This window comes from Schistocerca piceifrons, chromosome 9, assembly GCF_021461385.2.
Source record: "Schistocerca piceifrons isolate TAMUIC-IGC-003096 chromosome 9, iqSchPice1.1, whole genome shotgun sequence".
Lineage (NCBI taxonomy): Eukaryota > Metazoa > Arthropoda > Insecta > Orthoptera > Acrididae > Schistocerca > Schistocerca piceifrons.
In genome coordinates this window covers 206941593-207013681 of record NC_060146.1, presented here as the reverse complement: position 1 = coordinate 207013681, position 72089 = coordinate 206941593, and the positions used below count along the sequence as shown (strand labels likewise).

Here is a 72089-nt window from a genome sequence, read left to right as displayed (position 1 = left end):
TCAGCGATGAGAGTCGCTTCTGCCTTGGTGCCAATGATGGTCGTATGCGTGTTTGGCGCCGTGCAGGTGAGCGCCACAATCAGGACTGCATACGACCGAGGCACACAGGGCCAACACCCGGCATCATGGTGTGGGGAGCGATCTCCTACACTGGCCGTACACCACTGGTGATCGTCGAGGGGACACTGAATAGTGCACGGTACATCCAAACCGTCATCGAACCCATCGTTCTAACATTCCTAGACCGGCAAGGGAACTTGCTGTTCCAACAGGACAATGCACATCCGTATGTATCCCGTGCCACCCAACGTGCTCTAGAAGGTGTAAGTCAACTACCCTGGCCAGCAAGATCTTCGGATCTGTCCCCCATTGAGCATGTTTGGGACTCGATGAAGCGTCGTCTCACGCGGTCTGCACGTCCAGCACGAACGCTGGTCCAACTGAGGCGCCAGGTGGAAATGGCATGGCAAACCGTTCCACAGGACTACATCCAGCATCTCTACGATCGTCTCCATGGGAGAATAGCAGCCTGCATTGCTGCGAAAGGTGGATATACACTGTACTAGTGCCGACATTGCGCATGCTCTGTTGCCTGTGTCTATGTGCCTGTGGTTTTGTCAGTGTGATCATGTGATGTATCTGACCCCAGGAATGTGTCAATAAAGTTTCCCCTTCCTGGGACAATGAATTCACGGTGTTCTTATTTCAATTTCCAGGAGTGTAGATGAAATTCGGCCGCTATGTTCCGTCCTTGACTATCTGCAAATAGGTTTATTTTACACATTTTTGCTGGTTGATGATAACTATTTTTAGGCCTACTGGTACTTGGATGTGCGTGGTGGCACTGTCTGTTTTACTTGATTTTGATTCTCTGTCGACGACTACACTCACGGTTGAATTGTTTTTTTCCTGTGGTTGAAAGCAACTCTGTCGTTTTTTATGATATCCTTTTTCTTTACATTGGGTTCGACGCAGCTCATTGATCTATCACAGTCTACAGTTGAAAGCACTTCAAACGGGTTTTCGTGCACAAAGACTGTGCCACCGGTAGTTTTACCGTTTACACGATTTTGCAGGTCATGCGTGCTGTTTCTGTAAGTGACTTTAAACCACTTTTCGCTGGCAGGCGCGATGGTTTGCAGAACTTGTTGAGTATTCGGCTCACTTTTTCCAAGATGAAAATTCGAGATATCCACTTTCAGACCACTGATTATAAATTGTAAGCTGGATACACGTTCTTTTAACTTCGTGATTTCGTCATTACAATTTGCACACGTCTTCTTTTTAATGGCAAAATTAACTCTTTTTCCGCAGAGAATCTTCTCGAACTTTAACGTTGGCCGAAATTTTATTAGGGTATTTATTTTATTCATCATCCAAAAGATTATACAAGTGATTCAGGATATGTCATTAGAATTTTAGCATGTAACACATGACAACAATGCATTACATAATAAACAAGCAACGCAAATTACATATTCACAGTACATAAAAACAAACAGAACATTCAAAACGCATACTCATGATAAACGTATGTAGGGTATTAACTGCACTTTATACACAAAATGTATAGAAGGCATTTAACAGAATCTTCACAAATATTTCATAATTTAAAAAAATTAAATTCGTTTGAATTATTGGAAGCAAGTAAAGGTTCCAATTTATTGTCTGAGACAGATATTCATTGGCACTGTAGAAGCATTTATCCATCAGGTATTTTTTTAGTTCATGCTTGAATTTACTTTCGTCTTCCATCTCTTTAATTTGGGATGGACTTGCATTTGAGCTTTTTTCGTAAGTGGCTTACATGAGTCTGACTTCTGATTTGCTACATTCTACATTGGGAATGTGGACGTCTTTACAATGCCTTGTATTGTTGTTATAGTAACTATAGTTGGTTTGAAGATTACAGAGACTTTTACTAACCATTTCCAGGCATATTAAAATACATATAGGTGGCATTTTTAATATCTTTAGCTGTTTAAATAAGAATCTACAGTGTGTTTGTGGTGCACTGTGAGTCATGATGCGATTAGCTCTTTTTTGTATAACAAAAATTTCTTTTAATCTAGACTTGGTTTTGCCCCAAAAACTTAAGACATTGCAACTTATTGGAAATAATCAAAGTACACAGTTCTAGCACATTCTGGGTTACATAACTTGAATATTATTCTTAAGGCAAAATACGCTGAATTGTGTTTCTGAGGAAGGTACATAACCTGCTTTTTTTAATTTATTTCATATGGCTTTAAAAACAGCATCAGATTACATCAGTAATACAGCATCAAAATTACATCTGGTACATTTTGACATAAAAGATATATGTACAATACATACTGATTATAAGATAAAACACTGATATTGACAAATGTACATAATATCAAGTCACATAGAATAAAATAATAAATCATGTACAATTTCATAAGGTGAGCATATACACTCCTGGAAATTGAAATAAGAACACCGTGAATTCATTGTCCCAGGAAGGGGAAACTTTATTGACACATTCCTGGGGTCAGATACATCACATGATCACACTGACAAAACCACAGGCACATAGACACAGGCAACAGAGCATGCACAATGTCGGCACTAGTACAGTGTATATCCACCTTTCGCAGCAATGCAGGCTGCTATTCTCCCATGGAGACGATCGTAGAGATGCTGGATGTAGTCCTGTGGAACGGCTTGCCATGCCATTTCCACCTGGCGCCTCAGTTGGACCAGCGTTCGTGCTGGACGTGCAGACCGCGTGAGACGACGCTTCATCCAGTCCCAAACATGCTCAATGGGGGACAGATCCGGAGATCTTGCTGGCCAGGGTAGTTGACTTACACCTTCTAGAGCACGTTGGGTGGCACGGGATACATGCGGACGTGCATTGTCCTGTTGGAACAGCAAGTTCCCTTGCCGATCTAGGAATGTTAGAACGATGGGTTCGATGACGGTTTGGATGTACCGTGCACTATTCAGTGTCCCCTCAACGATCACCAGTGGTGGTCGGCCAGTGTAGGAGATCGCTCCCCACACCATGATGCCGGGTGTTGGCCCTGTGTGCCTCGGTCGTATGCAGTCCTGATTGTGGCGCTCACCTGCACGGCGCCAAACACGCATACGACCATCATTGGCACCAAGGCAGAAGCGACTCTCATCGCTGAAGACGACACGTCTCCATTCGTCCCTCCATTCACGCCTGTCGCGACACCACTGGAGGCGGGCTGCACGATGTTGGGGCGTGAGCGGAAGACGGCCTAACGGTGTGCGGGACTGTAGCCCAGCTTCATGGAGACGGTTGCGAATGGTCCTCGCCGATACCCCAGGAGCAACAGTGTCCCTAATTTGCTGGGACGTGGCGGTGCGGTCCCCTACGGCACTGCATAAGATCCTACGGTCTTGTCGTGCATCCGTGCGTCGCTGCGGTCCGGTCCCAGGTCGACGGGCACGTGCACCTTCCGCCGACCACTGGCGACAACATCGATGTACTGTGGAGACCTCACGCCCCACGTGTTGAGCAATTCGGCGGTACGTCCACCCGGCCTCCCGCATGCCCACTATACGCCCTCGCTCAAAGTCCGTCAACTGCACATACGGTTCACGTCCATGCTGTCGCGGCATGCTACCAGTGTTAAAGACTGCGATGGAGCTCCGTATGCCACGGCAAACTGGCTGACACTGACGGCGGCGGTGCACAAATGCTGCGCAGCTAGCGCCATTCGACGGCCAACACCGTGGTTCCTGGTGTGTCCGCTGTGCCGTGCGTGTGATCATTGCTTGTACAGCCCTTTCGCAGTGTCCGGAGCAAGTATGGTGGGTCTGACACACCAGTGTCAATGTGTTCTTTTTTCCATTTCCAGGAGTGTAGTTGTGATTACTGTACTGCTCAAGGATGGGTGTCCAGTCCTTTCAGCCAGACGGTAACTTCTCCCTTAAGCAAATGAAGGTCCTGGAAGGTGCCTTGGAATTTCCTTAAAGGGCATTCAGTGCTGTAGTGTCTGTTTCATGTGTCCACAGTCGCAGTCAAGTTCTATCAACCATGCCTAATTTATGCCTTCAGTAGTGACAATTTTGATGCTCTGTTCAGGACTGGTTGAGTGATGTCCAGGATCTCCTTGGTAGCTCAAATCTGACAGGGCATTGGCTCGGATCTTTGATTAGATTATTTGAGTCTGGATCGGAGGAAGATTACTCTCAGCGCCAAGCATCATCAGTGTTAAAACATTCTCTTACTAAACCCACTCCCACCTTCCATGATGGTTTACGAGACCTTAGTCGAGATTGGGAGATGAGGTCTAGATGTACAGGGAGTCGACAGTTGTCTAGGCATATTTGCCACTCTTTTTTCAGTGCTAGCTGTCTTCGTAAGTGGGGAGGATGGATGTTGGACAGAACAGGGAGCCACTGGGTTGGTGTTGACTTGATGGTTCCCAGTATCAGCCTTATAGTATTATTGAGTTGAATATCTACTGCTCGCGTATCTACTGCTGTTTAACCACGCAGAACTGCAGTATTCTCCTGCTGAATAGACAAGAGCAAGGGCTGATATCCTGAGGGTTATCACATTCGTTCCCCAGCCATTTCCTGTCAGTTTTTTTCTTGTGTTATTTCTAGTTTTTATTTTGCTGGCTGTCTTCTCCAGGTGGGCTCTGAAGGTGTGAGTGCGTCTAGCGTTAATCCCAGATATTCTGGTTGAGGGTTAACATATGATTTTTAAAAGCGATTCTGGGTGCATAGTGTGCCTGCTTGTTGTTTAGGTGAAAGCAAGCTGTCTCTGTCTTCATGGCGTTGGGTTTAATTCGCCATACTTGGAAATATTCATCCATCTTTTTCAGATCGTTTTCAAGAGTAATTTCTAATGTCTGGAAGTTGACAGATTGGCTAATTAAACATATGTCGTCGGCTTAAATGAACTTTTTAGAGTAAGTGTTTGGTTGGTCAGATATGTGTATATTGGAGAGCAGAGGCAAAAGAACTGATCCCTGGGGAAGGGTGTCATTGAGTTGGTAGTTGTGGCTTTCCTTGCTATTAAGGTGTTCTTCGATGTGTCTATTTGCCAGCATGTTGTTAACCAGTGTGACCAGTTTTTTACAAGGTATGATGCACAGGAATTTCAGCAGCATTCCTTGTCTCCATTCTGTGTCATACGCAGATGACAGATCAATAAATGCAGCTTTGGATTTTTTCTTTTCTTCAAAGCCCCTTTCGATATGTGCAGTTACTGCTAGTACCTGGTCGCTGCAGCTCCTTTAAGGTCTAAAGCCAGCCTGTTCAACTGGTATCTTCTTCTCAACAGTGGGTTTTATTCTGCTAAGAATGAGCCTCTCTATCAATTTATAGCAGGCAATTCAGTCTTCAGGGTGCTTTCCCAGTTTTAGGATTGCTGTTGCTCTGTTTCTCATAAAAAGGGCTGACAGCCTTCCAGTCTGCAATATGTTGTTGAAGAATTCTCTCAACCAATGTAGAGCATTGGGGCCGCAATGCTTCAAAAATTCTGGGAATATGCCCTAGATGCCTGTGGTTTTCCTTGTTTTTGGGTCCTTAATGGCCTTGGAGATCTTGTATGTCTCAAAATTCTTTGAGGCGTCAGTTTCACATGTTCATCCTTTGACGCTCTTCAGTTCTGCTCTGATTTCTCTGGTTTTCTTTTTATCTGTCTCTGGCATTCTACGTGTAAGTTTCAAAATCCTTTTGGCAACATCATTGGGACTTATATCATAACTATTGTGTACTGTTTTCATTGAAGTCACACCCAGCCTTGACAGTAAGTGCCATGCCTTTCTACCGGAATGTTCGAAACTCATTTCATTCATTAATGTGTGCCATTTTTCTCGCCGAGTGAGTCCAAACATTGCAAAAACTCGTCAGTGCCGGCATTCTCCAAGTATCCGTTATAGATTACAGTGAATTCCTGACTCCATGCAGCAATGTTTGTTTTCTGATAGCCCCTGAGGACATGCTTTCTGGCGATGAATAATAGCAGGCCCACAAATCGTACATAATTTCCTGCTTTTAGGGGAATCCATTGAATGTTAAACCCTAGCTCAGAAGTATAGTTCTCCCAGTTAGATTTACCAAAATTCCATTGGGCTTTAGGAATCGATCTGCTGACAGGAATTTGTGTCCCCATGTTGAGCAGAACAGGCCTATGTTGACTGCGAGGAAAATCGGAGAGGACTTTCTTGTTGCAACATAAAGGTATATTTTGTACACCTTTTGTGACGAAGCATAAATCTGGACAGTAGTCTCTACCCCATCTAGCAGAATGGAATGTGCTCCTGTCTTTGGGATCATATATTAGAAAAATATTGTGCATCTCTGCCCATTTGAATACTTCTTCGCAGTCTTGGTTGGTGTAGTTGTATCCCCATTGTTCTGTTGCTGCCTGTTCATTCCTGTTTAAACGTTGGTCAATCCGCACTCTGAGAAGCTTTGCAGTACACACCTTTTCTGTTTGTTTGTTTTACAGCATAATGCACTTGTTTCCCTCTTGACACTTACTCCCATAATGTACAAAGTGTACAACATTGTTTCCGCCATTTGCCAATAGGTGGCGACAACACTAAGTAGCGGTCGAAAGAAACAGATCGCAGACATCAGGCAGTTAGCTTGGATCTTGGTCAACATAACCTCACTCAAACATTAGTCGGTTTGTGTCTGCATCATAAAGTTGTTCTTGATTGAAAATGTCAGTTTACGAGCCTAATTCTCATCATTTGCGGGAGGTGTTACTGTTTTGTTTCAATATGAATAAAACAGTGGCCGAGTCTCATCAAATGCTGTCAAGTAAGTATGGTAAGGACGCTATTAGTGAAAGAACGTGTCGTGAGTGGTTTCAACGCTTGTGATTTTAACGTCATAGACCGGCAAAGTGGTGGAAGAGAGAATGTTTTCGAAGATGCATAATCGGAGACATTGCAGAGTGAAGACACACGTCAAACTCAAGAATAATTGGCACGATTGGTGCGAGTGACACAACAAGTCATTTCAAAACGTCTCAAGGCTATGGGTACGATTCAGAAAGAAGGAACTTAGGTGCAGTATGAGCTGAAACCAAGAGATGTTGAACGGCATTTGTGTGTTTGTGAACAGTTGCTTCAGAGGCAAAAATGGAATGGATTTCTGCATCGCATTGTGACCGGGTACGAAAAATGGGTTCATTACAATAACCCTAAACGCAAAAAATCATGGGGATATCCTGGTCATACTTCCATGTCGACAGCCAAACCGAATATTCACGGCTCCAAGATCTTGCTCTGCATTTGGTGGGACAACTCGGCGTCATGTACTATGAGGTGTTAAAACCAAGTGGAACAATCACAGGTGCACGTTATAGAAGGCAGTTAATGCATCTGAGCAGAGGATTAAAAGACAAATGGCCACAATACAATGAGGGGCACGATAAAGTGATTTTGGAGCACGACAACACTCGACCCCACGTTGCAAAAGAGGTCAAAACGTACTTGGAAACGTTAAAATGGGAGTCCTACCCCACCCGCCATATTCTCCAGACATTGGTCCCTCTTGACTATCACCTGTTTAGATCAATGACACATGGCCTGGCTGACCAACACATCTCGTGAAGAAATTTCAAATTGGATCAATTCGTGGTTCACTTCAAAAGATGAACAATTTTTTCTACATGGGATTAGTATACTGCCTTAAAGATGGGAGAAGGTAGTGGACAGCGATGGAAAATACTTTGAATGATACATGTGTAACCAATTTCTTTCATTAAACCCTCAAATGTTGGCGAAAAAACGGCGGAAGCAAAGTTGTACACCCTGTATAAAGTTATTTTTTTTTATTTAAAGTCAAAGTATTTAAATAAAACTATGACTGTAAGTATTAGGGCACTTTTTCTTCTATATCGCCAACTAAGACACTTTTTACGTCATCTTCAAATAGCAGAATTTTGGTTGAGCTTTGTGGGACCTGTAATATCATTGATATAAATGAGAAACAACAATGGACCCAGGATGCGGCCCTGTGAAACACCTATTACAGGTTTTTTTGGTTCTGATAGGAGTTTAAAATTATGAAAATTGAGAGATGACTCAGCTCAACAACTTGTGACTTGTTTTCCAGGTACGATACAAAACTTTTTTTGACAGTACCCCTAATGCCTATTGCTTCAAATTCCCATAATAGTGTTTAACACATTGTAGTTGGGCCACAGGGACTGCTGCAGTCCCTTAGAAGTCGTGCATTTTGGCACCTTTTTTGCAATGGCTCCTGACCAAAAGATAATGAACAAAAGTAAAACCTTTTAACTAATGTTTGTATTATCATCCTATATCTCAACATTTGGTTAAAGTTGTTTGAAAGATATCACATATTTACAGAATCATTATATTTTGAAAATTAGATGATTCAGAAGTAAAAAAAGTTTGTAATTACAATTAATCAGAATTTATTATACAATAAATGTACAAAACTATGTAACTGAATTTATACAACTCTTTTCATTGAGCAAAATTTGTCTTTGTGTGATATTGCTTGAAACACAAACAGGTAGACACAATACTACATTACATTATTCACACCACCATCTGGTCTCTCATTTGCCAGTACTGTGTGCGCCCTGTGTGTAAACGATGCAGTATCTTGATGCATACTTCTTGCTTGTTGTCGATGGGATGTGAGTGGGGAAATGTCTTGCTGTTAAACTGTTTGCTGCTGAACCCTGCTTTTCATCTTCGTTGAAAGCTTCACCTGATTTCTCGAGTATTTGTTTTCCCAGGTTCCCCATAAAACTAAATGTCATGTGAATAGGGCTTACCATCGGGTAGACCGTTCGCCGGGTGCAAGTCTTTCGAGGTGACGCCACTTTGGCGACTTGCGCGTTGATTGGGGTGAAATGATCATGATTAGGACAACGCAACACCCAGTCTCTGAGTGGATAAAATCTCCGACCCATCCGGGAATCAAACACGGGCCCCTAGGATTGACATTCTGTCATCCTGACCACTCAGCTACTGGGGGTGGACACCATAAAAGTAAACAAGCTGGTTCATTTGTGAGAGATAGGCCGAAGTTTCTTGTACAGAATGTAAGAATTGAACACACACATCATAAATACATGAAAAAATACCTTTTTCCACCATTTCATTGTTTATTGTTGAAAATAATTGTAGGTCACTAGCTGATCTCCATGATCAACACCAGTTATATTTTTATTATACTCAAGTATGAGAGCAGGCTTCAGTTTTTATACCATTCCAGCCTTGGATTTTGTCTTTGTAACACTACTTGTCATTCTGTGTTTGGTAGAAAGAGCAAACAGATCCCTAGTATCTTTCCAGTGGAGTGCTAGCATGGAATTTTTTCTCTTGAATATTATTTCACCTCTTCTTAGCTTATTCTGTTTGGCTAAATGGCTCAGAGCACTATGGGACTTAACATCTGAGGTCATCAGTCCCCTAGAACTTAGAACTAGTTAAACCTAAGGACATCACACACATCCATGCCCGAGGCAGGATTCTAACCTGCGACCGTAGCGGTCTCGCGGTTCCAGACTGCAGCGCCTAGAACGGCACGGCCACTTCGGCCGGCTATATTCTGTTTGAATTCCTTTGGTAGGTCTCTTCAGTTTCTCATTACTGTGCCAATAGCAGATGTTTCCTCATCAAACAATCTTCCAAATAATTTAAAGAAGTATAAAACCAGTCCATGTACAGTGTATGACCCTTACGTAGATAACTGTTACACAAACTTAGCACCACTGAATCTGCACTGTTGTCTTTTTCACCTGCACCAGTGTACACTTCGCAGTTCAAAACACATCCAGTTGCTGAATCACCTCAAAATTTTATACCGTACCTGCTCGGTTTGTTCTTGATGTACACTCGAAATCGAATTCTCACTCTGACTAGACATAAACCTTCATCAACTGTGAGATTTTCGCCAGGATAAAAACTGCTCTTGCTTTTCAGTACAAAGTTATCATTGTTATTCACCTGAAACATAAAGTAAATTGACCTAAATCTGTCTCTTTTCGTGATTTTTACAGGTAAAGAGGAATCTAGTATTAGCTCATTGCTCCAATAGTCCGTAACATTAGGTTTGTGCACAAGAGACATGTGAATAGTTACGTATAGCAAAAAACTGATATATCTCAGGTAGTGTCATAGCAGACCAATTGGTCCAAAGCGACCAGGAAGTTATCTTATTGTGCCTCCGCAATTTGGAAATTGTTGCTGCTTCGTAGTGGTTTGTTTCTGGCTTTATGTTTTTTATGACATTCGCGTCAATGAAGACGCTCCTACAGTCGAATTCAGTGCTTTCGGCGTTCTAAGGTGCCAAGACATCACATACGCCTTCAAAGGGCCTTAATTGATGCTGCACATCGTCATTTACCCAGTCAACAACGTTGCTTTGAGACTCCTGCTGTTGTTGTATTCTGACTTTGCCTCTTTGAATGGGAGCTTCACACCCTTCAAATACATCTGATGGCCCATTTTCATTTTCGGAACACTCGTTATTACCTTCAAAATAAATTACACGAGTCAGTGAAACTGCCGAGGATATAATTGTGATCCCTAAACACAATGACTGACCACTATAATTACCATCTATCTCAGAAGAACTATGTCAGTTTCAGACCCATTATCGTCAATTTCAGATCCAGATTCTTTGAGCACCCGCAGAATTTCCTCTTCGGCCAAACTGTCCCCCATTTTACAACAAACGTTTGCGATAAGAGAACTGCAGAAGCACACTGCAAGAACGAATGCGCGGAAATTGTTTTGGCGCCTTTTTGGAGTCACATATCGGTGAGAGGAGGCAGGAACGCCATCTATCGGTCATCCGATGTACTACAAGAACGAAAAACTCATCTCCAGACATCACCGCACAGATATACTGCTCAGCAACCTGAAATAAAAATCAAGAAGGTGGCGCGCGGAGGTTCTCCGAGCGCCGACTGTTACGGCAATAAATGCGCACTCGCAGTTTCTAATGGGCAGCGACCTGTATGTGTTAATGGTTCACATTATCGGAAGCTTCTGACAAATCTAAATAAATTCTAACGACATATTTATTCAACTCCAAATTTCTTACCATTTCTGTTGCGTAGTCCGAGATGGATGTTTCTGTACTGTACCTTGCTCGAAAACGTGTTGACTGTTATTTATTAGTTTATGTTTTTCTAAATATTTTGTGACTGATTTCCATTACCGCCTCAAGTACTTGTCATTAAACATGCAAATGTTTAATACTGGGGTGCATAATACAGTTTTACAATACTGTATTACTGCACTGAATTAAAGAAGTGAAATAGTACTTAATATTCCGATATTGTTTGATATTATTACTAACAAACACAAACCTGTCGACTCTGCTAAGAAATACATCAATGGTGGAGCGTAATTCGACAAAATACTTTTATGTTATTCAAATCGGCGCAAAATAAAGAATATTATTAAAATGATATACAGTATTCAGATAATATTTCTCTTTCTTGGAACGTATTGCCGGAATTCTACCAGAGTTCTAGCTTTTCGATACGATACTATTTCATGCTCAACAATCGATTACGACATCGTGGTGTATTGGTGTAAGCTGTCAAACAGTTTGTACAGGTTGTTGACATGTGCGAAGTTGTCAATTGAAAAGGAGGCTAATACGCGTGATGTAATGTGTAACAAAGAGCTAACAGTAAGCCATAGAAAAGCGATATGTGAGCGAGTACTGTGTAGGGGCTTAAAATGCAGTTTATTAGAAGCGATGCCAGTGAAACAGAAGATGAAAACTGTCGTCCAGCTACGAGACTGGACGATACGGACTATGTTCCAAAAACCAGTCGCATTACATATCGAGACATACTATCACCGATAATTTCAATAATAAGTCACACTGCAGACGTTGCACTCGATGCTAATCTGGCGTATTCTTACTACGCTAGCGCCGAATATGTTTACTTCAAGTTAACACTTCTATTTATACTATTCCCAGCACTCGTAAACACCGTGATTAGCACAAGAATGTAAGTAATATTATTTCAAAATTATGCGTGTTTTTTTAAACGATTAATTATCCCAGGTGTCATGCAATCCTAAACTAATGAACTATATTTGGAAGCTAAATGACAAACAAACGTTTGGGATAGTGGTCTTCACCTTTCACTTGCAATTTGGTCTTAGTTTGTCATTGCTGTTGTTACTCTTTGTCTTCTTGATCATCAGCGTTCTCTTCTGGCCAAGTGCTTCTATCTTAATACTACATCAAAATACTCTGTTAATACATTCCTAACTGTGTCACACAATACTAGGCAAATATTTGTTATCCCCCTCCACATTCTCGTTCATAAACTTAGTATAGTTTCTAATGTGTTTCTTTGTCATTTAATGAAGTGATTACTTTTAATATAAGGATACGTGGGGTCGACAGAAGCGTCCGATACCACGCGTCGGCTTTGACCCGTGACGTATGGGTGTTGTCGTGTGTGACGTCATGACGGCGCGGAGTTTGGTTTGAGTGTGGCTGTCTCCAGTTCTGTTTTATCTTATTTTATTTACTTTTCTGATCTGTTCGTTCTATCTCGTGAGTTTTTTTTTAAATTTAAAAACACTTATTACTTATTTTAATTATCTGTTTCCTCGAATTTCTGTTTTAGTTTATTATATTTATCTTTCTGATCTGTTCGTTTTATCCCGTGAGATTTTTTTTTAAAGACAAAAAACACTAATCAGCTACTGAAGCATCTTTATCTTATATGGGTTGCAGGGGTTACGACCCCAGGGGAGGTGGGTGGGTATTCATGCATGGCTGTCTTCACTTACACGTTGTAGCTACGCAAGGCGTCTAAATTTGTTTATATTTAGTTTGCCCCCGCCCAAAACACCCCATTTCCCGCGCTTGTCCCGTTAGTGTCATTAGGCTTCTTGTGGAAAGTGCGTATGTTTGTTTTTGTTTCCGCCATATTTGTGACATCATGGGTCAAAGCAGACGGGTGGGATCGGACGCTTCCGTATTTCCGATGTTTCTACACTTTACGTGAACGAAAAAGTATATTTTGATTACACAGCTATGATACTCGTGTTTACGAGTTTTTTTCCCTCATTATTCATGTCCAATGTTTTGCTTTAAAGGTATTCTACTCTGAATAATAATGACGTATTTTTAAGTCATGCTTCTATTACTATCTTAAATTTACTTAGAGTCAGGGTTTTTACTGATTGTGGCAGTTTATTATACATTGTCAGACTTATGTGTTTGTGGCTATTATGTATTAGTGTTTGCCTTTGAATGTGGAATGTGTAACCTGCAGTTGTTTCTGGTAGTGTGTACATGTACATTCATTCTTGGAGTAATTTTTTTTATTTCTTCTTTGACATATATTAAGAAGTTGTATATATATAAAGACATGGGATTGTCATTATATTGATTTGACTGAAATATTTCTTACAGGATTCTTTCTGACCAATCTTTGAATACATCTGACTGCTTTTTTCTGCCATCTGAAAATGCAGTTTGTATGTAGCAGATTTCCCTATAACCTTACCCCCATACTGCAGCTGTGACTGAAAGAATGCATAGTAGCTGAGAACCAGTAGTTTTTTGTTGATACAATACCTTACTTTATTTAGTAGAAAAATCACACTTGGCAGTTTACCATTTGGATACTTGATATAATTATCCCAAGAATCATTGGTCTAGTATGAACCCAAAAGCACAACACTTTTTGATGAATGAATGAAGAACTAATTAACGAATGAATCACATCAGTTCTTGACAGTAGTTAATGTAATAGAGAACAGTCAGCCTGTAGGAGTGCTGTTGGGTCGTAATTTGTCATTAGAGAATGCTGTTACAATCAAACAATGGAAACTCCAGGTAGGAATATCAACACTGTGGGAAAAGATAGATGAGTCATTCCCCTGTCAAATCAACACACTTTAAATAAAAATTTTACCTCACCCTCTTAGATTTTGCTGAAAGTTGGCATACTTATAGTGGGTGTTGAAACTAAGAAAAATACCAAATTTCAATTTTTTACCTCAAACCATTCCTGAAATATGGTCATGTAAACTTTTCAAAAACTGGCCAAAAATGTGTGAACAGACTTTTTTTAAAATTGCCCTAGGAGCTGCCCTAATTGAGCTAGAGAACTGGGAAAGGTGTCATTTTGCAGCATTTTTCATGCTCTTTCCAGTGATAGACAAAGAAACATAGATTCTAATTAATAACCTTTTTCAAAATGGTAATTAATATTTTGATTTAATTTTTTTACAAAAAGTCTTAATTGAAAATTTTCAAAATATTTCCATAGCTACTTCATACTGTTGTAAATCACATGGCAAAATATAAATCTGGGATGATGATGGGTTCATTGCTAAAAAAATTATTCCGGACTCTTGTTTTTCACTAACTAAACCTTATGGAATCTGTATTTGTTGTCATATGTGATTTTTCAGAAAATTTTAGTATAGTTCTGCAGGATGAAGCTCAGAGTTTCCACTGGACAAGAAAACAGATTACCATTCATCCTTTTGTTATATATTACAAACAGAAAGACAAAATTGAGCATATGAGCTTTGTCATTGTTTCTGATTGCCTGGAGCACACTACAACTGCGATTTACACCTTTCAAAAGAAGCTAATTTCATATCTAACAAATACATTTCAAAAGATTCCAAAAAAGATATACTATTATTCTGACGGTTCTGCTGCTCAGTATAAAAATAAGAAAAACTTCCTGAACTTTTGCCTTCATGAGGAAGACTTCAACATAAAAGCTGAGTGGCACTTGTCAGCCGCAGCACATGGGAAAGGGCCTTGTGATGGAGTAGGGGGTTCAGTAGAGAGACTGGCATCTCGTGCAAGTTTGCAAAGGCCATACCAAAATCAGATCCAAACCGCAAGAGATCTATTTGAGTGGGCAGTAGATAATATCACAAATGTTGATTTTGCATATTCCACTCAAGAAGACTATGCTGCTTCAGAAATATTCTTAAAAAGCCGACTTGAAGAGGCATTGTCAATCAAAGGAACACAGCAATTTCACACTTTCATTCCCAACACTACATCAAAATTAATAGTCAAATACTTCTCAGGTGATATGCAGAGTTGGGAGAGAGAAGTAACTACATCACCAGACAAACTGAAGTTACAAGGTGTATCAGGCTATGTCACCACTGTATATGGCAGAAACTGGCGGCTTGGATACATTTTAGAAAAAAACGAAGAACTTGATGAAGTGAAAAAAACTTTTCTTCATCCATGTGAACCAGCTAAGTCATCCTGCAGATGCAGATGTCCTGTGGGTGTCAGTTGTGGATGTTCTCACAAAAGTGAACCCATTTACACAGACAGGGAGAACATACATTCTTAATGAAAATGATGTAAACCAAACCCAGTCAGCTTTATTAAAATGTAATATGTGAAGTTCCAAGACAATTTATTGGGAAATTGCTTTCAACTCAAAACTTAATTTTTGTCTCAGGTTAGTATTAACATATATTTTATAGAAAGTTGTTTCAAAATTATTGTTAGTACCTATTGTGTTAAATCTAGCATGTACAGATACCTGTTACTCAAAAAGAACCATTATGTATTTAATTTCTTTAATAGTTCCATTTCAAACATCATGGACCAGAACTATTATGTAAATACTTGTACTTATTCATACTTTATTTCAGTTTGTAGTTAAAGGCTCAATTTCTTGTTTTTGTTGTATCGGTTAATATACTGTTAGTGAAGTTGTATGAAATTAAAATAAGCAATCAACTTAATTATAAAATATAATGATTAGTTTTGGTTTAATAAGGTGATGTTTTGATATTTGTAATACTTTTTTTTACTTACCTTTCAGTATATTTTAAAGAAATTCCTGTTTGTTAAAGGTCAATTTGGTCAAACTAGGGCCGTTAGTGAAAAACAAGAGTCCGGAATAATTTTTTTAACAATGAACCCAACATCATCCCAGATTTGTATTTTGCCATGTGATTTACAACAGTATGAAGTAGTTATGGAAATATTTTGAAAATTTTCAATTATGTACTTTTTGTAAAAAAAATAAAAAAATAAATCAAAATATTGATTAGTATTTTGAAAAAGGTTATTAATTAGAAGCTATGTTTTGTTGTATATCCCTGGAAAGAGCATGCAAAATGCTGCAAAATGACACCTTTCCCAGTTCTCTAGCTCAATTAGGGCAGCTCCTAGGACAATTTAAAAAAAGTCCGTTCACACATTTTTGGCTGGTTTTTGAAAAGTTTACATAGCCATATTTCAGGAATGGTTTGAGATGAAAAATTGAAATTTGGTATTTTTCTTAGTCTCAGTGCCCACTATAAGTATACCAACTTTCAGCAAAATCTAAGAGGGTGAGGTAAAATAGGTGTGTTGATTTGACATGGACTGACTCAGATTGCTACTTACCGTGAAGAAATTAGACAGTGGCTTGTTGCTTTGTGCTTTTCGTTTTGCAGGAGTCTACAGCTGTCTAATACAATCGACACACATAGCATTATCATTGCCACCGATAACACACAATTTCATTTTGGTGATGCAGAATATGCTTGGCCCAACAATTAGAGTGGGGATATGACATGTTTGCCATAAAATTTAACTGTTTTTTTACTTGAGATGCCTTTTGCATGTGATTAACATCTATTCTTTTACAGTGCGCCTGCCTCCCTCCCGACACACACACACACACACACACACACACACACACAACACTCTCTCTCTCTCTCTCTCTCTCTCTCTCTCTCTCTCTCTCTCTCTTATTAAATGTTAGGTGCTATCTTTGATGAAATTATGCCATTGTTGTAGGTTCAGGATTCATGTCTTTTTATTATAATCAGTTGTGTTTCCATATTGGATATATAAAACATGTTGTATTATGGACCAACGAGAACTTGCGTGCTACTTCAGTTTGTGTTTTGCATTCAGAGAACATTTCCAAAGTCTAAATTTTGCTTGTGCCCCATAAGAGTTGTTTGGAAACTTATGGCAAAGAAAGAAGAAAATTACCAACAGAAAGGTGTTTATTTTTTTACATTTATTTTTTTGTTTTGTAGACATCAAATTGGTGAATGTTGCAAACTTGAAATGTAAGAGTAATTAAACTTTGAAAATGTGCTTCTTGTACCAAAGGAAAATGCAAATGAGGTAACTAATAAATTAAGAGTCAAAATTGCTGACCAGCACTCAGGAGCACTACCAACAGACAGATGTAGAAGGAAAAACACTATGTATGAGCCTCCGTATTAGCCCTAATTTCCCCTATTTCCTCTTTGTGGTCCTTTGGCGAAATGTAAATTGGCAGCAGTAGAATCATTCTGTATTGAATAGGATTTGGGAGAAGAGGAGTTTGTGGCACAACTTGACAAGACAAAGGGATCGGGTGGTAGGACGTGTTCTGAGGCATCAAGGGATCACCTATTTAGTATTGGAGGGCAGCGTGGAGGGTAAAAATCGTAGAGGGAGACCGAGATGAAAACACCAAGCAGATTCAGAAGGGTGTAGGTTGCAGTAGGTACTGGGAGATGAAGAAGCTTGCGCAGGATAGAGTAGCATGGAGAGCTGCATCAAACCAGTCTCAGAACTGAAGACCACAACAACAACAACAACAACAGAATCATTCTGCAGCCAGCTTCAAATGCTGGCTCTCCAAATTTTCTCAATAACGTTCCTCAAAATGAACCTTGCCTTCCTTCCAGGGATTCCAATTTGAGTTCCCAGTGAATCTCTTCCCTGTGAATTGCTTCAGTATCTGCCTTTAATCTGATCTGGTGGGGATCCAAAACACTCGAGTATTACTCAATAATGTGTTGCATTGGTGTTCTACACATGCTCTCCTTTACATATGACCCACACATTCCTAATATTCTCCCAATAAACCAAAGTTGACCATTCTCCTTCCCTGCCAAAGTCCTCATGTGCTCTTTTCATTTCATATTGCTCTGCAGTGTTGTGGTCGTGTCAAACAGCACATTACTAGCACTGAATTTGAACAGTACAGTATAGTTTTTTATACTTATCCTCATTAGTGTACGTTTTTCTGCATTTGGAGTTAGCTGCCATTCATCACACTAACTGGAAATTTTGTCTAAGTCACTCATTGAAGACACCTTCCCAGACACCACAGCATCATCAGCAAACAGTCACAGATTGCTGCCCACCCTGTCCGCCACATTATAAGTCTGTAGGGAATAAAGCAGTCCTGTCACACTTCCTAGGGAGCACTCCTAATGATACCTTTGTGAATGAACACTCACTGTCAAGGACAACATATTGCTTTCTATTGCTTCAGAAATCTTTAAGCCCCTCACACATTTGGGAACCTACCCCATGTTCTCATACTTTATGCAAGGGGAACCATGTTAAATGCTGTTCAGAAAATAATAGTTCATTCGTCGAGGATAACCTAGGAGAAGGTTAAAAAGGAGTTGCAGTCACTCAGACCGCACAGTGATAGTGAGCCACCTGTAGTGACACTTAGATCTGTCACTTTTCATTTTCCACTTTGTTGAAAGTAGTTATTTTCTTTTTGAAAGGAAATCTTTTCACCTATAACTTTGAAGGGTATAAGCACAATGTGACTTCCTTTTGGTGTATTTATACACACTATGGACCTGTGTTACAAGAAATTTATAGTTATATTTTGTTCTGGTGTTGTAATTGTGTAAACTACTATATTTACTGGCTTGTTCCTCATGTGTTAATAAGAGACATGAGTAGTGTTATTGTACAAATACAAGCCACTATTTTGGAATTATTTATTTTATTGTTACTTTCATGAAGTTCAAAGTTGCTGCAGTGAACTCTTGTAGCTCCCACATCTTTTTGGATTATTTTTCAACATTGCTTTTGTCTCAAGCCTGAAATTTGCTTTTTGATTGTCATTTTCTAACTGTGCTACCTGTTTATACTGTTTAAAACAGTGAAAACATGTTTTGTGGTTTGCTTTGAGCATTCATAGAATCTCCTCTTATTCTGGGATTGTATTTTAATTCCTGATATTATCACTAATTTGAATTTTGTATAGAATTTTTACTGATATTTGTTTTGGAAAAACTATAAAAAATAACAGGTTTGTATGTGGCCTTAAATTTATTGGAATATTTGTGTGTCATATTTGAAATGTAAACATCAGCCCCATTTCCTCTTCTCGGGGCCGGGGAGGGGGGGTGTTCAACATTTTCATCACTGAACTTACATACACATTAGCTCTGATTTTTGTGGTTTCATGTAATAGCCATTTTAGAATCTGCAAATGGTGATCACTAAAACCAATGTTGCCTTTTGTCTTGTAGGCCTGTTGGGTCGACCCGAGCATCCGATCCCACCCGTCAGCTTTGACCCGTGATGTAAGGCTGTTGTGATGTGTGACGTCATGATGGTGCGGAGTTTGGTTTGTGAGTGTGGCGTGTTTGTAGGTCGTTGCGTTGCCATTCGTGGTGCCCTCTGATGGTGTGTTTAGGGGTTTCGTGTTGTCTGGTGTATTGGATTCATTTTGATGTTACTGCTTCTTCTGGCTGGTTCTCGTTTTGGCTGTGTGTGTAGCGGAATTGGTTTCAGTGAGTTAACGATTTATTGTTTTTGTGTGAAAGTTATTGTCATGCTGTTTACTGTTGTGTGTTAATTTGAGTAAATTAATTTGTTGTTGCTCTTGTTAGGTATGGATAGGACCGATAAAATTAATAGTGTGCGATTACATGCTATGATGGGCGCGACTCCGTTGGAGTTGATAAAATTTCTACAGCTGTTTTGGTTGATTGCGGAGGTGGTTAAGTGCGCTGTTTGTTGGCATGAAATGACATTGGCAAAAGTTCCGGTGTCTCAGACCAGGGATGGTTATATGTGGCGGTGCCATAGGAATAACCTATGGTGCTCCATACGTCGCATTTCCTGATTCGAGAAGTTTAGGTTAGGCTTGCGCGAGATTGTGTTATTGAACATATTACTTTTGTTATAGATACTCTCAAAGTTTTTGCGCACGTGAGTGAGAGGAGTGTGCTTGACTGATTTTCTTTTCGTTGTGAAGTATGTTCTGAGTTTATTAAGTACAGGGGTAAGTTGAGTGGGCCTGGGGTTGTGTTGGAAGTGGACGAGTTGCAGTTTGGGAAAAGGAAGTATGGGAGGGGTAAGTCAGTGGTTGGTCTCCGGTTGTGTGGGGCAGTGGGCTATTGTACCGGGGAGTGGGTGTTCGTGATGTGTTTTTAGGGTTGTGTAGGGGCAGTCTAAGGTGGAATTAGTGGGGGTTAATTGAGGAGTTTATAGAACTGGGTTTCCACTGGTAGTTTCTGATGCTTTTTCTTCTTATAGGGGGGTTGGGTGAGAGGGGGTACTATCATTAAGTTGTGAACCATAGTTTAGAGTTTTAAAAATTATAAGACGGGGGCTTGTACAAAATACTATAGAGGGAATGTGGGGGGCCGTTAAGTCAGTTTCTTGGGAGTGTGAAGAGGCGCTCTTCTAACCTTTAGTCTCATTTAGATGAGTACTGTTGGCGGAATAGCCTCCCTGAGGGCTATTGTTTTTTTTTTTTTTTTTCAGTGTTTTTTAAGGGCTATTGGTAAGATGTACAGGCTGAAGGTGGTTGGTTAGGGTGGTTTGGGTGGCTGCAGGAGGGGGGGGGGGGGGGAGTGTGTTGGTTTGTGATTTAGTTGTGTAGGATCTATTTTGTTGCAGTTTTTGTTGAGTTGTAGTGTGTGATTGAGTTTTTTTTTTTATTTTGCATTTGTTTTTTGTTTATGGGTATTTTATTTTGGGGTGAGGGGAGAGGTTGAGTTGGGGGTAGGGTGTGGGTGGGTTGGGTCTTTCTTTTGGTTGTGTATTTTTCCATTGGTTTGTGTGCATGTGCGCGCACCTGTGTGTGATTGTCGTAGCCGAACTAGGTTATGGCGCCGGAACTTTGTTGTGGTAGGTTTTTATTTTTCTTGTTTTTAGTGTATTTGTTGTGTGTTGGGGTCAGGGGAAGTGTTAGTCCGATGTGTGGTTGTGGCTGTGTTCTGGTATCGGGAGTTGCTGTTGAGCTGTATAGGTCAAGGGAAGTGTTCAGTTCCAGTTTGTGGAATCGGGAGCTGCTGTTGAGCTATATAGGCCAAGGGAAGTGTCCGATTCCAGAGGATATTGTTTTTAGTGGAATTTGGGGAGTTTTGTGTTGCCGGTCTTTTTGTCGTTTTGTGTGGTTTGGTATGGTGGTGTGTGTCTGAATTTGGTTATATTTACTTTGTCCCCACCCAAAAACCCCCAATTTCTGTGTGTGTGTGTGTGTGTGTGTGTGTGTGTGTGTGTGTGTGTGTGTGTGTCAATTTTTCAATGTATTTTTGTCTTTGTTGTCATGTTTACATAATGACGTCATAGATGCCATATTGGAGTCATAGTGTATGGTCGTTTCTGCCATATTTGTGACGTCGTGACTCAAAGCAGACGGGTGGAATCGGACCCTTCTGTATTTCCGGCCTGTTTGTCTGTATTTATAAAAATCTAGTCAATAGTTTTTGTAGAAGTACTGCTTATTTGAGCTGTGTCAGCTATGATTAGTTTTGTGCTAGGGGATTCCAGTATATATTTGATTTCATTTAAATTTATTGGCCTTGAGGAAATCAACATTAAAGGCTCCATGTATGAGACAGTATTTTACTTGCCGGTGTACATATTTTCTAAACGAATTATTCCATGTGACCACGTCAACATTTTTGACACCGTATGGCAAATATATGGATAATTATATCTTGATGTGGCAGCTCTGCTGTTGAGAGTTCTATGTCTCTTTCATTGAACAAGCTCTCAAATTTGGCTATGTTGCTGAATTTTATGTTTTACCAATATGCAACTGCCACCATTCCTGAGTATTTCTCTGCAAAACATGTTCTCCAATTTGAACTGAGGAGTTGTCGTTTCTGACAAGCCTTTATTCAGTCAGTGCTCATTCACTTTATTACCATAAAGTTTGTGGTAATAGAAAATAGTGGTTGAATGCAAGGAGTGTAAGGTGTAAACTGCTCACTTGTTCCTGTAATGTTTGTAATCTAACTTTTGAAGTAGGTTTTCTTATGTTCATTGTATGCTTCTTTAAAAATCTGTGAAGTAGTTCTTCAGATGTACAATGCATTCAGTTAACACTACCACTTTTAATCTACTCTTCAAGGCTATAATTAAACTATGTTGACTTACTTTGCGGATTGTCGTCTTATAGACTTATCTTTTGGGCCATTGCTTCTAAAGTAAGTATAGCATTTGTTCAGCACAAGTAAGTAGTAAGAATATTGTGTAAAGTAGGTAGCTGTAAATATTGTAGAAGTGTTTCTTGAGGATTTTAGAACCCTTACACACACTTTCAGTGCATTTACTCCTTAAAAGTTTTTGCTGTTGGTAATAAAGGATCAACCAAGCGTTGTGATTCCACTTTTTGCTTCGACCCATGATGTAACTATGTTCTTTTGTGTGACATTATAGTGGCTCAGTGTTCTTGAGTCACATCATATCTGTAGATGGTGTGTTGTAGTATTTGGTGGCACTCTCTTGCGTCAGATGTCTATGTTACAAAGTTGTGCGTTAGGTGTGTTAGTGAGTCATTTGACATTTGTGAACTGAATGTATCAGGTTGTTACAAAGAGTTTATGCTAGTTTCCTATTGACTTATCTCAACTTTATGTATTATCGCTGATGGACTGTTTATGTTCGGAATTACTAGTGCTTCGTGTTTAATATGCTTGGAGATTTAATATCATATTTCCTTATTTGTTAGCCATAGATATGATGGAAATTTACAAGTAGGTCTCTGCTCATTGCAATGGGCGAAGAATGTTAGCTAGTAAGACAAAGTCCCTATAGTTATTTGGACTGATTGCAGATGACTTTTGAGTGTGCTGCTCTTAGTACTGTGGGTTTTGTTGTAGCTGCCATGTAGGCCAGGTGAAATTTGCAGTATTGAGTTTTGGAGTAGTTTGCTGGTCCATAGTATCGAGGGCCTCGTATGAGCTGTTTAGGGTGTTCTAGGAGGAACAGTTAATATGCAGCGATATGACAGGAATGATCATTCAAAGTTAAAACGTCTAATAAACATAGGCTCTAAAAAGTACGCCTTTGAGAATTCCATGTGCTTCATTTTTGGGTTAATATATGTTTTGGGTTAGTGTCATTATTCTTATAGGCTTATATTTACTTAGTTGCTGCACAAAACTGCTACTTCCCTTAGCTGTCTTGTTAGTTTCATTTTATTGTAGGAGTTAAATAATGTTATTTATGTTTGTTTGCAGATGTAATGAATGACATCATGGTCACCATATTATACCACGTGGTTATAATAAAGTGCGCCTACTCATAGAAGCCCAGTGTGGGCTGTAAGTATTGTATGACAGTGGAACCTGGTAGTTATGCTAAGGGATTAATGCAGAACTGATCTACATTCGAAGAAAAATTAGTTCCAATTTTGGCCACCAGATGCAGATCTGGCACTGTCAATGCAAGAAAGACATTTACGAGGTGTACAAGAAAAGTAATGAGACTGAAAACAGTGCGAGCAATCTGGAAATGCTATGTTGTTCTAGTTGTGTAGATCTGTGTATTCATCCTTTCCAGATGCTCAATCTAAGTTTCAGCTCCATTTCGTCATCACGTTATGTTTGAGAGCACCATCAGTGAAATTGTTTTTTGTTTTGTTTCACGATAATGGAAAATCGGAATTTTAGAGCAATGTGATGCCATCAAGTTTTGTGTGTTAAACTTGGGTAATCTGCAAGTTTGACCCATGAAAAGTTGAGACAGACCTATGGGAAACATTCTGTGCCAAGAGCACAAGTTTTTCACTGGCACAAATGATTTTTGGAAGGCTGAGAACACGTTGAAGATGAACTTTCCTCAGGGAGACATTCAACTTCAAAAATTGGTGAAATCATCAAACATGTGTTTGTTCTTGTGAGATCAGACAGATGTTTAACGATAAGAATGGTGGGTGATGTGTTAAAACTTACACTTTCATCGTACATCAAATTTTGACTGAAGTTTTGCACATGCAAAAGGTTTGTGCCAAAATGGTCCCCCCCCTCCCCAAAAAAAAAACCTCACAAATGAACACAAAGATAATCAAAGAAATATATGCATTGATCTCCTGAGAGGATTTCCAGTGACCATGATTGGTTCAGTCATGTGATGACAGGTGATGAATCCTGGATTTTTTGAGTATGATCCTGAGACAGTGGCGATGTGAGAAGTGGCATGCTGAGATATCTCCTCAACTGGAAAAAGTTCAAGTGAGCAAATCAAAGATTTAAACAATGCCGATTTGCTTTCTTGCTGTAGGGGTATCGTGCATGAGGCATTTGTTGCTCTAGAACCATCTGTCAACCAAGTGTTTTACAAAGACGTCCTTCAATGGCTCAGGAAATGGATGAACGGAGTGAAACCTGACATTACAGGCAAGTGGGTGGTACATCTTGACAATGCTCCATGTCACACGGCCACTTGCATTACAGAAGTTTTGATCTCTGAAGGCTTTCCTGTTGTTTCACAGCCCCCCTCCCTCCCCCCCCCCCCTCCCCTATTCATCAAATCTTAGTCCTTGTGAAATATTTCTTTTCTCAAAATTTAAAAAGTCTTAAAAGCACATCATTTTGGGACTCTGGAGACTATTCAAAAGAATGTGAATGATGTGTTAAAGTCCTTACCAATAGAAACATTTCAGTGCTGCTACCAAGACTGGGAATAATATCTACCAAGTTTTGCTTGCCATAACGTGATGGCTAAATGGTGTATAGCTGCCAAAGGGAACTGCTTTAAAGGGGACAAGATTGTTGTTTACAAATAAAAACTTTGGAAAATAAAAAGTTAATCTCATTGCTTGATTTTCATTCACCTCATAGAAATGTTTTCATATGTAATGGATTAGGGACGGGACATGGGCAGAACAGGTCAAATAAGTGAGATAGTCATAATGTTGGTATTATTAACTGCTGCTTACACAGTTTGTTCAAAATAGCACCGGAGACGTTGGCGAGATGCTGTGCAGTGCCAGATTTGCACCTTGAGGCGAAAATTTAAACTAATTTTTTTTCCAGCATAAATCAGTTCCGCATTCACACATTATAATATCTACCAAGTTTTGCTTGCCATATGATACAGTCCACACTGGGCCTCTGTGAGTAACTGAACAGTAATTGTAACCACAAGGGGTGGGCTTGAAATAGGGCTACCCACAATCTTGAAGATGTCACAGGCCACAGTATACAGTTGATATTGCAACTTTAAGCTTTGATGTAGTAGAAACTGTTTCAACTGAACTGCGATGTACACAGTCCCAATGCAACACATAAAAGTGATTTTCATGTGGGCTGACTCCTTGTCTAGTTTTCATGATTGTATTACGCTCTCTGGTGGTTTGATATTCGACAAGTTCACACCTAACACACAGCAAGAAACTGGGAATCCCTACCAATTTGAAAGGACAGTGCTTTGTGTTGATGAAGGATATGTCTATGCCGGGAGTGCCAAAGGTGACGGACTGTGTGAAACCTTAATGGCAGACATTTCACAGTTCGTACAGAAATTAATAGTAGCCAGATCAATCATGATAATTCAAAAAGAAACATGTACATTACCATTATTTGCACAATGATTCTGATGGTGTAATCAGATTTTCAATATCTTTATTAGTTTAAAGTTTAGTATCTGACGGTAAATTATACGAGTAACACCCAGCAATGAATTTCCAAAATATAAACGCTTGATCCGATTTTGTCTATTGCCATGTCTTTAAAAAGCTATTAGTGTAAACCTAAATTGGTATGAATTACAGGCATGTAACTTAAATAGTACATGAGTTATTGGGAGGTCAAAGTGGCTGATTACGATCGATCGCGTCAGGCCATAAGTGAAACTTCCTGGCAGATTAAAATTGTGTGCCCAACCAAGACTCGAACTCGGGACCTTTGCCTTTCGCGGGCAAGTGCTCAGTCAGCGCACACTCCGCTGCAGAGTGAAAATCTCATTCAGGCCATAAGTACTCCACAATTACATGAAAAAATGGTGGTAGCATGCTTATATTGAAAGAAAGTGCTGGCAGGTCGATAGACACACAAACAAACACAAACATACACACAAAATTCAAGCTTTCACAACAAACTGGTGCCTAATCAGGAAAGAGGGAAGGAGAGGGAAAAACGAAAGGATGTGGGTTTTAAGGGAGAGGGTAAGAAGTCATTCCAATCCCGGGAGCGGAAAGACTTACCTTAGGGGGAAAAAAGGACAGGTATACACTCGCGCGTGCGCGCGCACACACACACACACACACACACACACACACACACACACACACACACACACACAACACACATATCCATCCGCACGTACACAGACACAAGCAGACATTTTGGCTCAGTGAACTTCTGTTCCATTTGTTGCGAGTTGTCATAGCTGATGGTGGTGGTAAGTGACAAAATCTGCATAAGCAATGTCTAATGTTTGCTTGTGTCTGTGTGTGTGCGAGTGTATACCTGTCCTTTTTTCCCCCTAAGGTAAGTCTTTCCGCTCCCGGGATTGGAATGACTCCTTACCCTCTCCCTTAAAACCCACATCCTTTCGTCTTTCCCTCTCCTTCCCTTCTTCCCTCTTTCCTGATGAGGCAACAGTTTGTTGTGAAAGCTTGAATTTCGTGTGTGTTTGTGTGTCTATCGACCTGCCAGCACTTTCGTTCGGTAAGTGACATCATCTGTGTTTTTAGATATATTTTTCCCACGTGGAATGTTTCCCTCTATTATATAAATATATTGATTCATTTATATCTTTGTTAATATCCGATATATGCTATTCATGAAGAAACTGGTCAATTATTTATTGTGTTGTAGAAAGCACAGAGACATTAGGCTCCTCGCCTAACTTTTGCTTCTTTTCTTTTTATGTATGTTTATTTAATTTGTTTGTTTAGTTAATAATGTGTGTTGGAATGTGTTTATGGTCCAGCCATAGGAATCTTTATTTGATTTCAAGTATTTAAATGTAAATCCAGTATTTCATATGTGCTTAAGTATGTGTGTCGGTGCGTTGGCTTGAAAATATGGCACGAGTGCTCTAGCCAATGACAGCGCTCGTGAATGGGGAGACTGGGTGGGAGCTAGTTCTGGAAGTGTGGCAGTTTGGGGAGGATGGCACAGGACCCAGGAGTGAGTGCTGGACATGGACAGTACAGCACGACGGATGGACAGTCGGCAGAAAGACTTGGACAGTGGAGCAGTTTGCGCGTGATCACGGAGGATAGAAATATTTCGGAGTGCCAACCTGTGCTCTTGTGTGGTTTCCACAACTTCTGCAGTGAAGATGTAGTGTCCGTTTAGAAGTGAATGTCTCGCGAGCTATGTTGTTCATAACTAATTACGTGTAGTAGGAATCTATTGTTTCCCTGTTGTTCAACTTATATTTCATTTAATTGCTGGACCATCGACACCAATAAGTGTTTTGCAGAAATATACCGCAATCTTGAAAGTACTTCTACTATCGTACTCATCATTTAAAGTCGTTAAGATAGTAAATGCAGATTTTATTTAATTACAATTTTTCATTTATAAATTTATATGTTACTTTCATAATTCACAATTGCCGAGTGATAGAAACCTTCGACCATCTGATTCACTTGTGCATTCTTATCATATAGTGTAGACTCAGCAGTATTTGGCCTGTAATGCGGCAACTACGTATCCCAGCCCCTAGACAACAAAACCAGCGAAAACTTTTAATATTGCAACTCTGAGTATGCAACGTTGAGTCTGAGGGTTTGTAGTTATTTTGAAAGCCCGCTAGCCTTTGTAGCACATCAGAATTTTTCGTGGAGGGAAATTTCTTATCTGCATGAACTGTCTTAGTGCTCTGCATGGCTAGTCAGCAAATGTTCATTGCAGACAGGGTAGTTCAGATGGTCCACCAACAACATCCACCTCCTGCACAGACAGAAGAAAGAGGCGGCCTTCTGCAGAGTCCCTGCATTCACGTTAATCGTGGGGAATGGGAAAGCTGACAGAGCGGCAAAACAGCTGGTGAGGAAAATACCCTTAACAGCCTAGTACAGGGTGTCTTGTAGTGACAAAGATAGTGTTGGCTGTGTGGGAAAGGTAGTGCCTACAGAAGTGCCAAACAGAGTGCTGCCACCAATCAGTCTGACTATTAGACCGTGGCGCAATTCCTTTCAAACTCCGAGAAAGTGGTCCTCAGTCACCCTTGTATTCTACACAACATAGTGACGCCCGCTTATCTTTTGCGGCACGGAGATCCATCGGAAGACAGTGTTTGCGGCATCATATTCGTGGTGCACTGTGTTTTATCATCACGTGTTTTGTGTACTGATACGATAGAAGCTTTTGGTATAGTGAGGGATTTAGGTGGTGTTGAAACAGTAGTGAGCAATTGTTGACTTTTTTTGTGTGGCGTCATGACTTCTGCCCAATTTTATTGAACAAAGGTTTTAATGTATGTATGTGTGGCTGGCTCATACTATTAATTCCATAAACAGGCAGCCATCTTAATGGCATCCACTATTTTATGACTACTACTAGTGAACCCGGTAATACTTCATAATTGCTAAATATATATTGTATATGGGAAATGAATTACATCCTAAAGTCTTTCCCCACCCCTTTTCTTTCTGCACATCTCCTCCTCCCCCCCCCCCTCCCCTCTCTTACCCTCCCTCTCTGTGCATCACCTGTTCCCCTGGTATATACTGTATGAGTGACACCTCGCCAGCTGCCGCAAATGTCATGATAGTAGCTTCGGTGACAGTGTTTCAAATAGTTTTTATCTGTGAAAGGGTAGGATTATGAAGGTTTAGATGATTCAGATTCAGTACTACTACTACTACTAGTAGTAGTAGTAGTAGTAGTAGTAGTAGTCTGATCAGAAGCCAGTAAGTCATAAATAAAATTTTTATGTTTTCTGTCAAACATGGTGAGGAAGAAAACAAAAAAGCACATTTTTGGGTATACAATTTGCATCTGACAAAAATGCAGTGATAACTAACATATGTAGGGGAAACAATTTGTCTTATGGTTTAGATGCTGTTGCATCAAAGTTGAAACTGACTTTGGGAAAGAAATCGAAATGCCACACATTTTCACAGCATAGTCTTTTGTTGTGTGTTTTAACAGAAGACCTGTACTTTGTCATAAAAAAATCAAAAAAATCTCTGTAGCCTATTTCTGTCTGAATGTTATTAGATTATCATCCAAAAATTTGAAGTAAATCAGTCAACAACGTTTTGAGATTTTTGGTAACACTTTCTCCCTCAAATATTTCGTATACATTTATATATTATATACATTAAAAAAAAGTATGTAGCTGATGTCCATCTGAATCATCATTAATAAGTTGGCAAAGTGACTTTTCTTTATATGGATTAATGTAGACAATGGTATGGCCTACTAATACACCAGTACCACACTCTTCGGAAAGGGCACTGATTATTACTCTGTTTACTGCCAATACCATCCATCCATTCCTCCATATCATGCAAGAAAAGTGTGAGTTGGGTTTCACATAATCCATGTTTTTGGAATCCGTGTTGGGTGGCATAGAGTTGGTAAATAACTTGTTGTATTTCATCTCCAGGGTTGAGTAGAGAAAATTTTTCCATATAAGGGACTTATATGCTACTAATTTTGATAAGCCCCATATAGAAATATTATAGTTGTGGTACACCTCTAGTGCACTTCTAAGCTCCGTGCCCCAAGCAGCGGCTTGTGTCGCCCGGGCATTAAACCAGCCCTGTTGAACTCAGCATATGTTCTAACATTCTATAACAAATGGATGCTAAGGATATTGGACAGCAGTTTTGTGGATCCCTTCCACTGCTTCAACAATGTCTCAGTTTTACATGCTTAAAAGTATTGTGATAAGGATCCTTAAAAGTGGTCCAGTTCATTATTAACTCCCTCTCCCCCCCCCCCCCCCCCCCCCCCACACACACACACACACTGTAAACACTACGAAATGTTCTGAAAACATCCCATGCCATCAACCCTGCTGTTTTCAGCAACATGTTTGGGGTTCTGTAGGTTGCTAGTAGTTTCCTTCATGACCAAAGATGTCATGACTGGGACACCAAGCATGCATTGATTTTATGTAATTGCCAAGATCTTTACGTCTGGCCCTCTCATTCCAGGCCATTTTCTGACTGTGTGTATTTGGAGCAGCGATATCTGTGCGGAAAGTGCTATGTTTAATTTATTTGGTCACTGTTCTGTTGTTGGTTAATTAAGATGTAAACCTAAGATTATTTCAGTCAGCTAAATACTTTTGATGCTCACAGGTATGTTGCGGATGAAGATAACATGACACTTACTAAGATAGCCACGAAGAGATGGCTACTTCGAATGTTTGTGCTATTTTTCCAGATTGCACCAATTTTAAGGCAAGTTTTATATTAAATAGTAGCATTTTATTTAAAATGTAGTACTTTTCATTATGTAATTCATATGATAGCTTAGCACCAGTGCAAAACTATTGTATGGCATAGTAGGTGTATGTAACACTTGTCTACTGGATATTCTCACAAATCTTGATTCTAACATCATTTTTCAGGGTGTAGCAAAAAGATCAGAGAGTTTTTGATTTATAATGACTCAAGTACTATGCATTTGAATTGTTATGTAGTTATACATTGTTGTCATTGTGGTGCCATTTCAATAGCCATGAATCTGTGTTTGTGTAAGCACAGTGCATGTGTACTGGGATTAATTTTTTTTAAAAGTAGTGATCCTTGCGTAACAACTTGCAGCTCGGTGTTAATTCCACTGGAACTTGTGATATAGGCTGGAAGAGTTCCTGTCAGTAACACAATTTGTTATTATGACTGCAAATTTCAAGAGAAATGAGTTCAGCTTTAAAATGAAACTCAGCAGGGCTTCCCCTATTTGTAGAAGACAGAAAGCCATTATGGGTTCATATTGCACCCAAGGGGCACATGCTTAACATTTTGGTGTGGAAGTATTTTCACACAGTAAAAGGAGGACAGTGCTAAATGAACAGACCGATTTCAGTAGTAATTGTTTCTTAGATGTCTTTAATGACTTGATGTGGATATCTGACTGCTCCATCAGTCCCCTTCCCCTCTCTCCTACTGTCTTTGGGCTTTTACAACTTTTAGAGAAGTTGTATTATCCATTTGTTTGCCCATAACTTTATCATTGATGCTGACTACTAAGTACAAGTTTTCCTCTTAGATCTTATCAAGATTGCTACAGAAACCAAGAAGATGGCTAGTTCTTCACAATTATTATAAAAACAAAACCAACAACAGAGTGTAATGATGAAGAAGAGGTTATTCTACTGTCTAATTTCATTTTACAGTTGTTTCATAAATTTCTCTTCAAAGGTTTAATCACCTTATACCAACATCTGGAGGGGTAAAACCTGTTCTTTCTATGTCAAGTATGCCAATAAGGATATCGGGGTCTTAAAACTGTTTTTCATATTTTTTAACTGTACCAAAAAGGAAGTTTGTAACATTATAAAGAGGCAGACTGGCTGATCAGTGACATAGCTTCAGGTGGTGAAATTCCAAGTACTACATATTGTTAGGATGAGGAAAACAGTTTTTTCTGAATTTTAAATGTTTCTATCAGTAGTACTTCAAATTTCACCTAAATATGGACTAACAATATCATTTCTCAATTTTGATTTAGACAATTAAGTGATATGTAGAATTAAAAAGTAAGTTAGTGTGAGCTTTTCTTAACTTGGGAAAGTCACCAAACTGCAGATGCAAGTACAATCAGTCTTTTACATATGCTTTAAAAAATAAATCTCAAAAGTATTAGGTCAGGTGACAATGGAGGCCACTGGAAAAGAAGCCTTGTCATCTCCCTTCTGGCCACCACAGCATTCTGAAAGGTTACCATTTGACCTTAATTGCTTTGATCAACATTTTCATTTCTCATCCAGTGGATGAATCAGTAGGCATTTAGATCAGTTACAAATAATCAAATAACACTGTCAGTATTTTAAGTGCATTGGCACTTCTTCTGCATTGCCATGTACAGCAGTCAGCTACACTAGCAACCTCTTGAACACCCGCCTTTAGAGTCTGGACATGTCTCCATATGATTACTACATGTTTGGTCCACAGAGGAAGGAATTAGGAGGGGATCATTTCAAAGATGACACTGCAATCAAACAGTAGACACACTATTGGGGCGGCCACCTACTTTCTTCTGTGAAGGAAAATTTTTCTGTCTGATGGAAAAAGGTACTTTTACTATAAGAAACTGTGTAGAAAAGTAAGGCACTCCAGTTGTGTTGATATGTTACAGTATTCCAGTTTATATGTGAATGCCCCTTGTATATGTTTATCCTTTGTAACATGAAAGACTTCTGTTTTGGAAACTTTCAAACAGTGGTGATTGTAAATTACTTTAAAGTGTGCACACAGGTGCATTGAAAAGTTTGTTTTTTCATTCTCATGTTGAATTTTGTTGTGTATCACATCTGTGATACACATTAAACAATTAATATCTTTGTATTCATTTTGAACAATTCAGTATTTCATGCTATGAGCTTGAGATGTCTATCTCATTTTAAGTTTCTTCCTCTGTTTTATTAGTGTTTTGTAATGTACTTTTGCAAGTGTCTGATGAGATTATTGAACATACCAATACCGTTTGTCTGCTATGATCTGTGACATCATCAAAATGGTGGATAGAAACCGCTCATTTAAATCTAGTATGCTTTAAATATATGCCACAAGAAGGTTCATAAGTACACTTGAGTAATCACATTATTGATTCTACCTACTGAGAGCCATACTTCCACATTTGATCCTGATGTAGACCTCAGCCAATGCTACACTTCAGTCTGTCACCAAACAGTGTTCCCAGGCTCTGAGCATTGGAAGATTAGGGGAGGAGTGGGAGCAAGTCATGCTAATTGCATTTTCAATGACGATATAGTTTAGAAATCTCATGACAAGAGCCGCAGGGTATACTATCTACTAGTCAATAAACGCAGCCTTTTAGTAGGTTCACCATGCTACACTGCTCTCTCAAAACATGCAGATGATGCTCTCAGTGGAGAACTTATGACATTACATGAGTCATATTTGATAAATGAGCAGTAATGCACTAGCATTGTAAAAACAGTGAGACATGAAAAGGTTCAGCATGTGGATCATAAAATTCGCTGTGTCATTGGGCTTGATAGTTGGACCTTTTCTTTTTGTAAGATACTGGGTGTCCCTCTCAAAAAAAGGCCCCACAAACTTTTGTTTAAGTTACAGTTAATGAGGCTTTGCATAAAAATCAGGAAATGAAATGAACTTGTAATACTGTTCATGGAGAAATTGAGGTGAATAACACAAGGTGCTGGAAGTGACTGCACTCAACTTGCAAACACAGTTGAACACGATGCTACAGACTTGAATGTTGGGGACCAATGACTGTAGCAGTCTGGTCCCTTCAATCCCACAAACCAACCAACCAACCAACTTGAATGTTGCGGTCAAACCTCTGGTGTCACTGCCTGGATTTCACGTATAATGCATTCTTGTAAATCTTCCAAGTTGTATGGTTTGTTACTGTAGATTTTGCCTTTTATTCCACCCAAGAGGAAAAAGTCAGGTGGTGTTAAATCAGATGACCTTTGGAGCCAGAGTCTTTCCAAAATCACTCTGCTGGGAAAAATGATTCAACCTCAGCCACGGTCACTCGAAATATGTGGCATGTGGCACCTTTCTGTTGGTACCATCCAAGGGTAAGTTCTTAAGTGTCTAACTGGTTCACAAATTACCGAAACATTTAGATGTAAACTGCAGTTGCCACAGTAGACGCAAAAAAAATTGGTCCACAACACTGTGATATTGCACAGAACACACCAATCTTTTGTGAATGCAGGTGTTGTTCGACCCGTGCATGTGCATTTTCATTACACCACGAACATGTATTCTGAGAGTGTACATAACCAGAGAGGTGGAACCATGCCTCATCACTGAACAATGTGTCCTGCAATATTCATGGCCTCTGAGCCACAAATTTCTGAAACCAATGGCAGCTCTGTGACATGTGCTCCACAACATTCCACATTCCTGAGATAAACATCAAACAAATGTGCAGGAAAGACCAATAATCATTGTTCCATGTCAGCCACTTTCTTCCATTAATGGCGGTCACAACCTGCTGTGTAAATTCAAAACACCGTTCCACTGCTCTCCATCTTGCAGCATTTAAATGGTATATGCTGGTTACCAAACCATTCAACAAACATTCACTGACATGTCTTAATGAAACGAGTAATCCAATATTGTTTCACAAGAAATACGCGCTCTATGACAGAATAGCGATACATTATCACTAAACAGTGAATTCTGAACTCCAGCAACAGCGACATGCAGAAACACACTATTGCGTCGAATGATGTTGCAGAGTGCAGTGTTCCCTTGTCAAAAGTCACAAATTACACAGAGCAATTTCAACGGAATTGCTAAATGTTTGTGGGGCCTCTTTTGAGAGGGACACCTTGTATTGTGTAAATGATCTTCCAAGTACCCAAGTTATGAACCAGTCATTATCACATATGTTATTGTACATCTGGTCTTTACTGCAAAAAAAGATCCAGGTAATTTTCATAAGGAAGTTCAAAAGTTGATGGAGAAAACACAAAATCACACTGAAAATGAAAATTTAATGGTTAACCTCTCAAAAACCCAGTGTAATTGTACTTTCAGCATGGTGGATCAAATGAACAGAACATGATGAATAGAGTCTACTGGACAGCAGAAGCCCTGTTGGCAAATCTTTGATGCATATAGAAACCTCAAGTTTATCATATATGTAATCAGGTAACATATAGTCAATATGCTTTATGGGAGTAACCTCATATCTAAATTCAGAAATATTAAGGATCACACGAACACTCTCTTAATCACAGGAGCCATTTACTAAAACTCATCACCCAGTGCGGTTAAAATGTTAGAGGACAAAAAGTTGAAGTGAAAACCAAGAAATGGATTATAGGTAAATGTCCATATGCCCCAGGACTGGGGAAGGGAAAGATTAAAGTATTGTGCTACTAACTGTTTTATGAAGTTTACCTTTGACACTTGAGAATATGCGTATTTTAAATCCACAGTATTTTGCTATTAATTTGAGCATCACAGAGTTGTAAATGCAATGTTACAAGTTAAGCTCCTGCATGTTTTGTCACATGTTATAAACAGATAAATAAATCACATTTGTAACTTTCTTCAGATACTGAACTGATAAGTCTGCCTGTCTGTCAGGACAGGATGTGAGTTTGATTTGCAAAGATTTTTTGTCCTTCAGATTGGGGGGATGTGAGGGAGGGTGAAGCACATGCCCCCATCTTCAGGCCCTTGAAGCACATGCCCCCATCTTCAGGCCCTTGAAGCACATGCCCCCATCTTCAGGCCCTTGAAGCACATGCCCCCATCTTCAGGCCCTTGCTGTGTATGTTGTTGCTTTCACCACAATTTAAATAAATATTGTCATTGTTCCATTCTCTCTCTGTCTGTGTACCTTTGATAGCATTATCATGGATCAAAGCCTACTTCTGGTGTTGCCAGGCTGAACACACCCATCTTTGTCATTATCTTATGAAATTTAAGTATTATCTTTACTGTGTCCACCGTAGAAATTTATATGTTGACTGGTGTTTTTAACGTTTCCAGACATTGCGATGTTCTGATGTACGCTTTGCAATCGTGGAAAGCAGAGAAAGATAAAGACTTCATAAACCAGCGCAAGTATTACGAACTGATGGTGAAGGAGGACTCAGATGCGGCACTTCTGCGTCTCTTCGAATGCTTCTTGGAAGCAGCACCTCAACAGGTTCTACAGGCAACTATTATTCTAACAAGAACAAAAGCAGTTTCAACTTTTACGTGTAAGATTTTATGGAACAGTTGCTTTTTTATATTTTAATCATTATTACTTCGCTGACTTTTTCGTTATACTGACACAAGTTGCAACCCTCTGCCACTAGATGGCTCCTAATTGTAACATGTAACATTGCAATGTGTAACATAACTGTGTCAGTGTATGAGGAATAACATGCTGTAATCAAGTTTCTAACTGCAGAAAATGTGACTCCAATTGAAATCCATAGAAGAAGGAAAGTTCTCTACACTGATGATGATTGTATTGCCATCAGGAATGTGCAATATTGGGTTGTTCATGCTCACAATGGAGGAATTGGTCATGCTAACCTCAGTGTGTGTGTGTGTGTGTGTGGGGGGGGGGGGGGGGGGGCACACCTCAGAGTGGACAACTGTGTTTCCAAAACTTAAAGAACACCTTCAGTGACTTCAGTTTGATAGTGAAGAAGCAAAGCAAGCAGTCCTGAGGTTGCAGTTCAGTCAATAAAGTCAGATGTTCTACAGTGACTCTATCAACAAACTAGTGTCTCATTTGGAGAAATGTGTTTGTCACCAGGGTGACTGTGTTGAGAAATAAATATGTAGACATGAAGAATAAAAATTTAGTGTGTTAACAAAGTTTGTTTTATTTAAAAAGCTTTAAGAGTTTTCATGTAAAAAAAATTTAGAGGCATTAGTCTCCAGCATGCCCTCATATATAGCCTGAGAAGTTCCAAAGCAACCAACAAGAATTACAACCCTCTGCATCCCATAACATAGTGCCCATAACTTTACCGACATACTGCACGCTCTTCACTTTCTTTTGTGATAGAGAATCCAAAAGGTGCCATAATATACTCTGGTGTTTTCACTCGGGTTGGTAATAATGGAAATGGCTTTCATTAAATGTCACAGTACTAGCCAAAAGTAGTCTCCTTCCAAACCGAGCTTCAAATTCTCTCCTATACTGCTTATCTTCTATTAAAAGTTTTGTTGTGATTTCATTGATAGTGACACTTAAGTAATCTCTAAAGGACTATTCAACTCTTTCCTTGTTGTGCACTACGGAGCAGTTTGATGTCAACCACTGTGAGGCTCATTTAGGATGCAACAGTTCCCATCTAGGTGTCTTCTATCACTGCTAACACAAATGTGCAAATATCCATTTGCATACTTAAAGAATTCGAAGGTGGCATTCTGTCATCATGAAATGCCAGTGTCTGCCATTGTGTAAATAAAGCTAATGATAGATAATAGGAATTTTCATCACAGTGTTATATCTGGCTTCCACTGATGTGTGGATCTTTAACACAAATCAGAATTCTAATTAATATAGATAATGTAGTTCACACGTAAAATTCTATATTACTGTATATTTTTTCTTTGTGGTAATTCAGTATTTAAAATGTAACAATACTACGTGTACAATTGGACCTTCCAGTAAACATTAAACATGTCGGCATTCTAAGAGATTTCAAACTCTGCTTTTTTATTCTATTTTAGTTAATCTTGTTTCTTTCAATGACATATCTGACAAAACCTGGGAGCCAGCATAAGCAATTTCTCTGCTCTCACTTGGTGCTAATGCCACAATGATTACATGGTCAATTATTTTTTACTATAGCAAAAGGACTTCTGCGCTTGGATACAATCTGATGTTGCAATGTGTCACCACATAGTGTAAAGTTTGTGTATCTATGCACACAGCTATGTTCCACAAGCCACTGTACAATATTGGTGAGGAGGCTACTTTTAGCAGTTTCCGTGGCTGAAAGAGAGACAATAGTGTAGCATTTATAAATATTTTACTGGGAGCATTATACAACTACTGTTATTTTGCTTTTTTAAAAACACATTGCATTTTACTTTTTAAGTTAAATAATGCACAGTGAAGTTCTGGAAGGTTTAAGAACTTTCCTGTATACCCCCAATGATTTAATCCTTATGCACTAAGTCATGAGAGATGAAAGTATCTGAAATGCATACCATTTTTTCCTGTATGGCTGTAAGATTTTATGTGCAAAATTCTGTTGTCATTGGGAAACTTAATTGAATCTCCCATGTTTGTGAACCTCTTAAACATAAATGTTCCTCGAATGCAGACAATGGTGAACATCATTTAAAACCAGATCAGAACTTTGACAGGTTTGGTAGTACCTCTCCATGCAGCTGCTCCATACTCCTGTAATTTTAATGAATATGTGTGTGTTTTTATTTCAGCATAGCTATTGCAGAAAAGTTATAACAACAATAAACATTTATACATACTGTTCACTACGTAAATTACTACTTTTGTCCCTTCTCTCTTTTTGCCCTTCTCTCTGTGCAAATATATATTGATGAATTGCAGGTGTGGAGGCAGTGAACAGATGAACAGTTCTTTCAGTATCTATGCACACAGCTATGTTCCACAAGCCACTGTACAATATTGGTGAGGAGGCTATTTTTAACAGTGTTATCAAAACACTGATCTATTGAAGCAGCAATAAAAAAAACTGTTCAGTTTCTGTCATTGAATGAATTTGTTCATCAAAGAATGGTTTAAGAAATTAGTAATGCAGGAGTGTTGTACAGACATACCCTCATCTGATTGCCACACAGACTCCCTTATGGAGGATATAGTAATTAACAAGCATCCCTGCCATAGAGGAGCAAATTGAAGAGTGGAAAACAAATAATCACCAGATCCGGATGGAATCTGTCTGACTTTACCGAGAGTACCCTATAGTGTTGCCTCTTCACGTAGTTTATATTTATTCGGAATTACCACCCAGTAGAAAGTCCTGTGACGGGAGAGAAGTGCATGTGACTCCTGTATATGAGAAGGGTAAAATAATGGACCTGAAAAATTAAAATATCAACATCCTTAACATTTGTTTGCTGCAGAATTCTTGATCATATTTTAAGTTCAAATATAAACAATTTCTTTGAGATGGCGTAGCTTCTGTCCACAAATGGATTTAGAAAACAAGTGGAACTTACCTCACCCTTTTCTTACATCATGTCCTGCAAACCACGATTGAAGGGCAACAGGCAAATTCGCTATTGCTACATTTCTAAAAAGCATCTGACATGGTGCCCCACTGCAGACTCTTAATGGAGGTCCGAGTCTATGAACAGTTTCCAGATAGGTGAGTGGTTCAAAGACTTCTTGTAACAGAACCCAACACTTTGTCCTGGACAACAGGTGTTCATCAGAGGCAATTGTGTAGTCAGGAATGCCCCAGTGAAGTCTGGTAGAACTGCTAGTGTTATCTTTATACATGAATGATCTGATGAACAAGGTTGCCACCAACTGTTTGCTGAAAACAGTGTAAGTGTATGGGAAAGTGTCATTGTTGACTGTAGAAGGGTGTAGGATTACTTAGACAGAATTTCTATTTGATGTGATGAATGGCAGTTTGCCCTAAATACAGAAAAATTTAAGTTAAATCAGACAAGTAGGAAAAATGACCGTGTAAATTTCGGAGTATAGTATTAGTGGTGTGCGGATTCACAAAGTCACATTGATGAAATACCTAAATGTAATATTACAGAGTGGTATGAAATGGAAATAGCATATAAGAACAAATATAGGGAAAACATAGCTGATCTATAAAGCAGATGACATACAGAACTCCAGTGCAGTCCATTCTTGAATACTGCTAGAGTGCTTGGGACTCTCACCAGGTTGGATTAGAGGAGGACAATGAAGCAGTTAAGAGGCATATTGCTAAATTTGTTACTGCTACATTCAGTCAACATAAGTGTGTCTCAGAGAGGCTTTGTGTATTCAAATTGGAATCACTGTGGGGAAGATGATCTTTTCACAAAACACTATGGAGAAAATTTTGAGAATTGACATTTTTAGCTGATTGTAGAACAGTTCCACCTATGCCATCATAAATTACACATAAAGATCACAAAGACAAGATTAGAGAAATTGAGGGTCGTACAAAGGCAGTTGTTTTTGTTCACTCTGTTGGTGAGTGGAACAGGAAACGTACTGACTTGTAGTAGTACAGGGTACCCTCTGTCAATGCAGATATGTAAGTAAGTGTAAATGTTGATGTAGATGTACAGGTAAACCTCATTATACAGAATAGGTTATGTTCTGTGGAATTGGCACATATGCCGAATTAGCGAATTACGTAAAATAAGTGATTAGGTTCATGTATATTCACACATTAAGTTTAAAATGGCAGTGTTTCTCAGTATTTTTATGAAAAATAACCGTTACCGTTCTTCCTGAAATTCATTTTAATTTAAGATTTATATGTTTATTAACACTGAAACACACAATAATACTCTGAAACTATTTTAATTAAGCCTACATCCTAAATAGCCTCTGATCATCTACATCAGAAAAATTTGATGATGGTACAGTCCATTCAGTTTCCCGTGATGAATTTCCTCACATGTAGATTCTTTGTAGGTGAAGTGTTCTTCCTAGGTGCTTGTCATTCATTTGAACTGCCACAATGTTTTCCATATAAATGTTTGTGAGCTGTGGAGTCTTCTTTGCCATTTGATTAAGAACTCTTTGTAACATTTAAGAGAATGTTCAACTTCTATCTCTAGTATTGCACTATTTACTCCTTCAGCATCCTGTTCCTCAAAAATCATCATTTCAGTGTTTATCAGTTTGAAAGACTTGGTCATTTTCTTTTTTGTCAACTTTCTAACAGGCTGGAGTTTGTTGACTTCTGTTTCTTCTTTGTTACTATTCTCACTGAAAAGTCTCAAATCTTCATTGCTCTGATCCTCACAGTGACATTGTAGGAGAGCACGCACATTCTTTTTGTTGACATCACTGAATCCAATATATCATGCCACGTATGCACTTTATCTCGTTGCAATGGTGATATCAGTAATTGCTTCATCTTGTAGCACTGATGCAACTTCGGGGCACTGTGTCCTCCATACACCACTCGTACATTTTGGAGTGATGTCAGTCCACACATCTATAACAACATTAGTCATCACCCTTAATATTAAACTATCGCCAGAAAATCTTGATGGTAAGAATGTCATCCAAATCACATATTCTATGGGATTGAATAAAATTTTATGCAGATAGTGTGCCTTGAATGTAGAAATAACTCCCTGGTCCATGGGTTGCAGGATTGATGTCTTTGGTAGTGGAAACAGATCTTCAGTATTTTTATTTGGATCAACCCCCACCCCCCATAGTAGGCTTTCAGTTTTCTATTTAGTTAGTTAGTCACTTAAAAAATAGTCACTGAAAATAGCAGAAGTCATCCAACCTTTTTTTATTCATTCTCCATTGAATTCCCAGATTGCTCCTGTGACAACCCTTCAGTGCCTAGGATTTTGAGAGTAGTAGATCATAAAGTGTTTAATTTGCAGTCCCCTGCAACATTTCCTCCGAAGAGAAGGATGCATCGGTCCTCGAAACTTTAAATTGTGTGCTGCTTTTTCTTCAACAGAAGTGGAATACACAGTTAGGCACTCATTTCGAAAATGAGCCTGTGTCGTAGTATAGTCTTTTTTTGCCACAACTTCTTTAAACATTTTTTTAATTCTTCAGCTCCAACATAATCTGCTACAGCTGCCTCTCCTGTCATTTTAATGTTGTGAAATCCAAAACCGATGTTTGGAGTGGTCAAAACAATTTGGACTAGCCCGTGGAAGGTGCTGGAACAGTCTCTTCTTTTAGATAAATCTGCATACGTCTTGTCTTTAGCCTGAATAGCTGCTCCAGAGAGAGGCATGTTGCTGTTTGTTATGCTGCTCAATTCCCAGTGGCTTAGCATTTCCTCCAAGCTGAACATTTACATCACATCCATCTTTTGTACAGCAGTCCGAAACTTCTATCCTTGTTTCTAATGAATACGACCTTCATACACACTTCTTTTCCTCGGCAGTCACACTTTCTTTCCTTTTTCCCCTACGGAACCCGTCAAGTGCAACTTCACAACTCTACTGACCTGAACCGATGATTCTCATCTCGACAAACGTGACAGAAGACGCCTGTTGAGATGCGTAACACATTACTTCTTCCAGGTAGTGTTAACAAATAGCAGTGATGGAGGTAAAAATAAAATTGCGCGTATGTGAAAACACGGATAATGAATCTGCATATAACAGGACCTACTGTAGGTGTTCGTGTTCCAAATGCTTGTTTCACTCACAAGGCATGTTTTCACAACAGAGTAACTTCTTGTACTAATGTGAAATACAGAATGGGGAAAGAAAGGGAAGGGATGGATGGGAATTTGTGACTTCCAGTCACGCAGGGGCATTATGATAATGCAATTGTGAAAATTGCAAATTTCTGCCAGACCAGGACTCGAATCTGGATTTACCGCTTCTCACGAGTAGTTGCCTTAACCACTTCGGCCATCCAGACACGGGCCCTGACTGATCCAAATTTCCAATTTACTGCATGCTGCAGTGCAGCATCCCTTGTTTATTAACTCTCTATTTGCAAGTTGTTGATTACTGTAGGAGTTTGGATGATATTAGTGGATCCACACTGAGGCAAAATGCCAAGGAGCCGTCACTCTCGTACAGAAATGTATATGTTTTGTTTGTTGTCTGTTCTGTTGGATATGACTTCTGTTTTGTTGGATACGACTGATAGAAAAGGCACCACATACGTATGTAAATTTCGCTACTAAAGGAAAAGTTCAGTAATATAATATTATCTGTATGAAATCTGTTGTGTGTCGAATAAATTAATTCGGGCGGGCAAAAGCTGAATATTCCGTTTATTACTGCATGTTCTCAAGCTGCCACAATTGTCATCCCACCTTCAACTATGGGCAAGTTTACTGTCCCAGTTTTCATTTGCATGTTGAAGGAGGGGAAAAAATGACTGTATACGTGCTATCCCTCTTATCTTATCCTCACTGCTTTTATGTGAGATGTGTGATGAAGGTAGAATAATTGCTGTACAGCCAGCATCAAATGTCAGTTCTCTAAATTTGTCAGTGTTCGGTCAGAACAATATCACCTTTCCTCCATTTTATATTCCCTGACAGTACGTGCTACATTTTCATGTGGTCTAGACAGCATAAATTCCAACAGTCAACAAAACATCACAGACCAATGCTTTAGAGTAACTGTAGAATTTTCCATGATATTCAGAACATTTTACTATACTTCCAGAGCATACCTAGCATTACTGTCATTCCTGTTGAACATTCATTGTCAAGAATAACATACTTGGTTCTACCAGAAAAATTTCTGTGAGTCAATATCACATTTGTGGAGATACTCCACTGTGCGTAGAGAATTGCTAATAAAGTAATGGTGTCACTGGAGAATGTCTTTGCTCAAAGAAAAGTTTTATTTCTTTTTCTCCTTGGAAGTTACCTGGAGGGAAATAATAGATCATGTTAGTAGGGGAAGTAAGGTGCCATTTCAAGAATGCTTAGAGAGAACCTGATAGATTACTTTAAAAGAGGTATTTCCATTATGAAGCTCATACAAAGCTCCTGCAACTATAATTGTAGTGCTTTGGAATGTAAAGAGTTGGGATTACACCTAGGATGTGCCAAAACTTGGCATCATTTTTGATGTGGGTTTTCATTTCTGTGGATTTGTCGTAGTGGTTTATATATTCATTGTAGTTCAGTACTGTCAAACACACTTTTCATCACTGTTCACATTAACACCTGGTGTTTAGAGGTTCAAGCCTCTAATTGTTATATTGTCATTATTAAAATCATCTCACATTGCTGTATTTTGTGAACATAGGTGTAAGGTGGCCTGAATGCTATTAAGCTATAATACCTGGTGCCAATCTTTTCCTCCCCACTACCATGCTCCAAAATTTGTTTCCTAGCAGTGAAGCTGTGTGGTTCTTGCAGTGAGCACCACTTCACGCCGTAGCCGGATACAAGAATTAAGGCAGTCTGAGCAGCAGCAGCTCCATGTCTGGCTGCATCAGCCATTGAGATTAATAACTACTACTACCACCACTACTACTACTATTACTACTACTACTACATGCCAGGAAGACTCGCTGGCAGGCCAGAGAGACCAACTTTGATATGTCCGAGAGGGGGGGGGGGGGGGGGGGCGAACCATTGCACCCGGGAAGTTTCTGTGCACACATTTTCTCTCTGTCACTCATACATAGTGACCACTGGTGCTTCAGTTTGTTGCTGCTGGGTATCTGCGACTTTTTTTTTAACTGCCAGACTTAACAAAAGTAAATTTTCCATGTTACTAACATTTTCTCTGTATTTGATTATTGTGTAAGCTATGTGGGTGCTATGCTGCACAACTGGAGAAAGCCCCACCTCAGAAAAGAAAAAGATTTATATATTCCTTGTGCACATACTTCTCAAGTTCATGCACATTCCTTTTGAGAAATGATTAATGTCTGTTTCTTCTCTTACTACACCATTTTCTGTCAGTCTGCTTACATGTACATCATCATACTTGTGCTAATTTTGGTTCACTATGTATCTTTACAATCATGAAGAAACAGTAGTATGTTTCTGTGAATCAAACATGCACTTTATTTATTTATTTCATTGTGAGATATCTGCTCAGTAACATTGAATGCACGTTTCTCTTTCTAGATTACAGTCAGTTAGCATCTTTTGGAAGTTCAATATTAAGCATGGGCTGGTCTATGGCCTCCTATCAAAGAGTAATACGGTTTGCACAACAAGATAAACAGAACATAACGTGGAAAGGAACAGTAATGCAGTTCCTCTGGCACTTTATGGTTACAGGTAAGGTTTGTTTTCTTTATTAATTGTTATTAACCATGTAAGAAAAGGTAGACTGCGCGTTACTGTAAAGGTAACACTCCAAGTTGCAAACAGACACAATTAAGACACTTACACACAATCTTTTGGCCTCATCCTTCATCAGAAAGAGAGAAACACACTTCATTTATCCAAGCAAGCACAACTCACACACAAATCACTGCCAACTCTGGCAGTATTATTATTATTATTATTATAGTCAATAGGATTAATTAAAAATTGTTAACAATGTGAAACTACTCGGTAATACAAATAAATGAGCATATTTTGAAATCTTCGTTGTAGCCATCTTCAGGTAATACAGTTCAATTTGCTTTCTGTAAATAACGGATTAGTGTGGAATATAATTTACTCTTTGGGAGGCCTAAAAATAAATTATGGACTTAAAAGTATACAACGTACAGTAATATAGCTGTAATAGTCATCCTCAACAGGCATAAATGTTGTGGTATACTTGGTGCTAACACTAAATATGACAGCAAATTTTAACTATAGAGCATCAGTGTGACCTTGTAGTAAAAGGAAGGAGGCAGATAATGTGGAGACAAGCATAAGATACTCTGAAAGTTAGTTGGGACTGAACACACAGTGTTTACAAGTCGTGTCTTCATTTGAGACTGCTCTTCACTGAATTTTAGAAATTTAAATGCTTAGACTTGTCCATCTGCTTTACATATATACATACATTATCAATGGGAACAAAATGAAAGCTATGCCCAGAGGATGACTACAATGAGTCATAATCCTAGCGAACAATGGATGATGTGTTTATTCCCCCCCCCCCCCCCCCCCCCCTCCACTCCACCGCCCTACATCCTGGCTCCACCCAAATTGGTCTTCTGACTGGTTTTATCCAGCCCACCATGATGTCCTCTTCCCATTTGCTCTCTACAGGGTGTTGCAAAAAGGTAAGGCCAAACTTTCAGGAAACATTCCTTACACACAAATAAAGAAAAGATGTTATGTGGACATGTGTCTGGAAACGCTTAATTTCCATGTTAGAGCTCATTTTAGTTTCGTCAGTATGTACTGTACTTCCTAGATTCACTGCCATGAGTTCATACGGGATACTCTACCTGTGCTGCTAGAACATGTGCCTTTACAAGTACGACACAACATGTGGTTCATGCACGATGGAGCTCCTGCACATTTCAGTCGAAGTGTTCGTACGCTTCTCAACAACAGATTCGGTGACCAATGGATTGGTAGAGGCAGACCAATTCCATGGCCTCCATGCTCTCCTGACCTCAACCCTCTTGACTTTCATTTATGGGGGCATTTGAAAGCTCTTGTCTACGCAACCCCGGTACCAAATGTAGAGACTCTTCATGCTCATATTGTGGACGGCTGTGATACAATACGCCATTCTCCAGGGCTGCATCAGCGCATCAGGGATTCCATGCGACGGAGGGTGGATGCATGTATCCTCCCCGGAGGACATTTTTACATTTCCTGTAACAAAGTGTTTGAAGTCACACTGGTACGTTCTTTTGCTGTGTTTTTCCATTCCATGATTAATGTGATTTGAAGAGAAGTAATAAAATGAGCTCTAACATGGAAAGTAAGCGTTTCCGGACACATGTCCACATAACATATTTTCTTTCTTTGTGTGTGAGGAATGTTTCCTGAAAGTTTGGCTGTACCTTTTTGTAACACCCTGTATAATTTCCTCTAGTACCACATAAGTTACTATCAACTGATGTCTTAACACATGTCCTGTTGTCCTCACTACATCTGCAAAAGATCTCCACGTCTTTATATGTCATCAATGCACTTGATTAACAGCATCCTTTTATACATTGCATCATAAATGGTTTGGATATTATCTTTTCCAGACTTCCGCCAGTCAACAATTCAGTCGCATACAATGCTGTGTTCTGAAAATATATTCACAATTTCTCACTCACATTAAGACCTGCGTTAGACACCAGTTGGCTTCTTTTTGGTGTAGAATGACTCCCCCCACCCCTTACCCTGGTCCAATGGGATACTAATCTCGTCTTTGCTTCATCTGTTATTCATTATTTTGCTTCCAAGGCACCAGAATTTCTTCACTTTGTCAACTAAAGGATCCACAATTTTTATGTTTATGGTTAACTTCATTCTGGTACTTCTCACAACTTACACCTTTCTTTGGTTTACTCTGAGTTCAAATTCTGCCCTCAGGAAATCGCTAATTCCATTCTGTAATACTTCCTTGTTTCTAAAGTTTCCTAATATATTTTTGGAAGGAAAAATGTCAAGTTTCCATGAAAGAGAATGAAGAGAGCACTTCCGAAAAAGATCTAGTGATGATTTTTTTATATTGTGATGCAAAAAGAGACAGCCAGAGTTGCAACTAAAATGGATGTTTATGTAGCCAGTGACCGGTAGATACATACAGCAGCATATGTGATTACTGTCTGCAAAATACGTTGTGAATAGAGTTAGTAGCAAAGAATTAATAAATTTAAATTTCATTCACTGTGTGTGGCAGTTTCCCATACATCTCAGTGTTTATGATATCATATCTACTGAACTATGTGTGGTACCCTGACATAATTGTGTAGGTGCATTTAGCAGCATATTTGAATACTGTCTGCAAAATTTATTGTGAATAGAGTTAGTAGGACACATGTAATTAATTTAAACATCATGTACAATGTGGAAATTTTTCACATGTCTCAGTGTTTGATGTCATATCTCTTGAAGTATGAGTCATACAGTGACACATTTGTGTAGTCACATTCAGTGACATATGTGGATACTGTCTGTGAAAAATGTTACAGATAGATTTAGTAGCAAAGAAGTAATAACTTCAAGTGCCATGTATGATGCAGCAGTTTTTCACACACCTTGTTGTTCAAGATGTTATATCTTCTGAATTGTGATAGACAGGTGGTTCTTATCCCCACAGTGATTGTTGCCTGGCAGTAAGGGATATGTGTACCAAGTTGGTTGAAATGAGTACAGTGGTTTAGGAGGACATGGGGAACATACACACACACATATGAGGTGGTTTGATAAATCTGGTAAAAAGCAAAAAAGATGTTTATTTGACATAGTCCCCTTTGAAAGTTATGCACATGGTCCAGCAACTCTCCAGCTTTTTCATCCAATTGGAAAATAGGTTGTGTCCAACTCCACAAAATACTCATTGACTGCAACTATCACTTCCTTATTTGATGAAAATGTTTTCCCAGCAAGTCAAATTTCCAAGTTAGGGAACAGAAAGAAGTTACTTGGGGCTAAGCCTGGTGAATTGGTGAATAGGGCAGATGATGAACCAATTCAAAGCCCAATTCATGCGCTTTCACGATTGTTATCACTTTGTGTGTGATGGTGCATTACCCTGGTGATGAGACACTGTTTTGCATCCCAGCCTTTGTCTCTTTTTCAGCCAACACAAATGACCCAGCAATGAAGCACAACATGGTCCAGTTATGGTTCTGCCTTTTCCAAGTAATATATGAGGATTATTCCTTGAAGTCCCCAAAAACATTGACCATCACCTTACCGACTGACAAAGTGGTCTTTGCCTTCCTCGCCGTACTTTCACCAGCCTTTGGACTCTGGTCTGTAATGTTGGGTCCAGGCTTCAGCACAAAAAGACTTGCGGATTACGATTAAACATTGCCAGACATTCTGTTTAAATGTTGCACCAGATGAGCTTTTGGTCAGTTGTGAGCAATTGTGGCACCTGTCTCGCACACAACTCCTTTGTAGCCAATTCTCTGTGTAGGATATTATGCACTTGCTCCGTTGAGATGGTCACAATCTCAGCAATCTCATGAATTTTTATTCAGTGGTCTTGCATTTTTATTTATTTACATTTTATGGCCGTCATTGGACCACTCTACACAACTTCATACAAATAATTTTTCAGTTTCCTGTCAGCTCAGTACTTCTTCATTCTCTTGGATCTCATCCTTCTTTCTTCATCAGAAATCACCCTTCCTATTGTCTGCTTGTTGATTCTCATTTGCAGTCTGGTGTGTTTGTCTGTGAGTTTCCTGATTTTTGTCAGTTTTGTTTCTTAGGTCTTCCAAGGTAATCTGTAGCTCATCCACATCTTCCTTGATTTCTGAAATCCACTTAATGTTGCACTTACTATTCCACAATTTTTCTATTATGCTCCTGATGACCCTGTTCTCTGTTGTTCCGATTAGATGCCAAAAAAATGAAATGTGTTTCTTCCTGATTGTACTCATTACTGGTTCTATTTCCTTGTAGCTACTCTCCAGTGTCCGTTACCATATGATTGATTTTTTTTTTTTTTTTTTTTTCAGTGGTTTCCTTTATGGTGACCTTAATTGAATGGCCCAAATGTGATTCGTCTGTGATGCTTATCCGACCACATGTAAATTCATTAATGGTCTTCAATGATGATACAGAGTCTGTGTGAACTTCATGCAATTCTGTTTTGATTTGTGTGGCAGTCCAGCCCTTAAATCAATATTTTCAATAACAGCACAAAACTCGGTTTTCTCCATTTACAATTGCAATTGACACACTGACCAATTCAGACGCTGTCAACCATGAACTTTACTCTGTGCATTGTTGAAATTCTTAGACATTCCTTGAAGTAATAAAGGATATCAACTATGAAGGCACAACAACAAAATTTCCATTCTTTCATGGAAATTTACCAGAATTATCAAACGACCCTCGCACATACATCCATTTCTGTTGTATGTATGGGGTTAAACAAAATGCAGTGCATATTTTTTTTGGCTTGGAGCTCTTGTAAAAACGAAATTTTATTGTCCCAAGGTAGTTATTTAGTGAAGTTGAATATTTAAAATTTTTAGGACTGAGGGTAGATGAGAGGCTTTTTTGGAAGAATCATGTTTAAAATGTTCAGAAACAGAATACTGCTTTCTTCACTACAAGAATAAACTCCACTGTCTCTGACACTGATACTCTAAGGCTTGTTCACGTTGATTACTTTCACTCTCTTGCCTCATATGGGGCTATATTTTGGGGCATTCTGTGCACTCGCCAAGAATACTCTTGGCTCAAAAAAGGATGGAAAGACTGATTTGTCATATCACTTCAAAAGCTGCTGTTTGGATTTCTAGAAATTACAACTGTGCCATCCCTGTACTTATATTCCATCATGTATCTTGTTGACAGTACTGACTCATTCAGAAGTATAAATTCAGGGAATACTAGGTGGAAAAAATATATGGTTGAATAACACTTCCTTAAGCATTTTACAGGAAGGTGAGTACAATTCAACAGGTTTCATTTTCGGTAGACTTCAAATAGAGCTGAAAGCGTTTTGTGATAAACCCTGAATATTCAAATCCAAGCTGGAAGGTTTCTTTGTTGCTGTTGTGAACACAAGTTCCTTGCAGTAATTGAGAGCTTTTATCTTCAATGTGTTACTTATTTGCATACATTATCACAGTTTTTCTACTTTTTTAATTGAGTCTTTTGTTTTTTTATAAGTTTTCTGATCAGTTTTCTCTACACTGACACATACCAGGTCAGGCTCACATTTTCCCACAGAACTTGATAGTTAAATAGACGGAGAGTAATGTGTATAATTTTTTTTCATGTTTCTTATTTTACTGTATTAGGTGAACTTTCAGTTGGTGGCACAGCATGTTTATCAATTTGTTTCAGTTTCGAGAATTCTGTCAATTTCTGTGGCTTCAGCGATGTTTCCCGCAGAGACCGCTGTGGCGTGTGGTGTGCACTGGTTAATCATGACGGGCTGGCTGTCCCTGTGGGAACGCACAAACTTCTGCTCGTCACGGAAATTTTCTGTGGCAAAGCAGCAAGCTGCAGAGATACTCTTCTGCTCCGTCCTCGGACTCGTCTACATTTTTACGTACGTGACACCGAAGGACGGGCGGAACAGGACTCGATATACCATCTACTACATGGTCTGCTTTGCAGAGAACGTTCTGGCAGTGACAGCGTGGGCCACAGCTGACACGGTGATGCAGGAGAAGTGGTACTTCTACCCACTTTTGATTGGGTGCATTGTGCCTTTTGTTATAGGTATAGGTTTTATGCTTCTCTATTACTTGTGTTTTCACCCTAGACTACAAAGGGTAAAGTGTTGTGGTAAGTCCCACGACAGGTCCAAAAGGGGAGATGTGGAGCTGCACGGTAGCAACAGCAACAGTGGCAGTGTGGAACGGAATTCATTGACATACGAACCTAGCAATGAGTCTGCCAACGAAGCTAGTGACCCAGTCAGTGAACAGGCAGGCAACAGTTGTGCCGAAGTGATCAGAATTGAGATAAAATCTCACAAGCAATCACAGCGACAGCACGATGAAGTAAGTCTGGAAAACGGTGAACAGGACGTACCTTCTGTATCTGATATGGAAGTACACCAGTGTAACAATGACCCACAGAGTACAGCATAGGTACGCATTTACTGAAGTTGTTATTGAGTACAAAGTTTATAACTGGAGTGATAGTTTTTGATTTGTGTAACAGATCAAATATTTATAATATTTATACTCTTTATTTTTGTTAACAAAACATTTTTTCCTTCTGCTCAAATAATTCCTAAGGATTTTTAAATTTTGTAATATACATCTCAAACTGTAGGTGCCAAGCACTGAGCTGTTGCAGCATTTTGGAAATGTTACATTTTTGTTTTATAAAATACAAAAGAAAAAATTTGTTTAGTTGTTGTTTGCTATTACAGTCATACATGTCCTGTCCTACCTATCCATCTAAAAATACATCCGCTAAGGTTTGCATTTGAGTGCTTTTCTGTAAGCTGGCACCAGCAAAAACTTCAGACTAAGTTAATTTAAACAAATGTGTTAAAATTCAGGCTGTGAAAGGGGGAATGTCATTACAATTTAGCAACAGCAGAGCTAGGGGAATAAGACAACAAATATGTATGTCTTGAAAATTGCAGTTCTTCAAAAATCTGTTAGTAGTAAATAGAGCTAATGTATAAAATTTTGTACACACAAACCACCAACCCTAAAAAGGATTAATTTACAGAATTTTAAATTAAAAACAAATGAGGAGTTTGACAATAAAAGCAGACATTAAAAGAAGTTCCACATGTTGAAAAGATTGACAACTTGCACTGGAATATTATGCTATAGGACAGTACTGAGTTGAAGAATGTGCTGGTCAACACAACACGAAAGATTGCTGTGTGCAAATGATCTTTTTGGTTCACTTACTAATCTGGTGCTATCTCAGTTAATGCCCAGGAACTTTACACCTGGTGCCTTGTACATTGTGTTCCCATTCAAATACATTTCTCTCTCTCTCTCTCTCTCTCTCTCTCTCTCTGTCTGTGTGTGTGTGTGTGTGTGTGTGTGTGTGTGTGTGTGTGTGTGTGTGTGTGTATAGACAGAAAAGTTCTGTGCTCATCAACTGCTCGTACTGGTACAGTCATGTTCCAATCTGAAGTAAAAGTGATTTCGGAAAATATCCCTGGAGACTGCTGTGACAACTTTCTGTTAATGTCATTAATTTGACAGACAATGAGAACAAGAAAGGTGTGATTAGCACTGACAAGGAAGGTGATGGGATGTCCAAGCAAATGCTGACAAACAATAGTATAGTCAGTCGACTTTGTGCAAATTGCAGAAAGAGGAACACAATGCCCCAAAGTAGAATAAGCAGAATGCACACAAATAATAATTTGTTGATTGTATAGATAAATGCGTTTTTAGAAAGCAGTTTCTGCAGTATTATGGACAGAATAAGGAAGTATAATATTTGCAAAAACTTCACAGCTTTTTTTGCACAGGACTGGAATTTCAGGTTAATAAAGAAACTCAGAAAAAAGTGGTCTATCCCAATGAACTCTGAATTCTTAGCACTACACTGTGAATAAATAGTGAAAAGTGACAGTGTGTGATGAGTATTGTCAAGCAACAGTGCCAGACACCATTTCATTGTTGTGAATGCAGAGTTTCATTTTGTATCCACTTCCTCTCCATGGCTATAATAGGACAACTTCATGTAGAAAGGAACAGCCTACCAGAACCATGTTCATCATAACAAATGTAGCACATAGGTGTGATCAAAGGGTGCACATTTTATAGAAAATTAAGAAAAAACACTTGGCTCTTCTAAGTTGGTCACCCCAAGGAGTAGTTCATCAAGGGCTTAACCAGAGCTTAAAGGATGGAGCCACTATCTTAGTATTTCCCCAGTTCAGAAATATCGTGGATCCGAGGCTGATATGCAGAGCAGTCTGAGTTATAGTGAGGAAGTGTGTAGTCTGCACGTGACCCATGTTTACATTTAGTGATTTTGCTGTTTCCTCTTCGTTTACTGCTCTCACATCAAATGAAAACAAAATGAATTTTTGTGGCCGGGAGTTATCAAGTGAATTAAAATACATTCACATAAGTTTCAGATTTTAATTTATTTCTACTTTTCTGACAGCCATGCATTAATCGCCTTGTAGAACAATGAAGTTATTTTTGTCAGTTTGCTAAAGAAATTTGGTTTTTATTAATCTTTTACGCTGAGGCAGTCAGTATGTTTGAAACGAAGTGTTTGGTTCCACACTTCATTTCAAGTGCACGTTTTCGTCCACTAGCACGTATGGCATTATGCCATAATAAAGAATAAAAAATGCGTTAACACAGTACTGTTACCCCAAGAAAATTTACATTCCGAAACCCACACTGAAAAGCTTAATTTCGGCTCGAGGCCTACTTCATTGGGAATCTGGACACACGAATGTGCTCGTAAGTATGCACTTTAAATGTGCCATTTTAGTATGGTTCACAAAATTCCGATGCTCTTGGAGTAGCCTCTGATGTCTTGTTTCTTTTATGACATAATGTAAGATCTTTTAATGTTTTACACATACAAACATACGGACTTCCAGCGTCATAGTAGCTGCCAAAGCGTGGTGGCGCCTGTTATCTGGCGCTCTCTAACGACTACTGAAACGAACCTATCTCTTAACAGGTCGCAGGAAAATATTGCCATTTAAAAGTATTTTGAGCCCAGAAGATCAGACATTCATGTCGTTATTATGAGCAAATTGATGTAGTGCTACAGGAAGCTCTCTCTCCTCTGCGGTAGCTAATTTATTTGTGGAAAACTTTGAGGACAAGTCACTGGACTCAGCTAAAAATTTTACTGGCACATTTGTGTGATATATCTTAAAGTGTAACACTCGCAAAAAATATCAACATTATATGTGAAAGCTTAGCTTCTCTTGCAGCTTATTAACCTTAGAGATCAATATTATATGTGAAAGCTTTGCTTTTCTTGTAGCAACACTATGTATATTAATTTAAAACATTAACTTTTCCTGTTTGTGTATCCGCCCTACTTAACAGTGATGTTGCTATTAGCTGACTACATCATGTGTCCTGTGGTCTGAACATCCGCTGTCATCAGCTGGCGGGATCACGTGACATGAGCTGTGACTGGCTTACAAAAGTGCATCAAAATCTTGATTACAATGGTTCGGAAAGTAACATGCAGTGTTTGGTGGAATTCAAATTTATACTTTTGTAATATGAAAATATGCAGCGCACATGTTACTGCACATCAAAAATCTTTCCAAAAGGAGTTTTCTTCCCTGAGTTTCGTTTTCTACGCCTGTGTATAAAAACATAACCATTCAAAGAATTGATAAGTTTTACAGTTCAGAGGGAAAATATATGATCACTTAATAACACGAAAAAAGTGTATTCTCATCTGGGAGAAAGTGTATTTTTAACTGGGAAATCCAGGAATTTTTTTCCTTGTCCACATGTACACCCTGTTTATGTGCACCCTGTATTTGTGTTATGCATTTTTAGGGGAGGACTGAAACTGCAGCCTCTTGCATCCATTTGGGAAACAAACAGCTACAAATTAAGAGAAATTACTTAAACCCCAGAAAACATGCAAACTTACGAAAATTAGTATTATGAGAAAATTAAAGTGTCCTTATGTTAGTTTACAGTTTCATCCGGATTTTGGCCTGTCCCATTTCTTCAAGCCTTTTGACACACACATGAATTCAAAAAGAGTTGTTACATGAAATGCTTTGACTTTCATACAGGTGACAAAGAATCCTGTATTGTCGTGCATTGGAAATATGTCTAATGTTTGTCTTGAAAATGAACAATTGTATATTAATGAACTTTATAGTGAGCTGTCACTTGAAAATGTCACAATAGGCCAACAGGTATATTTAATAAAAGTCAAAGTGAGAAACTTCATTTCTAAAATACTGGAGGGTTGTAGATGCAACTAAACAGAAAATATTGACGAACTGTTTGGGGCTTTATTAAGTGTGTGGCTGTTTTTAAATGTGTGTCAGACAAGATTCACCAAAATCAATCTGGACTGTGCTAGTGGATGAGCTACGCGATGCCAATTTCCTTGTGTGCCAGTGCATATCCAAGGGGACAAAGGTGCATGCGTGAAAATCAGTGGAAAGAATGTACTGTATGCATAAGCTCTCTTAGGGTCCACATGTTGCCCTATTTTTCGGTCAATCTTCCATGCATCCACGTTTGTGCTCAGCAATTTGCGCTACAACTATTGTGACAAAGTGTGAGGTGAAGACGAAAACATGAAGGTGACTATCAGTAAAAGCATCTCTGAATGGCATAGGTACTGCATGCAAGGTCAAGAAACAGAAAGTGATTGCAATGACTTGGTTCATAGCAAGATTTTGGTTTTCTGCTTGGAGAAACTGCAAACCTGTCTTTCTTGGCAAGATATTGTTATGCACAATGCATTTTCCGCAGCAGTTAGGCTGGCAATAACATTTGTCACTAACACATATACCAATTAGAGCTGTTTATTCCCTATGTTACTGATCATCCCTGAAATTGGGAAATAATCAAGGGATTGTTTTGGTGGTTACGTGAAGAAGAAAGTACACAGGTTCCTTGGCATGCTACATTTTTTACCACTGCCACTAACCACGAGCTGCTGAATTGAAAGAACCATTAACAGCTGCATTGGCTGGTCCCAAGGCGAAAGTCATTGTTGCAATGGTCACAGCCAATGATCAGTGTGTTAGAGGCAGCCAAGAAGACTCTAGCTGAAGTTGCTCTTCTTACACACCCCACAAAAGATGCGCCCCTGGCACTGGTGGTGGATGCTAAGCAGGTCACGCTCAGTGCGGCACTTCAGCAATATGTCAGTGAGATGTGGCAGCCACTTGCCTTCTTTACGCACAAACTAGTGCTGGTGCAACAAAGGTGGAGTGCATACAATCAGGAATTCTTGGCCATTTATACAGTGGTGAAGTTTTTCCGCACACAGCTAGAAGTGCGGATCTACGCAATATACACTGACCACAAGCCTCTCATTCATGCCTTCCATCAAAACGATGATAATTGCTTGTCAACACAACTTAACCAGCTCAAGTACATCACTCAATTCACAACAGGTATACAACACATCTTGGGGTTAAATAACATGGTGGCTGACAATTTACCACAGGTTAGTGGTGTCCCGAACACCACTGATCTGTTATACCTGTGTGTCGTGCAGCAGTCTGATCAAGAGGTACGTACCTCCTTCGAGACACAGGGACAGGATTACAACTTGAAGTTGTGAATGTGCCCAGTATAGACACTCGTCTATGCTGCGACACTTCCACTGGGAAAACACACCCATATATGTGAGCAGGTATACGCAAGCATTTCTTCCGTGGACTACATGACATCTGCCACCCAGGCACCAGAGTATCAGCAAAACCGCCTGCTCTGGTTGGCCCCGAGTACAAAATGATTGTCGGCAGTGGATCCAAGCGTACATGGCTTGTCAACAAAGTAACATTGCTTGTCACATGCTGCGCCCATCAGTAATATCCCTTAGACAGTAGAGACATTTTCCCACGTCAGATGTACGACATTATTTATTGACAATGATAGGCAGATTCACACAGTGGCCTGACACACTTCAGGTTGGCAACACCTGTGTCAAGACACTGACAGTGGTATTAATGTCACAGTGGGTTGTGCGATTTGGCTGCCCATTAGATATCATTACTGATAGGCGATGCCAATTTGAATTGGAGCTCTGTCACAGATGAGCAAACTTGGCAGTGCTACCCACTATCTCTCCATGAGCTACCACCCAGCCAGCAATGCAAGGTCGAACACTGGCACCACTCCCTCAAGGCAGAGCTCATGTGTTACGACACTAGGTGGACTAAAGCCTTACCCCTTGTTTTACGCCAAGAGAGGTCGCGCAGTGGTTAGCACACGGGACTCGTATTGTGGGAGAATGATGGTTCAAACCCGCATCCAGATATCCTGATTTAGGTTTTCCGTGATTTCCCTAAATCGCTTCAGGCAAATGCTGAGATGGTTCCTTTGAAAGGGCACCGTCGACTTCCTTCCCCGTCCTTCCATAATTCGACGGGACCGATGACCTCGCTGTTTGGTCCCTTCCCCCAAATCAACCAACCAACCTTGTTTTACATCACCTGCAAGCGGTACCTAAACGAGACCTGGATGACGCACCAGCAGAGCTAGTATACAGTGAGACGTTGTGCCTATCGAGAGAATTTGATTCAAGTGCTTTGTCAAAGGAAAGTTTACACCAATCAGAATGTATAGCGCAACTCAGATAGCGTATCACATGGATCTGATCCCAGTCAGCATCACGGCTGGACAACGTCAATCATTCGTGCACAAGAAATTATCAAATAGTGCTCACATTGTGCTATGTCACAATGGAATTAAACCAGTCCTTATACCACCATATATCAGTCCCCACCGTGTCCTCACCTGCAACTACAGAACTCCGGACATTCTGGACAATGGTGTACACAATACTGCCTCAACTGACCAGGTTGAATGTTCTGTCGTGTTTGAGGACCACATCAATACGTCCCTGCCCAGTCAGCCGCCTTCTACAGGTGACCAGCCACCTGCTGCCTCACTGGTGTCACAGTTGCCGCCCCAGACATGCTGTTATTGGCATGTCCACTTTCCTGCAAGATTCCTCGATAGCATCGGGTCTCAAGGATTCAAAAGACACTCTGCTTTTCTGGAGGGGGGGGGGGGGGGATGCTGATGTGGCATGATCAGCTGATTGCCCGTAATGTCAATGAGGATCACGCGCCATCCGTTCAGAGGGCTGTCTCGCACACTTATTATTCCTTGCTGTGACAGCAGAGTGTTCTTTGAACTTACTGTGTTATGGTTGAAAATTATTATTGTCTTGTTGTTTGCATTAGTCAAGATGTTCATTGCTGTTGAGACTCAATAAATGTTACTCTCTTTCCATTTATTTGTATGGTAATTCGGAGAGAGTACAGGAGCATAATTAAAAGATAGTTGTATACTACAAATTCATTAACTGTATACCCCACGTAATATATGAAAGCAAGTGGTGGTCTTGTAGTCCTACAATACTCAGCTTCAGTAGTGAGCCCAACATGATAAGTGCTGAAAGAATACGATTTTTGACAGAAGATCTCATCTCACATCTATAAAATGACAGATAATGACCCTCACATCACGTCAAGACTGGCACAGATCCCTCTTCTGTCACCACATTCCATGCCAAAGGTATTCATTTATAAAGATCTCAAACATGTGACCAGGTGATGTTCCACGATGACACGATACATCCCACACTGCAACCTCCTAATTCAGGACCATACACTCAAAATGGAACCCATAACTTTCACATTTTGAGTAATGAGAAACCTACCACTGTCTCCCTTAACCACCTCAAACCAGCACAGATACTGCAAGACGAATCTCCTCCAGTGTCGCTGGATGATGATGACGTCCACCTTGACAACCCTAACACTGACATATGCAACGCAACACTTTAGCTGCCACAAGAACTGTGCAATGCTGCCACATCTCCACATGCCTGACTGACCTCCCGGACCCGTAACATCGCACAGCACAGCTGCACCAGACAACTACCAAAGCACCTTGCCCCCTACCATGTATACAGGATCTGCCATGCTGCTTCTTCCTATGCCAGAAGTGGTCCGGTCATACCTCGTGCAAGCTCTGGCCGTGATCTGATTGGCCATAAATGCTCCCGCATGCTCAGCGAGAAATGACCCGCATGCTCAGCGAGAAATGATCCAGTTGGTCCCTCTACACACAACATACGTGGTCCAGCTGGTCACCCTCACCTGCACCACCACAAATAGTGATGCTGCCTGGTACTCCCACATTTGTTGACACAGACTGGTCAACACACTCCACAGCACTTCACACTGCTGGCTGCAGTTCTTTGAGGACATTCGTTCTAGAGTGACCAAATGTTTTTGACACAAGTGGTGTGGAAGCTCTTTGGCTCAGTGCAATGCGACTTGAGTGTGAGCTGGATTATGCAATTGACTAGACACTCTGTATTACTGCTCTGTTTAATAAATAGTATTCTTTGATGCGAGCATGTTCTCTGTATTGGTGGTTTGCTATCCGTGTAGTATCCCACTTTCTACACTGTGAAACACTGCCTGTAGCCTTGATAACAGCTTCAAAATTTGGCAAGGGATAAAGTTCCCAAGTTTCTTTAGTTATGGGATACCTTGATGAAGCCACTTCCTGATGATTCAATCTTTTAGAGCTATAATGTTGACTGCTACATTTCACTGACTAAATAGTCCCAGAACTTTTTTTCACAGGTATAAGTTCGGATGACTTGCGGGGGGGGCGGGGGGGGGGGGGGTCACTTGAGGTGTGATATTGATATTGGGTACCTGAGTGTTTGTCTAACCAGAAACACCCCCCCCCCCCCCCCCCCCCCCCACACACACACACACACACACACACACACACACACACACACACACACACACAGAGGGGGGGGAGAGAGAGAGAGAGAGAGAGAGAGAGAGAGAGAGAGAGAGTACACAGTACGTATTTCCAGCCAGTTGCTGTCCAATCAATGCATTGCATGGCCTTTTGTTTCGTGAGAACTGTTTCGATTGTAGAATATTTCCCCAGAAAATGCTACTGTACCTTAGTAATCAATGTGCATGAGTATAATATATCTCCTAACCATTTCAGAACTAGTTTTACTGCAAAGAATTCTTAGTTTGAAGTTCATTTTTGTACTCTTGAATTTTGGGTTGTTCTCATTACCCATACACATTATTGGCTGTGCTGCATTTTCATTTTTTCTTTATGGAAATTAATGGGTATTGTTTTGTGGGGATTTACTATTAATCTGATTCTGGTAAAACATTCAAACACTTATTCTGTTATATCTTTTGTAGACACAGTAAGATCACAGATAATGATAAATGTTACAGATCATGATCCAAAAGAATTTTTCTAGGCCTAAAGTCGCTGAATGGGAGCAGAGCCTGTCCCTGTGTTTGCTGTCAAGATGAAAGTGACGGCCATGAGATGAGAGGTACTCCACCAAAGTCCGACTGCTTTCATGCAAAATAGGGAGCGAGAGGCCCTAGCAATGAGGATTATGAGAGTAACATTCTGAAAACAAAAATGATTAGGCTTTCTAGTGTAATTACTTTAAGTTTGTACAAAAGTAGAATCTTAAATTCTTCATCATGATAGCAGGGAAAAATGAGTAAGCTACCCACAAACCTTAATTATTGCGAGTTTCTTTTTACTTATTTACAGCATGTACATGAAGTCTGGGAACATTTTCAATTATTTATTGTACAAGAACTAAACATTGTACAGATGTCATACATATTGCATTTTGAAGTGAAAATCTGAAAGTGGTTTTTTTTTTTCGGGTTCAGGTACCCACGAACTTCACGATGAAAATGAGGTAAAGCCCCATCCTGCTGAAAGATGAAGGGAGTGCCCGATTGCTGAAACATGTCCAAGTAGGAATATCCAGTGACAGTGCTCTCGGCAAAGAAGAATGGCCCGTACAGTTTTCAACAAGGCACAAAAAACATTTACGTTTGGGAAATAATGCTCAGATTCAATGCATTCGTGCGGATGCTTTGTACCCCATATTCGACAATTACGCCTGTTCACTTTCCCATTAGTGTGAAAACTGGCTTTGTCGTAAAAAATTAAGTGATCAACAACGTTGTCCCCATCTTCATTCACTTCTTGCAACTGCAAACAAAACTCAAAACACTTGTCTTCGTTGTCGTCATTGAGCTTCTGCACTAGCTCCAATTTGAATGGTTTCATAGAGAGCTTCTTTCAAAGGACTTCCTACTCTGTCATTGGAGCCATTTTGAGTTCACGGGATGCACGATGCACCAGTTTCTTTGGACTCCTTATGAATGTCTCTCGTTTGTGCTCCACATTCACTTCACTTGCAATGGGACATCTGCTTCCCTTTGCCGGACACAAGCAACCCGTCACAACAAATTTGATGCGCCAGTGGTAAATAGCCTTCCTTGTTGGTGGCTTCTTACCGTATTTGGTTCTAAACATCTGTAGAACAGCTGTGGCACACTTGTTTATGTCGAACTCCAACACACAGAAAGCTCTCTCTGCACCTGAATTTGCCACGTTTGCGACTAGCGCTGACTATCAGCAATTTACCAAACTACGCTGTGGTGGTATACATGGAAAAAGAACTTTCAGGGTTTCTCTTCAAAATGACATACATATGATATCTGTAAAATTTGGTTCTTGTGCAATAAATAATTGAAAGTGTTCCCAGACTTTATGTACACCCTGTATTCTACATGTATATCATCTACTGCAAAATCGTATAAGCGTTCTGACAGTCAGGACGTACAGGATGTTAATTAACATGAGATCATCCTTTGTGGGATGGATAGAGGACTTAAGAAGAAGCAACAGAGTTCGTACATACATATGGTCAATTTTTTTTAGTTTCTTAGTTACAGATTCCTCTCTTTTTTTCTAGTATGACATAAGGTCACTGGCAGCTATATACATTTAAAGCAAAATGATAAAGCAGGAGGGATTCGAGGTATAAGCACCCACTCGCCTGCACCATGTCCCATCAGAATTTCTGCTTCTGTGATGTTACCTGGAGATAAGTAGCTTTAAGAATCTGTGAGTGAAGAGTTCCTGAGGAGTGAGAAAATGCATACCACTCTCAGTCAGAGTTATGTTGCACCTCACTTTCGGGAGTAGTTTCCAAAGAACGAAATAAAGCCTGGTATTCTCAAGCTGCAGCAAGTCTCACCTCACGATCTCCATCAGGTTCTTGAGACCGCGATGTTATCAGTTCTTTAAGTGTAATGGTGTATTCAGAAAGACTCGTTCATTTTCTACATGTTTTTAAACAAAATCAAAAGCAAACTTAATAAATCCCTTTTTTTCCTATTAAAGAGTATAAATCAAATCTGTCAAAAGTGGCAAAGAAATGTCCTCAAGTGTTTAATACACAAAGTGAAATCTGTATATACTAACCAATTATTTTTGTTGTTGGTTTGTATTCGCAAAGATAAGATTGCACAGCTTAATTCTGCCCACTGATGTAAACTTCACATTTGTCACCAAGAACCAATTATATTTGTTGTTGGTTTGTATTCGCAAAGATAAGATTGCGCAGCTTAATTCTGTCCACTGATGTAAACTTCACATCTGTCACCAAGAACCAATTATATTTGTTGTTGGTTTGTATTCGCAAAAAAGATAAGATTGCGCAGCTTAATTCTGTCCACTGATGTAAACTTCACATCTGTCACCAAGAACCAATTATATTTGTTGTTGGTTTGTATTCACAAAGATAAGATTGCGCAGCTTAATTCTGCCCACTGATGTAAACTTCACATCTGTCACCAAGTTAAAAAAAAAAAGCTAACAGTGCATCATCTATTGGTTCTCTGATGTACTACACTGATCTGATTAAACATCTGAACAACTAAGCTGAACAGACAATTTTAGATAAAACTTTAAACTACCATATGCTTTGTTTTCCATATTCTGATTTTGACGAAATAAAGCCTATATTGTATGTTGCCCCAGGCTATGCTGAAATTATCTGTGAAAACCCTATGAGTATTCATCTAGTAGTTTCAGAGACTAACGTGTTCAACAGACAGATCCAATGGTTTAACAGTTTTATTATGGGGTTTAATAATTTCTATGTTGTTCATGTATATTGGTGAGAGTTAGGCTCTGAATAGTGCCATTTCTATTCCTAGACTGAGGGATTTGATGTGCTCTATTTCATGAATAGCGACTATTGCTTGCATCACCTTCTCTGTTATGTGTTTTATGAAACATTTTGCACTTATTTGTAACATAACAACCTGGTATTTGAAGTCTAATATGATTTTCGCTCCCATATTAAGATATCTATCTCAGCACCATAATTCTGGTTTTGCCAAATGTATTTCAAAGTCATGTTCTCCCATATCAATGTAGTGTGGTTAGACATGTTTCCTGAAACGTAGCACAATGTACAGGACAAAAATATGGAAACCCCGTAGAAATGTATACTTGAACATAAATGCAGGTGCTGGCCAATGTCTGCAGGTTGCATTGTTGTATTTGACCACAAATGGCACCTGTACAATATCCTCAATACGTTTGCGAGTGTCAGTCATGTTTTGAACAGTGTTCTGTGTGATTGAAAGTGCTTCATGTTGGACCTAAGTGAATTTGAATGGCGCGGGTGGGGATTGTTTGAGTTGGTGCTCATGTGGTGGGCAGTTCTGCACCAAGGCACCCAAAGTGTTCGATGCTTCAAGAGGCACTGTATTGAAACCTGAAACTGCATACAAGGAAAGCGGAAGAACATCATCCGCACAGTCACAACATGGGCAAAAGTGTGCATTGGATGATTGTGACAGGCAGTCAATGAAGAGGATTGTGATGAAAAATAAGACTATGACAGCTGCAAAAGTCACTGTAGATCTGAATGTCGCATGCGCAAACTTTGTCAGCACCAAGAGAACACAAAGTGCACTCCAGAAGTAGGGAACTGGAGGGCAAGCTGGAATTCCAAAACCATTTATCAGTGATGCAAATGCTTGTCAACAGGAAAAGTGGTGCCAAAGCCAGAAACCTGGAGTATGGATCAATGGAAGAAAGTCATTTGCTTGGATATGTCTTGTTGCACACTTCTGACCAGATTTATGTCCCAAAAGTGAAACATGGTAGGATTTTGGTGATGATTTGGCAGCCATATCACGGTATCCCGCAGGCTCCACAGTTATTCTGCAAGGTTGCATTACTACCGAGGATTATGTGACTGTTTGGTTGATCAGGTCCGTCCCTAGTTCACACAACTCACATCGTCCAGGACGGGTTTTGTGAGCGTGAAGATGAATTCTTGCATCTCTCCTGCCTGCCACAGTCACAAGATCTTAATCTTATTGAGCCTTTGTGGTCTACCTTCCGTTATCATTACCTGAAGCTGCACCTATTTTGCAAGAAGAATATTATAAGATTGCCATGAAAACCATATAGGATCTGCAGTCATACATTCCAAGATGACTAGAAGCTGTTTTGAATTGTAATAATCAACATACATTCTCTGTGAAGTGCATGGCAGAGGGTACTTGCCATTGTACCAGTCAATTGGCATATGAAGCACAGTAATAACGATTCTTTAAACATGTCTGTGGACACTGTAATTGTCTAATCTTGCACTTGCGATCCTTATGAGCGTGATATGTAGGGGTTTATAGCATATTGCTGCCTGGAACTGCTATTTTCTTTGCTCACATTGTCAATAAAATCCTTTTCCGTGCTATACTCAACAAAATGCGAGGTTCTGCATTTCACGTCTAGCTAGCGATAATTTTTTGCTAACTAGGCAATATACAGGGTGGTCATACACAATCTGAAAAGCTTGTAAGGGCGTTGCAGGGTAGGATACGCTGAGTAATAATTATTAAGAAAAAGAATGCGATACCTTATGCCGTTTCAGGGTTAATTAGCACTGAAGTGAGCCAATCGTGATGTTGCACGTGCAAAATCACCAGGTAACAAATACAAAAGTCTTATTCCATCTTTGGGCATATCTACGTGAAATTGGTGTCATCAGTGTTAACATAGTAATAATAATAATAATAATAATAATAATAACTTGGACAAATGTCATTAACTACAATATAATAATATCCAAGATGAATACAATATATATTTATGCAAATGTCAATAACAATAATAAGTTTCCTAACATCAATTACAAGATAAATGAACTGCATACTATAGCGAATGACAAATAAATAATGAAACATAATTAACAATAAGTACATGAAACAGTAATAAAATAGTTGCACAGTGTGGCATATGTGTAATCTGCAGTTAATTTATTGCTCATTCTTATAAGGAAAGTGGGTCATTTGTCACATACTCAAGGAACTCTTGAGCAGAATAAATTACTTTACTTTTCACCCACCTCGAAATACTAGTTTTAATCCATTTCAAAAGACTAATTTTTTCTACTGGCACTGTGTGGGCATTTTCAGGTAATTTGTTGAAGTAAACAGAACCAAGATATTTGTAACTGTTTTGTATCTTTGCAAGCCTAGCATATGGAATATTAATTATACATCCACTTCTTACGTTATGATCATGAACTGCCCTCAAGTCAAATCTATTCAGATTCTCTTTAACAAAGACAAGGCAGTTGTAAATATACAGGCCAGGCACTGTCATTACATTTAGTTTCTTAAAATAATCTCGATATGATTCGTATGAGCTAGGTCGTGCTATGCACGTTATGGTTTTCTTTTGCCATTTAAACACTAATTTTGAGCCTACAGAATTGCTCCATAATAATATTCCATAACTCAGGTGGGAATAGAAGAATGCAAAATACGCATATAACAGAAGTTCTTTACTGACACTGCCCTTCAGCTTGTACAGCAGATAGATGATACATGGCAGTTTGCCACACAACTTCCCTGTATAGGTATCCCAGCTGAGCTTTTGATCTATGAAAAAAATTCATAATTTAACTATTTTGTTATCGTGAGTGGGAGCGTTCAGATTGAATACAATAGCTACAGTTTTACTATCATTCTTCCGCTGTACCAAGTAGTGCATCTCTCCATTGTCACTGCCTTGATGTGTTGCACATCTTCAAGGTTGGTATCACATGTGATGAATGTTGTGTCATCAGCATATAGCATTGCATCACATGATACAACTGCAGGTAAATCATTTATATAAATAATGAAAAGGAAAGGTCCACCCATTACAACTTGGAGACATTCTGACATTTGATTATTTACCTTAACTGTTTTCCATTGTCCAGGTAAGACTTCATTAGGCATAGAGCATTCTCTCTCACTCCGTAATGGTAGAGCTTTTTTATGAGAGTATTGTGGGAGACCATACTGAAAGCTTTCCTGAGTTCCAACAGTGTTGCACAGATAATATCTTTATTTCCAAAACAATTGTATATTTTTCCAACCATACTCTCAACTGCTTTGACTGTATAAGAGGCTGAATCTGAAACCATACTGTGAGGAGGTAAGTACATCATTATGTTCAAAATATTGACTCACCTGTTTATACATGCAGTATTCTATCATTTTTGATATTATGGGTATAAGTGACATTGGTCTCGTGTAACAATGAACTATGCAACAACATAAAGAGTCACTCTTAGAGCTAACAAGTAGAGACCTTGTTTCAAAAGTGAGACAAATGCCAAAGGGAAAATCTTGAAGTGTGGGAATGACTGTATTTGTTTTAAGTGACACATTATAAAGTTTATGACATAAACTGGTATTAAATGATGTGAGGCAACGATCTATACCCGGTTTAAAGAAAGATGTGATTATGATACAGTAGAGATTCCTCCCTCTCTTCTACTAAAAAATTTGAATTGGCATCACCATTACTTTTAACGTGTCATAGAAATGAACAATTTTAACTTTTTACATATTATAATTATAAATTGATTAATTACCTAAAGATATATGAAATATTTTAGTTTCAGAATACAGTTCAGTCGTCAGTAGCACAGATACTTTTAGTTCTACTTTACCGGTCTTGACAAATTACTTTGTCATCTCTAGACGCCCACAAAATTAAGGATATTATACAATAAATCATTAGATTTTGGCCATGCATCTGTGCAAATGACGACTGAATTTTTTCCTTAAATATATACTACAGTTGCTGTTACAACAACAGCTATGAATAAATAATAAATATATTAATTTAATAATAATAATAATTTGTTTATACCAGTGAACAGTACACTGCTTCGGCATAACATCCAACAAAATGTAATTCAGAAAAATATTGTTTTTGAAAAGTATATGTCCAAAAACCCCCCATGAACCATGGACCTTGCCATTGGTGGGGAGGCCTGCGTGCCTCAGCGATACAGATAGCCGTACCGTAGGTGCAACCACAATGGAGGGGTATCTGTTGAGAGGCCAGACAAACGTGTGGCTCCTGAAGAGGGGCAGCAGCATTTTCGGTAGTTGCAGGGGCAACAGTGTGGATGATCGACTGATCTGGCCTTGTCACACTAACCAAAACGGCCATGCTGTGCTGGTACTGCAAACGGGTGAAAGCAAGGAGAAACTACAGCCGTAAATTTTCTCGGGGGCATGCAGCTTTACTGTATGGTTAAATGATGATGGCATTCTCGTGAGTAAAATATTCCGGAGGTAAAGTAGTCCCCCATTCGGATCTCAGGGTGAGGACCACTCAAGAGGATGTTGTTATCAGCAGAAAGAAAACTGGCATTCTACGGATCGGAGCGTGGAATGTCAGATCCCTTAATCGGGTAGGTAGGTTAGAAAATTTAAAAAGGGAAGTGTATAGGTTAAAGTTAGATATAGTGAAGATTAGTGAAGTTTGGTGGCAGGAGGAACAAGACTTTTGGTCAGGTGAATACAGGGTTATAAATACAAAATCAAATAGGGGTAATGCAGGAGTAGCTTTAATAATGAATAAAAAAATAGGAGTGCTGGTAAGCTACTACAAACAGCATAGTGAATGCATTATTGTGGCCAAGATAGGCACGAAGCCCATGCCTACTACAGTAGTACAAGTTTATGTGCCAACTAGCTCTGCAGATGATGAAGAAATTGAAGAAATGTATGATGAAATAAATGAAATTATTCAGATAGTGAAGGGTGACGAAAATTTAATAGTCATGGTGACTGGAATTTGGCAGTAGGAAAAGGGAGAGAAGGAAACGTAGTAGGTGAATATGGATTGGGAATAAGAAATGAAAGCCGCCTGGTAGAATTTTGCACAGAGCACAACTTAACCATAGAAAACACTTGGTTTAACAATCATGAAAGAAGGTTGTATACATGGAAGAAGCCTGGAGATACTGACAGGTTTCAGATAGATTATATAATGGTAAGACAGAGATTTAGGAACTAGGTTTTAAATTGTAAGACATTTCCAGGGGCAGATGTGGACTCTGACCACAATCTATTGGTTATGAACTGTAGATTGAAACTGAAGAAACTGCAAAAAGGTGGGAATTTAAGGTGATGGGACCTGGATAAACTGACTAAACCAGAGGTTGTACAGAGTTTCAGGGAGAGCATAAGGGATTAATTGACAGGAATGGGGGAAAGAAATACAGTAGAAGAAGAATGGGTACCTTTGAGGGATGAAGTAGTGAAGGCAGCAGAGGATCAAGTAGGTAAAAAGATGAGGGCTAGTAGAAATCCTTGGGTAACAGAAGAAATATTGAATTTAATTGATGAAAGGAGAAAATATAAAAATGCAGTAAATGAAGCAGGCAAAAAGGAATTCAAACGTCTCAAAACTGAGATTGACAGGACGTGCAAAATGCCTAAGCAGGGATGGATAGAGGGCAAATGTAAGGATATAGAGGCTAATCTCACTAGGTGTAAGATAGATACTGCCTACAGGAAAATTAAAGAGACCTTTGGAGAAAAGAGAACCATTTGTATGAATATCAAGAGCTCAGATGGAACCCAGTTCTAAGCAAAGAAGGAAAAGCAGAAAGGTGGAAGGAGTATATAGAGGGTCTATACAAGGTGATGTACTTGAGGACAATATTATGGAAATGGAAGAGGATGCAGATGAAGATGAAAAGGGAGACATGATACTGCGTGAAGAGTTTGACAGAGCACTGAAAGGCTTGAGTCGAAACAAGGCCCTGAGAGTAGACAACATTCCATTAGAACTACTGACAACCTTGGGAGAGCCAGTCCTGACAAAACTCTACCATCTGGTGAGCAAGATGTATGAGACAGGTGAAATACCCTCAGACTTCAAGAATAATATAATAATTCCAATCCCAAAGAAAGCAGGTGTTGACAGATGTGAAATTTACCGAACTATCAGTTTAATAAGTCATGGCTGCAAAATACTAATGTGAATTCTTTACAGACGCATGGAAAAACTAATAGAAGCCAACCTTGGCGAAGATCAGTTTGGATTCCGTAGAAATCGTGAGGCAATACTGACCCTATGACTTATCTTAGAAGCTAGATTAAGGAAAAGCAAACCTATGTTTCTAGCATTTGCAGAATTAGAGAAAGCTTTTGACCATGTTGACTGGAATACTCCCTTTCAAATTCTAAAGGTGGCAAGGGGTAAAATACAGGGAGCGAAAGGCTATTTACAATTTTTACAGAAACCAGATGGCAGTTATAAGGGTTGAGGGACATGAAAGGGAAGCAGTGGTTGGGAAGCGAGTGAGACAGGGTTGTAGCCTCTCCCCAATGTTATTCAATCTGTATATTGAGCAAGCAGTGAAGGAAACAAAAGAAAAATTCGGAGTAGGTATTAAAATCCATGGAGAAGAAATATAAACTTTGAGGTTTGCCGATGACATTGTAATTCTGTCAGAGACAGCAAAGAACTTGGAAGAGCAGTTGAACGGAATGGATAGTGTCTTGAAAGGAGGGTATAAGATGAACATCAACAAAAGCAAAACGAGGATCATGGAATGTAGTCGAATTAAGTCGGGTGATGCTGAGGGAATTAGATTACGAAATGAGACTCTTAAAGTAGTAAAGGAGTTTTGCTATTTGGGGAGCAAAATAACTGACGATGGTTGAAGTAGAGAGGATATAAAATATAGACTAGCAATTGCAAGGAAAGCTTTTCTGAAGAAATGGAATTTGTTAATATCAAGTATAGATTTAAGTGTCAGGAAGTCGTTTCTGAAAGTATTTGTATGGAGTGTAGCCATGTATGGAAGTGAAACATGGACGATAAATAGTTTGGACAAGAAGAGAATAGAAGCTTTCAAAATGTGGTGGTACAGAAGAATGCTGAAGATTAGATGGGTAGATCACAAAGCTAATGAGGAGCTATTGAATAGGACTGGGGAGAAGAGAAGTTTGTGGCACAACTTGACTAGAAGAAGGGGTCGCTTGGTAGGACATCTTCTGAGGCATCAAGGGATCACCAATTTAGTATTGGAGGGCAGCGTGGAGAATAAAAATCGTAGAGGGAGACCAAGGGATGAATACACTAAGCAGATTCAGAAGGATGTAGGTTGCAGTAGGTACTGGGAGATGAAGAAACTTGCACACGATAGGGTAGCACGGAGAGCTGCATCAAATCAGTCTCAGGACTGAAGACCACAACAACAACAACAACATGTCCAAAACTTTGAGAACTACACCTGTCACCCAGTTACTTTTAGAACTACACAGAAGTGCCAAAGAAATTGGTGCAGACATGTGCATTCAAATGCAAAGATATGTAAACAGGCAGAACACGGCATTGCACACCTATATAAGACAACGAGTGTCTGGTGTACCGTTGATGACTGCACGACACAAAGCTTTACGCCTTTTCTGGGCCCCTCCACACCGACACTGGACTGTTGATGACTGGAAACACGTTGCTTGGTCAGACGAGTCTAGTTTGAAATTGTATCGAGCAGATGGACGTGTACGGATACGGAGACAACCTCATGAATCCAAGGACCCTGCATGTCAGCAGGGGACGGTTCAAGCTGGTGGAGGGCTGGAGGCTCTGTAATGTTGTAGGGCGTGTGCAGTTATGAGTCTTATGGGACCCGTGATATGACTCTCACAGATGGCATGTACGTAAGCATCCTGTGTGATCACCTGTGCATTACAACGGACTTGGGTAATTCCAGCAGGACAATGCGACACCCCATATGTCCAGAATTGCTACAGAATGGCTCCAGGAACACACTTCTGAGTTTAAACACTTCCACTGTCCACCAAACTCCCCAGACATGAAAATTATTGAGCATATCTGAGATGCCTTGCAACGTGCTGTTCAGAAGAGATCTCCACCCCTTCCTACTATACGGCCACGCAGGATACATGGCTTCAGTACCCTTCAGCACTACTTCAGACACTAGTCGAGTCCATGCCACGTCGTGTTGCGGCACTTCTGCATGCTCGCGGCAGCCCTACACCATATTACGCCGTTACACGGTATGAAATCTGGGGGTGCACTCACTACGGTATTTGACCAGCGTTTAACTTAGTACTGTGATGCAAACTCTGCTATGCGGATGTGTAAATGAGGCGACTGCTGATTATTTTAGTCGGTGTCGCCGACGTTCGGGAAGTCTGACTTCCTTCTCCTTCTTTCCCTCTCTATCTTGCCTCACTGAAGATGCTGTGGTTTCCGGAGCGACCTGTACACTCACGATTTATTTTTAACCTCAAGCCCCTTCAAATGAGCACGTCATCATGCAAGCAACTGAAAAGTCACCTGTGCTAAACATAAGTTGTAGGTTCTGTAATTGGTATACAAGGTGTCTTCAAAAAGTAACGGAAATATTGTTATTTCGCCTGGCGCGATTTTTTCGTTGTTTCTTTAATAAACATGTCTGAAAAGAGTTTCCTTTATCGCATGTTTAGTCTGTTGTGATCATCAAAAAGGTTATAAGTCTTTTAGTAGCATTGGCGATTATTTATTTTTGTATAAACGTGGATCGGAGAGTTTGTGTTAAATTTAGATATAAAAACGGATTACAGTGCATCAAAGAGTCTGTTACGAGTAAAACCAGGGTTTACGAGTGATATAAGCGATTCGAAGAAGGCCGTGAAAACGTTAAAGATAATGAGAGCCCTGGACGTCCCAGTGCGATGAAATCGTGGAAAAAGTGAAAGTAATGTTTACGAACGATCGTCGAATGGGAGTCTGAGAAGCTGCTGATGACGTTGGAATATCCTTCTCAGCCATGAATCTTTTTTCGTTTTAATTTGATTTATAGACTACAATTAGGTCTGCGAAAATTAAAAAAAAAGGACACACATGTTTGCGCAGCATTATCCAGCTGTTCACCACAGCTAAGTCGAGAAAAAAAAATGGAGAATGACACTCAAAATCAATTTCCTTGTTCTAAACCGAGTACTGTGACACTCCATTTGTCCATCACCGATCTGCACACCACTCACTGATTGGTTATATAAACACATTCTTCCTTTTTGGGCTAGTACTCCACCGTGTGTTCTGAGTGAATTCCAGAACATGGGTATGCCATTAGAACCCAACTGCTTTATTTCCATTGCACCAAAACTGTTTTGTCACTACTTCGAAAAAGCTGTAATGATTCTCGGATCATGCCTATTATTAAATTGCAACCAAATAAATGCTTAAGTTGCAGGTGTTTCAGAAGTCTTGATCTGCATTTTTTTGCTGCGGAATACATATTTGTCAATTCTGATGTACAGGTACAGAATATTTCAGAGACACACTGACACCAGCAAGGCGTAGTGCTTTTCTGTATCACTGGAACCTGAAAGAAAAATATCGTATCCCCAACTTGTGATGTACGCCAAAATTTTAAAAACTTCGTAGAATAAATTAACATGC

The 72089-nt window shown here is 39.5% G+C and overlaps 1 protein-coding gene across 5 annotated transcripts; it reads left to right on the top strand.

The window, feature by feature from the left end:
* The first annotated feature begins 11551 nt into the window (after window positions 1–11551).
* On the top strand, window positions 11552–51094 carry LOC124717046 (XK-related protein 7-like). Of its 5 annotated transcripts, XM_047243714.1 has the most exons (6): window positions 19332–19523; window positions 22100–22175; window positions 30242–30343; window positions 35612–35826; window positions 44335–44490; window positions 50137–51094. In XM_047243714.1, the coding sequence occupies exons 2-6, from the start codon at window positions 22114–22116 to the stop codon at window positions 50889–50891; spliced, it is 1290 nt and encodes a 429-aa protein (XP_047099670.1). In that variant the 5' UTR covers window positions 19332–19523; window positions 22100–22113; the 3' UTR covers window positions 50892–51094. The 5 variants fall into 5 exon arrangements, with proteins under 5 accessions (XP_047099669.1, XP_047099672.1, XP_047099670.1 ...); XM_047243713.1 differs by lacking the exons at window positions 19332–19523; window positions 22100–22175 and adding an exon at window positions 11552–11980; XM_047243716.1 differs by lacking the exons at window positions 19332–19523; window positions 22100–22175 and adding an exon at window positions 12961–13085.
* The last annotated feature ends 20995 nt before the right edge of the window (window positions 51095–72089 follow it).

Coding starts and splice junctions, on each gene's coding strand:
- LOC124717046 (XM_047243713.1), top strand. CDS start 11,703: ATGCAGTTTATTAGAAGCGATGCCAGTGAAACAGAAGATGAAAACTGT. Junction 11,981..30,241: donor ACCGTGATTAGCACAAGAAT/GTAAGTAATATT, acceptor TGATGCTCACAG/GTATGTTGCGGATGAAGATA. Junction 44,491..50,136: donor CTGGCACTTTATGGTTACAG/GTAAGGTTTGTT, acceptor AATTTGTTTCAG/TTTCGAGAATTCTGTCAATT.